Genomic DNA, 54,248 nt, shown 5'->3' with positions numbered 1-54,248 from the left:
CTGTAAATCATGTCATCTGAGCAGCTGGGCATATTTAGTTCAGGGACATGGTACTCTGTAGGAAGGTGACAGCTAGCTTCAAACAAAGTGAAAGGCTGCTGGGAAGAGAAGGCCTTGTTTGCTATTTCTCACAGGAGGAGAAGCTACAGGGGCCTAATTTTGGCTAGCATGGCAGAACATTGTAATGATTAGAACCATCCAGAAATGGAAGAAGCTGCTCCAGAGGGCCTTGATTTACAATCAGAGAGGTGTTGAGTCAGAGTCCACATCCCCTGCGGGGCTGGGGTGTGTGCATGGAGTGCTTTATTGTAGGATAATTGACACAGGAAGTGGAAAATTTTGGGGGGAAAGCTCTAAGGTCACTTCCAGACATTCTAATTCTATGTGTTAAATTCTGGTTAAGATCAGCTGACCTCAACTGACTCACACTGAAGATCTTACCTGATGAGGGGTGGGGAGTGTGATGGATGAGGGGGCCTAGAGCAAGTGTGATTAGGGTGTGAAGTTTCCCTATAACAGGTTTGCTTGTTTGCAGGCCGGTCATTGGCTGACCATGTTATTTTAAGAGGATGTGGGAACTTCAAGAAGTAAGGTCTGCCTAGAAGAGGGCTTGTGTTTTATTTTTGTTTTTGTTTTTCTGAGACAGGATTTCTCTTGTAGTCCTGGCTGTTATGGACTCACTTTGTAGATCAGGCTAGCCTTGAACTCACAGAGATCTGCCTGCCTCGGCCTCCCAAGAGCTGGGGTTAAAGGCGTGCCTCACCTCACCTGGCCGGCTTGCGAATTTTATATTCCGTTCCCTCTGCCCACAGGTCCCTGTCTCTTCCCCTGCTTCCGGTCTGCTCCACCATGACCTCCATAGCATGATGGACTGACAGCTCGGAAGCTGTGAGCCAAAGGAAATCCTGCCTCCCTTGGGTTGTTTCTGCCTGGCATCCTCTTGCAGTAGCAGCAGCAGCGGCGGCGGCGGCGGCGGCGGCGGCGGCGGCAGCAGCAGCAGCAGCAGCAGCAGCAGCAGCAACACCCACGCAATACCCGAAAGTGCAGGCAGTAAAAAGGAGCTTGAAGGAGGCTACCTTAGCTCCGCACTTCCTAGATCCGTTGGTGGAATGGTCAGTTTGCTTTTCTGGGATAGTTCTGTATACCTCCGCTTGGAGAGGTTCCAGGTGTTGCAGCGGCTCAGCTGCTGTAAGGCTTTCCTCTCTCTTCTCTCCACTAGGTCCTTCCCGCAAATCCTGCTCGGCATATCCAGCGCCAGCCACGATGAGTCTGAGTTCCAGATTTGAAGGTAAAATGAAAAGCACTTGAAATTAGCCAGTGGAGTCCAGACCGAAGTTCTATTTTTATTCCCTCCCTGTTGAGGCCAGTGGTTGAAGGTTTGATTCAAATGCCTGATGTGTCTCTCCTGCATTGCCTTTAATTGGTTTTGTCGGCTTCATTTGATTTTGTTTTGACTGGAGTCCTGCTGCATAGTCTGGGCTTTCTCTTCACATAATGCAATGTACCAATGATGGAGCTATCTGACTGCAGTCCCTGCCTAATGGGCCAGGCATTCCCTCCCCCTCCTCAACTTACGCTAGAGCCACATCTGGCAGACCGTGTAGCATCCCATTGTACTTAGTGCAGTGGGGGCGTAAAAGAATTTTGAGAGTGTAAACAGAACTACACAAATGTCAAGTTTATGTAGCCATTTGCTGGTAGGTTAGCAGCAGATCTGGGTTTTGTTGGTTTTTATGGTGTGTAACTAGATGGCTGTAACTGTCATTGTAAAATGACACCTCCAGTTTTTGGTGGCTTGATGAATCTGTAGTTTTAATATGATTCTTCTTCCTTGGTATATAATCCCAGATGAAGATCCGTCTTCAATTTTGTTTTCCTACTTAAAACATCCCATGCCAATTTAATCAACTTTATGTGACAGACATTATCTATCTAATCTATCTATCTATCTATCTTCTATTTGTTTTTAGTGTTAATGTTGACAGGTTGGAAACAAACTTTTTTGTGTGTTCTGTTTGAAGATAAATCCTCCACCTGTGCTTTGAGGAACACAAGCTTTCTAAAGTTTGCCAGGGCACTGCTGTCCCAGCTGAACTCTTACATGCAGAGGGCGTGGGGAACACCCTGCTCGCATTGCAACCAAATGATTGCCTCGTGTGTAATCCTACTGAAAGATCATTTGGACCAGTGAGATGGTTCACTGGGTAAATGCAACTTGCCATGTAAGCCTGGTGACCTGAATTTGATCCCCAGAACCATGGAAGAAGGAGAGGACTGACTCTGCAAAGCTGCTGGCCTTTGGTCTCTACATGCCTACCTGCACTCACACACGTCATACACGCCCAGCAGCACACATTAGTAATTAATAAATAAGCTTTAAAAAGCACATTACAAGTTCACATTTAGATACAGTCCTTAGGTCTAACCACTGATTCTGCACTCGCTTATGTGGTGCTTTCCTCCTCCCTCCCCCGGCAAGGATCTAAAATCAACCATACTAAACATCACAGAAAGGATGTAGAAAAAAAAAATAATAAAGCCATGAAAGATTTTATTTATCTGGGCCCATTTTTTTCTTTACATTTTTTTCTTGTCCATTATGAGAAAGAACGAAAGAAGAGAGAAGCACAGCAAGTTCTCATCAAGAATCATTATCAGATGAAATTATAAAAGGTTTCACAGGAGCTGAGCATGTTGTTAGGATTCTGTTTCAGTCTGCCTATCTGTGATGTCATTGCCTACCTGCCATGGGGGCGTGGCCTTGGCCGGTATATGAAAGGACAGACCTACCTCGCCCCTCCCCCCCCTTACCCCCTTACTCCCTTTCCCTCTACCTCTTCCTCTCTTCCTCTGTCTGTCTCTGTCGCTGTCTCTCTCTCTGGGGTGCCCCTCCCCCTTTCCTTCTCTCGCCATACTCATTCAATAAACTCCTCATCTAATATATCTGTTGTTTGGTATCTTATTATCTTATTATTGAACATAAAACTGGTGCTGAAAACCGGGTTTTGGCACCATTTTCATGATTAATATAAGAAATAAGAAATAAGATACCAGGCAGCAGATATTAGAATATATGGGGTTTATTAAATGAGCATGGGGAGAGGGGTACCCCAAAGAGGGGAGCGTACAGAGACAGAGACATAGGAAGAGAGAAAGAGGGTAAAGGGGTACAAGAGGGGAGGCGGGGAGAGAGGGGGAGAAAGAGGGAGGAGAGAGAGAGAGGGTGAGGTAGGTCTGTCATTTTATATACTGGGCAGGGCCACGCCCCTATGGGAGGTCAGCAATGGCATCACAGGTAGGAGACTGAAGCAGAATTCTAACACATGTAGATCACATTGGTTAGAACACTTTTCTGGTATGCAGGAGCCCCTGACTTTGGCCCTCAGGAAACCCCTTCTCTCCCCAGCAAACACAGAGTTTTACAGGAATCCTAGTTCCCATTTTTTTCACGAAAAGTGAAAACTAGAGAAAGCCAAAGGGGCAATGTGTTTGCCGATGCATGTCTGTGTGACAAAGACAGTGCACCCCAGGCAGCCAGTGGCTCAGAGATAATTGTAACAGAGATTTGGAAACTGCTGCCTATGGCTCTGGCAGTGGGATCCCAGCAGCTTGAAAAAGCAGGAAACAATACACAAGGAGACCATTGTCAACCTTGTATTAGGAGTTGCCATCCTGGGAACAAACAGCTGTCCTCATAGAAAGAGCTGCCTTTGTCATCCTGACCATCTGTGCTCAGATTGAAAACATGTAACTCACAAGAGGAGTTTTGGGTGCTGAGCCTTAAAGACAGGAAGGCTTCTTAAGCGGGCGCACTGAGTGAGTATAAGTGGGTACGATCAGATTTCTTAACTCAGATGTCTTAACGACCAAAACAGAAACCAAAAAAGCAAAACAAGACTTGCCTTCATTCATCTTAGAAGTCACTACATTTATTTTATTTTATTTTATTTTTTACCTCTAGCTACTTCCAAACATGTCAGGGTCGAAAGTGGAGGGGTCTTGTTTCTGTAAGTTTGCAGAGGTTGGGAAGAGATCCTCAAGTGGCTCAATAATAAAGCTGTCTCTTCAGAGCTGCCTTACATCTGGGCACCCAGGAAGCTGACAAGATTTCTCTGGTTCTCTAGCTGCTGCTACCACACACACACACACACACACACACACACACACACACACACACACCATATACACACACACAGACACACACGATACACAGACACACACACATACCACACACACACACGCACACACACACACACACACACACCCCATATACACACACAGACATACACCATACACAGACACACACACATACCACATACACACACATACACACCCACCATACACAGACACACACACGCCACAGACATACACACACACGCACACACAGCTGAGACAGACAGGGAGTAGGGGGGAGAAGACAGACAGACAGAGACAGACAGAGAACTTGCACGAAGCCTGTGAAAGCCTGGATGAATAGCCCATGGGTATGTTTGCCTGGAAAACTAGGTCATGGCTAAAAAGAGGTTGAGCGTGTATTTTGAAGCATGCTTGACGCTGGGAATGGAACTCATGCCACTCCTGAAAGTATCCTGGAGACTGTGAGTCCAGCAGAAGACAATAATGGAGACATCACATGATGGTTCCCATCTCTCCCTGATGCCAGCTGCAGGGTCACTCTGTCTGTGTTAAGCTGGGAATATAAGCAGTTGAAAGAAATACATTTTCAGATAAGATTAATTCTAAACTTAAAAGACAGGAAAACAATATCCTTAAAGAGTTTTTAGTGAAATTAAAAATCATCACAAAGAAAAGTGCTTAAGTGTAGACGTGACTCAGGGATGGCAGTAAGTCCAAATAGTAAAGCAGGGTTTGCCAGTTTCTATGTTCAAATGCCATTGTGCACTGGGAAAGGAAGAAGTCTTAGCATGCTATACATATGTATATCATGATGTCTGTATATATGTATGGAGACATATCTACATGTATGTATGTGTACATACAAACATAATTTATAGAGTATATATTTGAAGTAAAAATGAGAGGAAATTGGGTGTTTCTTTCCAATCTACTTTATTAAGTACGACTGACATGAAGCACTATACCTGTTTAATATATGCAACGTGACGAGTTGGCGCTAAATGGCCACGTTGGGTCGGTGGCACTGTTAAGGCCACAGGCATGGCCATCGCTCCCCAAGCTTGCTCTCACCCTTTTCTTACAGTTCTACTGTATTCCTACGGTAATGTGAATATGTTTCAGTAAGCAGGCAGGCACTTAAGCTGCAGTGCGCTACTGTTGGCTACAAGAGCGTGTGGTGCGTGTGGTGTAGAACAGAACTTCCCCTTCCTCAGAGCTGAAACTTTTTGACCATCTGATCATCATCTTTCCATTTGCCACTTTCCTGTAGCCCCTGGCAGATTCTTCTATCTGCTTCTATTGTTTAGCTTTTTCATTTCATCTGTCTTTTTTTTAAATTTTTGATGTGTGGTTTTTCTGTGTTGCCCAGTCTTGCCTTAGACATCAGGCTCAAATAATTCTGTTGTCTCAGTCTCCCAAGTAACTAAGGACTGCAAGTGCATGCCCACTGTATCTGGTGCAAGTTTGATTAGCTCAGATTCTACATGTAAGTGGAATCATACAATATTTATCTTTCTGTCTGACTTCTTTCATGTTGTTGCAATTGGCGGGTTTCCCTCGATTTTAAGACCAAAAAGTGTCCCACTACATTTCTTCTCCTATCCATGTTTAAAATTTATTTTTGTCCAAGATATATATTATTTTATTAATTTGTTCTTGTTACATCTCAATGGTTATCCTATCCCTTGTCTCCTCCCATTCTTCCCTCCCTCCCATTTCCCCCTTATTCCCCTCCCCTATGACTGTTCCTGAGGGGGATTACCTCCCCCTGTATATGCTCATAGGGTATCAAGTCTCTTCTTGGTAACCTGTTGTCCTTCCTCTGAGTGCCACCAGGTCTCCCCCTCCAGAGAAAATGGTCAAATATGAGGCACCAGAGTATGTGAGAAAGTCATATCCAACTCTCCACTCTACTGTGGAGAATGTTCTGACCATTGGCTAGATCTGGGTAGGGGTTTAAAGTTTACAGCCTGTATTGTCCATGGCTGGTGCAAAATTTATTTATTTGTTCACTTTACATCTGGATCGTAGCCCCTCCCTCCTCTCCTCCCGGTCCCATCTTCCCTTCCTCTTCCCCCTCCTTCTCCCCTGTTCTTCAGAGAAGGGGTGTCTCCCCAACCCACCCCAGCTCATCAAGTTGCACCAGGAGTGATAAGACTCCACTCCCCCCTCCCCCCAGCCTCCCCCCCATGTCCTGATGAGGCAGTCCTGCTGGGCAGGCAACAGCGTCCATGTCAGAGACAGCCCCTGCTCCCCTCACTAGGAGACCCCACATGAAGCCTGAGCATTTTTAAATGTACATTTAGAGTTTCATTTTTATTTAGATAAAACAGGAAACAGTTATCTCTTGAGATGTTAATGTTGGATTATCAGAATGCTTGGCTATGACAGGGTTAGCTGCACTCTATTTTGAGTCAGAGTAGAAAACAGAAGCTAGGCTTAAAGGCGCAGGCCTGCAGCGCGAGGCGAGCCAGGGGCTGAGGTAGCAGGAGGACTGCAAGTTCACGACCACCTTGGGCTACTGAGTGAGGTCAAACCAGCCTGAGCAACTTAGTGAGACCTGATATGAAAACATGAAAAGAAGCATGGGACTGTAGCTCAGTGGCAAAGGGATCACCTTTACCACGAGGCCCTAGGTTTCAGCCTTCAACACCAAAACAACAGTGATGACATTACTTTTAATTTCAGAGTAACAACACCTGTAAGGAAACAGGATATTTCTACCCCACTCTCTCTAATGAATAGCGAACAAATGAATAAAAGAAAAAAATAGGTATGCTGGCTGCCTACCTGTGGTGGCACACGCCTTATATCTCAGCACTCGAGGGGCAGAGGCAGGCAGATCTATGAGCTCAAGGCCAGCCTGGTCTACAGAATGAGTTCCAGGACATCCAGGACTACACAGAGAAATCCTGTCTCAAGAAAGAAAAGAAAGAAAGAAAGAAAGAAAGAAAGAAAGAAAGAAAGAAAGAAAGAAACACCCAAATGGCGTGGTGGTGCACACCTGTAATCCCAGCACTTGAGACAGAGGGGGGTGGATCTCTATGATGCACATGGGTGCATATATTCATGCAGGTGCACATGTATGTATATGTATGTGTATACAAGCCAGAGATCAATTTTGGGTATTCCTCATGCTATGACATGTCTCTTCCTGGCCTGAAGCTCAGCCTAATAGACTACACCATCTCTGTCTCTCTAGTATTAGAAGTGCAAGACTGCGAAACCATTTAGCCTTTTTACACAGGAGCTAGGGCCAGACTAGATCCCCATGCTGCGAGGCACACATGTTACCAGCTGCTTGGCCTCTGAAGCTCAACCACCTCCCAGCACGTCCACGCTGAGGACTGAACATTTAACATGTGGACCAGCAGGGCACATGCAAACCGAGAACTCGTTGCACTAAGGAGACAGTGCCAAGGACATAGCACACCTCTTGTCTATATTTCTCCCCCAAGCCCACAGTGTACTGGTGTGGAGGAGTGCCACCATGAGATGGCTTTTTCATCCATTTATGGACCACATATGGAGGTACAGGCCTATGTGGGGTTTGTTGATTTATACTAAGGAATAGGAAAAACTTTTTTTTTTTAAACAGAGAGGATTTGGGTAAAAATCCCAACAACATCTGTAGGAGGAAACAGGGTTTCTGAGCTCAGAATTTTCTTAAATTATTTGTCAACCCAAGCTTGAGTGTCTGGGGAACACAAGATGGCTTTCTGAAGGCTAGGATAAGCTCACCTCTGCCTTAGTAGGTAGATTCTTAACTGGAATGCACACACATTAGGGCTGTTGCAAAGCTAGCACAAGCTCACTCTCCAAAGCTAGTCTGCCTCTCTTTGTCTCTCTTTCTCCCTCTCACCTTTCATCCTTCTCTGTGTGTGTGTGTCTGACGTGTGTGTGCGTGCACGCGTGCACGCGTGCAGGTATGTAGATCTGATTGTGTTCACAGAGGCCGGAGGTCTGCCAGGTGTCTTCCTCTATCGCGCTCTACCTTAGTGTTTGAGATGGGGTCTTTCACTGAACCTGGGTCTCATGGTTTCAGCTGGAGTCACTGGTTAGTGATCTCAGGACCTGCTCGTCTTATCACTCTCAGTTCTGGGTTTATACTACCATATTTGGTTTTTACGTGTGTGCTGGGGAGGCAGTGCTTACATAGCAAGCACTTTATCCACCACACACTGGGACATCTTCCCAGGCTTCCGATGACATTTTCAGACGCACTGGTTGGGATCGCTTCTTTCTGAGAACTAGTCCTACCAACCATCCGCACACCTTTGACAAGAATGGAGCATGGCTAGTGTGGCTGAAGGACTGATTTTCCAGTCAGCTCAGGGCCTCTGGTCTTCCTTAGTGACCAGCTTCTTTCTTATTGTCTCCCTGGGGCCCCATTGCTCCTCTGCCTGTCCCCCCACACTTCTTTTTGTTTTTCTGCCTCGATCCACACACACTACCCCAGCACACACACTTCCTTACGACGTACCTGGCTTGGCCCAATGTCTGAGTAGCATCCTTGTCCATACTTTAGATGACATCATTCTTTTTTGCTTGACTCAGAAACACCCTCCAGCACTATGTGGCTTCTGCCCTCAGCACTCCTGATTAGTTGTAAGGTGTCAATGCGGCTGGAACAAATCACAGAAACCCAGACTGAGCCACTGATCTGGTGGCTTCTGGTCTCCCGGCTCAACTGGTGAAGCGCATGTGCTTTCTCATAGCCTACCCTGAGTTTCACCACTCTCCTCAGGCCCTGCGCACGCCCTTTCTGCTTACCTTTGGCAAGGGAATTTTCTCTATGGCTATCGCGGCCTTGCTATAGTTGAATCTGGAGTGTCCCAAGAGGTCTCTGTGTTGAAAGTTTGGTCACAATCCCATGGTGCTGTTGGGGAGTGGTGAGGCATAAGGGGGTGGCGGGGAGGGGAGGGAGGGGGAGGGTCATTGGGAGGGTGTGTCCTTGTCCTTGAAGAGTATATTGGGACCTCGGCCCCCATCCCTTGCTCTGTGTTTTCCTGGTGACTATGATGTGAGCAGCTTTCTTCCGCTACGTGCTTTTTTCCCATGATGTTCTGCTTTACCACAAGCCCAGAAGCAGCTGGACCATACGACCATGGATAAAAAGCTTTGAAACAGTGAGCAAAATAAATCACCCCCAACCATGTCAGCTCTTTAAGCTGTATTTTATCACTGAACACTGGCTATTTTCTTGTCCCCCTTCTCCCTTCAACTTACTGTAACCAGACTTTGTCCCTGCGGTATCCCTGAGATCAAACGTGTCAATAGCCTTTGTATTGTGAGACCCAGTGGCCAATTATCTATTCTCTTATGAAGTTACCTGTCAGATGCGGCTGTCCCAGTTGGTCCCTGAGCCTTCCCTGATGTTTTCTTTTACCATGCATCTCTCTGCCAAATGGCAGCTCTAAGTCAGCCCTTCCCTGGCTTCTCCTATTTTGTTTCTTTTTCTTCCTGACTTCCAAATGTGAGAGTGTCTCAGATCTCTGTCCTTAGCTCTGTCTTATTCACAAAGAATCTCCTCTAGTCCTTTGGCTGTAAAACCCACCTATAGGCTGGGCATCGCAAAATGCTCATCCTTAGCCTTAGCATCACTCCTGAATCCCACAATGTTTTTCTCACTGTTTGGTCACTATAGTTCCCTTATCCAGGTGGGGGTGCGTTCCAGCGGTAACAGTGACCTTGTTCTCGCAGGGCATCTGTAGATTGGAAGAGTGAGTGCTGGCGTGGGAGGAGGTTCTTGCCCGTTTCTCTCCTCTGAAGACAGAGAAACCGAGAAAGAAGATAAGGTAGATGAACAGAGTGTACCCATAGCCGCCAGCTAGCACAGCCCCCTAAACACTGTGTGTCTCTTTGTTCCGCGTCAGTATCAACTGCTGCTGCTGGCAGCTCGCCGAGCTTTTAAGTTCATATCCACTGAGTTTTTATCTCAAAACAATATTCTGAGCTTTTTGAGATGTTTGGCTCGTGTAATGATTCGTGCAATGGACAGGGTACCAGAGAGAGTTGGAGCGAACGTGCTACGTGCGGATGTGGGTTTTGCATGGCAAATCCTAAGCTAGCCTGGGATGTGTACTGAAGATAGCAAGCAAATCAGCGGTGGGAAAGTATAAACTGAACTGTCACTGTTGCATGGCCCTGCTTGCTCGCTCAGAGAGAGCGCAGACGGGGAAGTAGCCTCTCACTCATGAGCTGAGGTCAGTAGCGGTGCCAGGCTGGCACAGACTGACAGCAAGGGCACTCAGGCAGAACTACACGTAGTAGATGCACATCTGAAGGTTAATGCTGGTCATGACACCAGACTGCAGGGGCACAGACTGGGGGTCATGTTTGGGTCTGTGGTTCTGATGTAGCCATGGGCCATGTTGTCCATGGTGGCCCGTGTTGCCACAGAGGGCCATGGCAATGTCTGTGTTGATGTCTGTGGGGTGTGATGCTGGGGGCCTGGGGTCCTGCTGCAGCTGGGAGCAGAGTTGATGTCCCTGGCCTGTGCTACCACTGAAAGCCATTTGGATGTTTGGGGTCTGTGTTGCTACCAGAAGGCATGTTGATGTCTGTGGGCTGGGCTGCTGCTGCTGACCATGTTGATGTCATGGTCTGTCCTGCCACTGAGTCCATGCTGAGGTCTGTGGCACATGCTGACGCCAGAGGCCAGGTGGATGTCCGTGGTCCATGCTGTCACCAGACACCATGTGGACATTTATGACCTATACTCCTGCTGACTGTGAAGGACAGGGAAGCTTCTGAAGTGGTACCAGTAACTGCAGACTCACAAGGAAGAAAGAGGGACATAGAAGAGTTCTGTGACAACCCTCACACCCCCCAAAGTAACAACTTAGACCAAAAACCATCAATGAGAACTCTTAAAAATTGTGATAAGAACCAGGCAGTGGTAGTGCACGCCTTTAATCCCAGCACTCAGGAGGCAGAGGCAGGTGGATTGCTGTGAGTTTGAGGCCAGCCTGGTCTACAAAAGTGAGTCTAGGACAGCCAAGGCTACACAGAGAAACCCTGTCTCAGAAAAAAAAAATTGTGATAAGGACGTTGAAGTGTAGCTCTCCACAAGAGATGGTGACTAATGGGAGTGAGATGGGGAGGACTCGCTTTTCTTTATGGAGCTAGCCACCAGGAGATTAACCAGGCTCCAGTGACTATATGAACAACACAACTTAGACTTGGTTTTTTCTTTTTTCTTTTTGATTAATTTTTTTGGGGGGAGGAAGTGGAGGCCAGAAGGGTGGGGGAAGACAGACCTGGGAGGACTAGGAAGAAAGAATGATTGGGGCATGTAACATAAAATTCCCAAATAAAAATATATGCTGCTAATATTATTCAAAAGACCTAGCGTGGCTGAATAAAGAAACCAGGCCCAGTTTCTAGATGGATGCCGCAGAAAAGGTGCTTCCTTTGAGCTACCTATGCAGACTGTTGGAGACAGTCTGATGGGTACATGGCTCTGGGGAAACAAGGAACAGGGAACTGGTCAAGATTTAGGGGTTCAGGTCACACCCCTGGACTAGAGGCTTTAAGTACAGCCAGCTAGATGATGGCTTTCCATAGTACCCACACAGTTGTGCTGGCAGACACTGAGGCTGAAGGTACGTGTATACACGGGGACCCAGGCATGTTTCAGGACCTTTACATAGGAACAGATGGCCACAGGGGGCGGGGGGCAAGCCATCCTGCTGAAAGGGTCAGTGCTCATTTTTTTTGGGAGTGTGACATTTGCCCCGAAGTTCTACCTGGGGTACATTGCTCTAGTCCTCAAACATACCATAGGGGTAGACACCATGTGGACGAAGTTCCTGCAAAGTACTGTGGAGACATGCCAGTTTGGATACAAGGGAACCAAACATGTTATAACTGTGAGAATGATCTTGAGGGGTCCTGCCAAACACTTCCAGGTGGCACTACTACCCCCCAGGGGGGGATGGGTGGCCACAGCCCATCTTGGGGCACAGGCACCCAGAAATCACTCAAACACTCCATGAGCTAGACAAGGTAAACTTTTTTTTTGGTTGTTTTTGTTTTTGTTTTTTCAAGACAGGGTGCATCTGTGTAGCTTTGGCTGTCTTGGACTCACTTTGCAGAGCAGACTGCCCTTGAACTCACAGTGATCTGCCTGCCTCTGCCTCCCTTAGTGCTGGGATTAAAGGCGTGTGCTACCATGCCCAGCTGTCAGGGTAAACTTTATCAGCCTGGTTCAGAGCCTGCCCACCAACCTGATGGGAGCTGATACATGACAGTGGATTATAGGGAAATAAATAAGGTAGTGTCCTCCATGTACAAACTGTGTATAACATTGCTGGGGCGTTGGGAGGCTTAGGAACATAGCCAGACTATTACCTTTGTGTGCTGGATTTGGTCTATGCAGTATTCACCACTGATATGACAGTAAAAACAAACCAAACCAAGCAAACAAACAAAAACCTCCACATGGGAAAGTCCCAGGGGCTGTTACTGCATTAACTCAGGGGTGTTTGGACAGCCCTGCTATAGTGTTATCTGACCTAGCACAATGGATAAAACCCACACTTTTTTCAGATATTCCATTACATTGATGGTAGTCTGCTAACCTCTATCTTCCAGATATAGTCTAATCCAGGGAGCTAGCTAGCTCGCCTGAAGGAGAGGCAGTGGCCACCCATGCCCCTTGGGGGTAGTAGTGCCACCTGGGAGTGTTTGGCATGACCCTCTGAAGATAAGTTTCACAGCCATTCAGATATTCACTACATTGATGGTAGTCTGCTAACCTCTCTCTTCCAGATATAGGCTAACTCAGGTCCAGGGATCTGTCTTGTAGTTGGCATTCTTGATTCCCCTGGTTAGGTGGGCTGGGTAGTCTTATGTCAACCTGACACAAGCTAGAGCCATCAAAGAGGAGGGAGCCTCAACTGAAAAAAAAAAAGCCTTCCTAAGATCTAGCTGCAGGCAAGTTGGTAGGGCCTTTTCTTAATTGGTGACTGGTGTTTGAAGGGTCCAGCCCATTGTGGGTGGGGTCATTCTGTGCTGGTAGACCTGGGTTCTATAAGGCTAAACAAGCCATGAGAAGCAAGGCAGTAATTAGCACTCCTCCATGGCCTCTGCATCAGCTTCTGCCTCCAGGTTACTGCCCTGTTTAGAGTCCCTGCTTTTTGTCTGCTTATTTGTTTTTTTTGAGACAAGGTTTCTCTGTGTAGCCTTGGCTGTCTGGGACTCACTTTGCAGCCTCGAACTCACGGTAACTCCCCCTACCTCTGCCTTCCCAAGTGGAGTTCCTGCTTTTTATGATGAACTGTTATATGAAACTGTGAGTGAAATAAACCCTTTCCTCCCCAAGGCACTTTTGGTCATGGGGTTTCATCGAGGCAACAGTGACCCTAACTAAGACATTAGATAATGTGAAAAGTACTGCCACAGGGGGTAATAGACAAGGTGCAGAACTCTCTGCTCCCCAACATAGTGAAGGAAAATGCAGGAGTCTGTGGGGCTACTGGACAACTAGTAGGAAACTGAGTCTCCATCATCAATTTGGGTAGGAAGAGAGCAGCATGGGACTGGACAGAAGCTTGCATCCAGTGAAACAGGTACAGACATGTGGCCATTGACAGGACTTGTCCTGCTGGTGAACTGTGTGTTGATGAAGAAGGATCAGCTGGGGGCTCTGGCCCCATATAGCCCACAGGCTTCTGGTCCTGCCTGTGGAAGGGCTCGAGGGATTATCATAGAGGACAAGCTGGTCTTGAGATATTGGCCACTTACTCTATTGCTTCCCCTGGAATTACAAGCATGTGCCACCGTACCTGTCTCTTCACGAGACTGCTGGTTATCAAGCTCTAAGCAACAAGCACTCTGATGACTGAGTGATCTCCCCGGTCCTTTCTGATGACCTCTTAGCCTTGCTTGACTTGTGCCATGGGTCATATGATCACGGGAGCATCTGGATGTTACGTGTGTTTTGTGTTTTATCTCAAGGGATACATACCAGAAGCTGGAGCAAGGAAAATATTCCAGTGCCTGAGGTGGTCACAGCAACCTCGTCCTTGGGAGGGGTCTGCAGGTTGGAAGAGTAAATGCTGATGTGGGAGGGGGATTCTCCTTTGAAGACAGTGAGAGAAAGGATAAGATCTGGTAGACAGGAGCATATGCACATTAGCAGTCATTTAGCCGCCCTGAGCAGTGGGCCTGTTTCTCTCTGTTCTGTATATACATACACTGCTGCTGCTGCTTATGGGCACTGGCTGGCACCCTGTCTCCTGGTTGATGAGTAACACAATGTCCAATCCGCTGTAGGACACACCGAGTTCTCTCACTGGTATCTAGAAACAGTGCTGTGGAGCTTTGGAGGCCTTGGGTTTGTGTGACAAGACACTGTAATGAAGTTACTGGGTTTCTCTCCCTTCCTCATCCTCATTACCCGTCACCCTTCTTTCTTTTTTGGCTTACCTTCTGCATTTACTCTAGCGAGATGGTCCCCAAGTCTGCTCCTCTTCTCAAAGCTACCACTTAAAAAAAAATTGACAATCTGTTTTTTTTATTTACGTGTCTATGTGTGTATCTATGTGTGTGCCATGTATATGCTGGTGTCTGCAGAGGCCAGAAGATGGCGTTGGCTCCCCAGGAGCTAGAGTCACAGGAGGTTGTGGGCTGCCTGACGTGGGGTGCTGGGAACTGAATTTGCATCCTCTGAAGGAAGACCAAGTGCTCAGCCTCTGAGCTATCCCTCCAGCCCCCCTACTTTTTCTTGATGGAATGCTTACAAGACATCCTGGCTTCATCCCCACCCTCTGCCTGTATTTTCCACAAAACAGCCACAGTGACTGCTTAGCAACTTAAATTAGAGGAAGTCACTTCCTTACACCAGCTTCCCATAAAACCTAGATTCCTAGCCTTCTTTACAAACTACAATGATCTGTTCATCACTTCCTTCTGACCTTACCTTTCTCCTAAGCTCTTTTGTTTTGGCTGCCCTAGCCAGCTTTGGATTCCTTTAATCCAACAAGCCACTGCTGCCTCTGCTTTTCTTGTGGCTTCAGCAAGTCCAAATGGCATCTCCTTAGAGAGCTTTCCAGAACATTCAGTTCTGCAAGAGCCCAAACCCTGGCTGCACCATCTCTTAATGGTCAGTGACACTTATCTTTCCATTTTCTTATTTATTTGTTATCATCTGTCAAACTAGAAGGCCTTCCTCTGTTCTCGTATTTTCTGCACAATTTGGTGTAACACCTATGTGTCACCCTGATGACAATTACATGTGGGAGCCTGAGGCTTGGAAGAAGAGGCTGGAGGCGTGTTCAGTGAAGGCCTCCTAAGGTCTGGTGACTTTATCTGCTGACTATCTCCTGAGTGTCTCTGTATTCCAAGGCTTTCTCTCATGACACAGGGTCGTCGTGATCACTTCCGTGGTAACTTCCAGAGTTTCCCAGCACCTTTCTTTACCTTTGACTTTTGTCCCCTCTAGATCATATTCCCATTTCTAAAACGGAAGTGTGGTGCGACCCTTCCACTTAACATGTTTGAAAAGTTCCCAGGCATTTGTGAGATAAAGCCAGTCACCTAACATAGCCCCCAGGGCAGTTTGCTTCTCCATTGGTTTCTTGCCTTGTTATCCAGGACTGTACAGCTGCCCAGGGGACTCTATGATTACCTAATTTCCCTTGAAACTGGCTGTTCTCCTTCTTTCCCTGTGGTCTTAGAATGTCTGGTATTTGGAAGCTATGTGACTTTAGGATGTTACCATTTCTTCTGAGCCTTTGTTTCCTAATAATCATAATTTATCACTGGGTAACATGTGTGTGTGTGTGTGTGTTCCTAGCAAATTCTACCTACTTTATCAGCAATGTTAATGCTTATAACAATATCATTGGGTAGTAGATGGTGGAGCTAATGAATTTCTGCTAGTTTCTAGACTTGCTTGCTTTAATGGGAAGTAACCTTATCTGATTAAAAATTCAAACTTCCAACTTTTGATTGTTTGATCTTCTGTCTAAGTTTATCCTCTGTGCTACCTAGAGGCCTTGACAATGGCACTATCACATCCTAGGACTCTCAAATGTACAGGGATAAGATAGCAGCTTGTTCCCAGACTCCACCCTGGCCATGTGCTAGTGAGGGATCAGTGGGGATTGCTCAGGAATCTCATGATTTAAGGCTTTGGAGTTTCCCAGTAGTCCTTTACAGGATCCTAAACTTTGTCTGAACCCACGTTCCAGGGACACACTGGAGCCTCCTGATAATGGCCTCTGGGCACAGGAGTAGCCAGAACAACAGAGGCAAATGGAATCTGACAAGTGAGTAATTTGGCTCCAGTTATCTTTTTTTTTTTTTTTTTTTTTAATCACGGTAGAGAGGTTCAGGCCTCCACCCAGTATTTTGTAGCTGGGAGGATGAAGATAGATAATGGCATGCCCTTTCCTTCCAGGGTGTGCTGGGAAATGTTAGAAAAAGGAGTTTGGTGCCAGTGGGGCGGCTTAGCCTAGAGTGCTGCCCCCAGGACTGCAGAGTGTTAATGACAACCTTTGGCTAGACCATCAAGGGAAGACCTGGGTGAGCCAGGTCACCTGGTGGGTGTGGTTATTTGAATCTATGTTAAAGGTTTAGTTGCATTGACCTCTGTAAATTTCATGTAGTTTGGCAGTCAGATTGGCTACTACGTCAATAGATTCCTTAAAAATTAAGCTAAGAGCCAGGCAGTGGTGGTTTATGCCTTTAAGCCCAGCACTTTTGAGGCAGAGGTAGGTGGATCTCTGTGAGTTTGTGGCCAGCCTCGTCTAGAGAGCTAGTTCTAGGACAGCCAGAGCTACAGTAAAGCCCTGTCACAATGAATAAATAAATAAATAAAAATAAATGAATAAATAAAAAAATAGCTGCCCTATATTAGAGTCTGTGTTAAGTGCTTTGGTAAATGACAAGGCGAATCATGGTCTGACAGAAATGCACATCAAGGGGATTATAAGACACACAGACAAACAACTGAATCACTGCAGAGAGCCACACTGACTCACGTGAAATCATAGAGCAGGAAGTTCAGAGGAGGGAGAGACACTTGTGACTAACTCAACACCTGAGGTAAAGTTTTAGAGAGAAACATTCGAGCAGAGCTTGGTAGGATTGGAGCTTCAGGAGGCGTGGCCTGGGGACGGTGAGTCGGAGAGCCAGGTGTATGCTGAACTTCTGGAAGTTTTGCCTGTGGTGAATGTGTATGTGCGTGCGTGCGTGCGTGCGTGCGTGCGTGCGTGCGTGCGTGTGTCTGGAGGCTGGAGAATAACGTTTGCTTGTTGCTTCTTGGGTGCCATCCTCTTTGGACTTTGAGAAGGGATCTTTCACTAGTCTAGAGCTCACCAGATAGGCTAAGCTAGTTAGCCACCAAGCCCCAGGGATCTGCGGTCTCTTCCTCCCCAGCGTTAGGGTTACAAGCACAAGCCACACAACTTGCTTTTTCACACGGGTCCTGGGGACCAAACTGAGGTCTTCATGACAGTTCTCTCTCCAAGCCCTGGGCGTGTGAACTCAGCAACCGGAGCAGATGAGTGTTCTAGGAAGGGGGAGGGGAGGACGGGATGATTGGCGAGGGAAAAATGTCAGGGTAGAATGAATACAGCTGAAAGAGGCAGAAGGCAGAAATGAATAAAAGTGCGGGAGATTTGCTCGTATGTGTGGCTAGACAGACTGAGGAACTGCTTGGGAGCACCCAGGCCAAGCATATGTGAAAGCCGAAGCTCCCTCCATTTTGGACTGAAGTTTGAGGTCTGCACACCATGTTTGGGTAGAAGTGTAGAGTTGGGCTGTGGGAGGAAACGGCTGTGAGGTAGAGCCCACAGGGTCATTTGGGCTGCTTTGAGAAAAAGCAGTGGAATTAAGACTTCAGCAGCGGGGGCAGCGGGGGCAGCGGGGGCAGCGGGGGCAGCGAGGGCAGCGGGGGCAGCAGGGGGGGCAGTGGGGGCAGCTGGGGTATGGGGGTTGGGGGTCGGGGGAGGGGAGGGGAGTGTGTTGTGGAAAAGTTAAGTAAGAGTCAATGAATGCAAAGGTGAGTTACTGCTTGGAACCCGATGAACCAGTTTAATTCCTGGTTCTGCCACTTACCTTTTGCATGTGACCTTACGCAAGTTACTTAGCCTTCATAAACCTCCTCAGTTTTCTCATCTGAGATGGGGTAGAAAACAACATTTTCTTCCGAGATGGTTGTGAGTGTTACATTGGGTGCCTGGCCTATGAGTGCTTCAATAAAAACTAGTTATTCAGGCCAGGAGGCACTTGGAAAGCAGGCAGATCACTGAGTTCAAGGCCAGCCTGATCTACAAAGTGAGTCCAGGACAGCCAAGGCTACACAGAGAAAACTTGTCTCGAAAAATTAAAAAAACAAAACAAAACACCACTAACAACAATGACAAAAACTAGTTATTCAGAATGTTACCATTAGTAATGGAAACACTCTGGGTATGAATGTTGAGATCTGACCTTTTCAGGAAGTGGAGGAAAAGGAGTGAGGATGACCAGGAAGCAGTGGAGGAAGCAGCGGAGGAGGCCTCTGGGTTGTGGTGGTGTAGCAGTTGGGGGACCAGGTAGCCTCTGTTGTCTTCTGGCCACGGTTAGAGGAGACATCTTTAGCTTCGGAACGGATCAGCTGGCTAGGCTGATCACAGTACCAGGAGCTAGACGGCTTCAAAGACAATTGGTTGTCTGAGGTTCTGGAAGCTAGAAATCCAGATTTAAAGTGTCCGTCAAATCAAAGAGACAACATCTTCCCCATACCATTCTCCTTGCTTGAGAGGGTCTGTGCTGACTAACCTCTGGCAACCTTTGGCTTCCAGCTGCACCATCTTAGAACCTGACTCCAGTCACTTGGCACTTCCCATGTGCCCGTCTGTGCAAATTCTCCTCTTTCTAAGGTCACCTGTCCTTATAGAGTGGGGCCCACCTTATCCCACTATGACTTCACCTTCAGTGATTAAAACCGAAACTGCCCTATTTCTAAATGAGGTCACATGTCAACACTGCACATCTTCCTCAGTGGCCTGAGGAGACAGAGTTTCTCACGGAACCTGGCACTCACCAGATGGCCTGGGCTTCCTTACCAGTGACTTCTAGTTATCCTCCTGCCTCTGCCCTTTCCCTCACCTCTCTTAGCCCAGTGCTGGGGTCACAAGCACATGTTATCTGCCTTGCTTTTATGTGGGTGCTAGGGGTCCTCATGTCCACACAGCAAACACTTTACCACATGGACTATCTTCCCAGCACTCCCCGCCCCCTTAAACGTTCTCTAAATTATATGGGAAATGAGTTTATTTACCCAGTTCACTTGTGAAAAAATATCATCATAGAGTTGTCACAAAGAAAAAGGAACATGTCCGAGCTGTCAGGGCTGCATCATAGCATAGAGGGGTAAGAAGTGAGGAAAGTCTTCCTTAGGACACAATCAGGACTTGAGCGTCTATCTTTGCTTGATCTAGCATATATACAAGATTTCTTTTAAAGTGTTCTTTTCCCAGAGAAGATATGTAGCTTAGAATGAAGAACATTTCCTTTGAGAAAATGCTTTAAAGATAGTAATAATCTTAATTAAACAGTCTTTCACATCCAGAAGGGACCAAAATTATAAATGCAATGCAACTTTCAGGCATATGCTCTTTTTAATGATATTAATACATCTCCAGAGATAGTAGAAACTCCTTTCCTTAATTAGGTAGTATTTTATTAAATGTAGTGAAATCTCATGCTAGTTTGAGTACCGTTTTCAAGAATTAAATAACACCCAGAGCCTCAAATAAAGAGGATTTTCTTTCTTTTTCCTCAGAAAACCAGTTTTAGGGTGAGGGCGCAATGAATCTGTCTGTTAAACGAGGACAGTCTAAATTCCCCCAGGATTTGCTCAGCATGAATATATTATTGTTGATCCTACTTATACCAAGATGGCTATTTTTAAATAAAAGTTAGAATAGTTTTAATTACATGAAAATTCATTTTTCTCAATTGACCCATCTTTGAAATCAAGCCAAACTTACAAGCTAAATAATTTACCAATTCAGCTTTAATCACTCAGGGGTCATGGTGTGGGAGCAGCATGGGGGCTAGGCTGGTAACGAAAGACTGAGGTGCAGATTCTGTGATTAGAGAATGAAGGAGAATAAAGTCTGTGTAAAAGTGATGGAGGTTAAAACAATTATAAGGAACATTATGTACACCTTTATTTTAAAAAAAACCTGAAAACAGTTGGCTTCTTAGCAAACTGTAACCCTGTAAAGGACAAGGCCCAGTGGAAACTGTGAATGGGCCAGTTGAATTTTGGGATGTTAAAATGTGATTACAAACCTGTAATTAAAGAAATGACAGGCCAGGCACACTTGTATTCAAGAATAGTAATCCCAATGTTCATAAAATAGTCTAGTCATAGACAGAAGATGTACACATAGATGCACAGTCTCTAAACACAATACTAACACATGATTCATGAGAGTAGGCAAGGGTAGTATTTCTATGGAAGCTCATATAAGTTAGTAGTAAGGAATCTATCAATACTCTGAAGGAGAAAACATTAATTAAGAAGACGTTTGATTAAACTTAGCAACAATTCCTAATGAGCCAATTAGACAAAGCGAATAGCACATGCTGCCTTAAATGGTAATGTAAGCCTATTTCAGTTTAAACCAAGCCTAGACAGGAATGCTATATATATTGCCTTGGGGGTTCTTGCAAATAAAAGAAACTGATAAAAACAATTCTGAAAAGGAGGGGAAAAAACACTTCTTTTAAACACACACACACACACACACACACACACACACACACACACACACGCTTAGATTTTTCACGAACCTACTTTGTTTAGGGTTCTTTTTTTTTTTTTTTTTTTTTTTTTGGTTTTTCGAGACAGAGTCTCTCTGTGTTAGCCTTGGCTGTTCTGGACTCACTTTGTAGACCAGGCTGGCCTCGAACTCACAGCGATCCGCCCACCTCTGCCTCCTGAGTGCTGGGATTAAAGGCGTGCGCCACCACGCCTGGCTCTGTTTAGGGTTCTTAAACATCTTTACCTCCCTTCCAACCCCCCAACCCTAGATAGGAGAGGAAGAAGGTTAGGAGGAGGAAAACAGGGGCTGTAGACCTCTTTATTTCTTCCACCTGGGTAGGGTCATTGGTTTCTTTTTGGGGGGCGGCGCGGGGAGCAATGCCAATCTCAGTTGTCAGCAGCAAACACAGCAGGCAGTCCTGCGTCAGTCTCCTCCAGGGCGCCACCATTCTCCCTTTAGGCTCTCTTTTTTATACCCCTCAGAGTCCTTCAGCTAACTCCAGCTGGCACAAGGCAGTCATCAGCTGTGGACAAACTAAAATCCCACACATAGGAATAAAACAAAAACATGTTTGCATAACATGATTGAGTTTTTGAAGAAACCAAAACTTCTAAAAGTTTGAAACTTTTAGAATTGTAAGAGGATTTTGTTGGGTGTCTAGATGGAGGATAGATGTATGAAAATTAGCAATTTACAAATCTATTAGAAAAGCAAATGGCTGCAAATGGAGATATTAATGAATATTCATTAGTAACAGCAAACAAAATCAGAAGAAATATGACAACATAGGCAAGGACTTATACAAAGTAAATAACAAATAATGCATTAAAAGTTACATGTATTTTAAACAAAGATGTTACATGTATTTTTTAAAACAAAGTCATTATTTTAAAAAATACTTATTTTGTTTTATGAGTTTTTTGCTTACATGTATGTCTCTGTACCACGTGAGTGCCCGGAACCTGAGGAGAACTGGCGTTATGGAGGGGGTGATCTACCATGTGTGTTCTGCGAACAGAACCTGCTTCCTCTGCAGGAACACTCATATACTGAACACTCAAGCGCTGAGCCATCTCTCTGCATGGCCTTGGCTGTCCTGGACTCACTTTGTAGACCAGGCTGGCCCCGAACTCACAGAGATCAACCTGCCTCTGCCTCCCGAGTGCAGTCCAGTCTTTTAAAAGGACATAAAAACAAGACATGAGAAAATTGTAGTGCCATGTTTTTGGGTTGTTTTATGGCTTGAATGTGAAATATTTCTTTACTTATATGCTTGGACATTTGGCCCCCAATTATCAGTGCTGCTTTGGCAGCCTGTGGAACTGTTAGCAAGTGGGGCCTTGCTGGAGGAAGTAGGTCTCAGGTCTCAGGAGAATGGTCCTCATAGGCTGTAGCTAGAACTCATTCCAACAAAGCTTTCTGTCTTCTGCTCCACACTGTGGAACAAGTCCCAGCTACCTACACTGCTATCAGGAACTCCCATGGCTTCCCTGACCTCTCACACCGTGACTTGTAGTTCATCTTTTTCTTCTTTTTTTTTCTGTTATGTTATTGGTTAGAGCAATGAAAAAAGGTAGTTTATACAGGTAGGAGTACAATAGTAAAATTGTTATTTGCAAATTAACATATAAATTTCATACAGCTCTTACGAGAATCTTTCTGACTTTGGGATTCGGTAAAATGAACTTAATAAGCACCAAAATGTTAGCCTGGAAAATTTTATAGAAAGACTAATGTTACAAGATAACAGAATTATTACAGCTAAGTATCAGATTGGAGATTAGGAAATTGGTAGCCTAGTTCATTGGGGAAAGGATGCATTAAAAACAAAACAAAACAAACATAGATACAAAACTAAAATCTCTAAGATAATTTGGGAGTCTGTGTCCTCAGATTTCATAAACATTCATGGAGATAGGGAAAGATTGCCTCAACCCAGCACTCTCTCTTGTGTGCTTCCTGGTATACAAATGACCCTATTCTTGTTCAGGGATGCCAGAAACTGCACATGATTCAGTTAGATTTCACATGTGTATCTGTGCATATTTGGCAGTGTGTACGCATGTGTATGAAGGTCAGAGGACAACCCCGAGTGCCGTTCCCCCCACCCCCAGGTGCTTTCCACCCTTCATTTGAGGCAGCTCCCCTCACTAGCATGGAACTTCAGCTAAGGAGCCAGCTAGCCAGTGAGCTTCCTGGGATCTGCCTGCCACTGCTGGGATTCCAGGTGCGTGCTACCCTGCCTGGCTTTTTATGTGGGTTCCTGGGGGATTGAATTCGGGTCCTCGGGTTGTGAGAGAAGCACTTTGTGGACCAAGCTACCTCCTCTGCTCCTAGTGAAAACCTTTATAAGTCAAACAGTGTGAAGGCTTCCTCAGGGTGCACACATGAGGTGGGGTGCTGGGAATGGAGAATCACCTGCTGGACGCATGCCAGAGGGGTGGGGCGGTGGTGTTGGGATGAGAGGGCTGCTTAGTAAACCTGATATAAATTCTTGAACAAATTTCTATATGATGTATTTAAATGATCTCACTTTTTCCAATTTAAAATTTTATCTTACTAAAGTGTATTTTTTGTGAGATAATTTTTTTCTGTGAATATTTTTGACAAACTCAGTGAGTAGTAATTTTTGCAGTTTTAGCCTGACCTTTACTATTGTGAATTTTCACATTGACTGTTATTTTCAGCCCTGGATTCTCCTGGGTCAAATCATTAGACCAAGGTTTTGTGAATAAGATTCTATTCTTTAGCATAAAAAATTTTAAGTTTCAATTTTGCAATTTTCAATATTGAGTAAAAGACAGGATTTTAAAGGTCATTTTGGGAGATTAGCTCTTCAAGTAATAATGACAATGATGAGTAATTACCTAGCACTTAGCTTGTACCAGGCACAAAGAAAAGTATTTTGACCGTAAATTTTGACCTCAGAGACGTTTGTGTTCCCTTTACATGCAGCCATCAAGTTTAATCATTTGCCTTGTCCTTTGTGTCCCCAAGATATAATGACTAACACATCCAATTAACAATAAGTATGAGCTACAGAAATAATGCACGTATTGTAAAATAAACATAAATTCATTAAAGGCATTTGAGACCCCCATTATGTGTATAACTACTTCTTCGTTCAAGTAGCTTACTATAATTGCTGTCCTACTGTGCACATAGACTTTGTACTGATGTGGGCTTTCTATGGTATTCGGAGGTGGGGCCTGGTTGCTAAACTTGGCACTGTTTGTCAAACAGATTTCTATGTAGTGCTTTTGAGTGAGTGTATAACTGGGGAGCTCGCTCACATTAAAGAGCCTTGGCCACTCAGCTCTGGATGATTGCTGTCACAAAGGAATGTGGGTCATGTGTTAACATGCCTGCAGATTTTTTTCCAATGGTGTGTGTGTGTGTGTGTGTGTGTGTGTGTGTGTGTGTGTGTGTGTGTGTGATGTTTAGCACTGGTGAGCAATTAAAATTTTATTCAACATGGCAGGAGACAACCCATCTTCAGGATGATTTTCATGTCCCCAGTGCTAAAAGCAGGACTGGGCTGCCCTGGCTTCGTTTCTGAAAGGTGCAGGTAGAGGGGAGCTCCTAAGAAGGATGGAGAAGGAGGTACCCCAGGTATTTTAGTGCAGGCCCTTAAACAGCCGTCCAGCAGGTGGCAGCACAAGAACAGAGATGGGCCACACTGGGACACTAACACCCACAGGTTTCCTTGCTTTTGCAAGAACAAGGAAAAGAACAGATTACAACATTCCAGTTTTGGAGAGAGGAAAATTATTTTACGTGAAGTTTTGTTTAAAAGTAAGTATGAAGCCTCTATTTTGTATTAGCTATTAAACTGTGCACTCTGTCAGCTGCACTTTTCTTTAATCCTTATACTTGTAATGCAAAACAAACAAACAAACAAAACAACAACAAACCCCCCCCCCCCCACCTTTTTCCATTAAGTTAATTGATGCTCCATCACACTCCACCCTATTGACTTGAGACAGGGGCTCTCACTGAACCTGGAGTGACGCTGGCAGTCACCAAGCGCCTGTTGTCTCCGCCCCGCCCCCCTATCCTGATATTTCAGGCATACGCTGCCATGCCTGGGTCTTAAGGTGGCTGCTGGAGTTCAGTCCTAGGGTCTCATGCTTGAATAGCAGCCTCAATAAGCCTTTTTAAAGGTGAAGAAATGATGCTTTAGAAGGCTAAAAAAAATGCATCTGCGGTTGTACCATGTACTTTTCTCATTGCTGTGGTCAAATATCTGGCAGAAGTGACTTAAGGGAAGAAAGGTTTTATCTTGGGACATGGGGGTAGCTAAGCAGAGCTGTGAGAGGGGTGGTCACATTACAGCTGCTGTCAGGGATCCAGGAGGACAAGGATGCTCAGCTTACACCCCGCTTCTTATTCACCCTGAGCTCTGAGCTCCTGGGGTGGGGTTGTTCACGCTCATGGCAGGGCCTTCCCTCCTCCGTTAAACACCTTCTGGGGCACATCCAGCTTATGTTTGCCAGGCCGCTCTGAATCTAGTCCAGTCAGCAATGAAGATGAACCATCACGCACAGTTTCTAAGAGACAGAGACTCGTCTGGACCTAGGGTTCTGGGTCTTTCCATGGAGCCACACCTGTTGCTCCCAGTCTTGTCACCCTGTTTCAGTTCTGGTAACACTTGGTTTGATGATGCTCTTCCAGGGTGTATGCATTGTGGGACACAGAAAGCAACATGGCAGGGGACAAGAGCTTACAAGGTGTTTGTGCCTCGGAGCTGGTGATTAAGAGCAGATGGATGCTATTACAGAGGAACACTCTTTGGCCATCTGGAGAGTGCACATGGAGGTGGAACGTGCCTTTCCTTGTTAATATGACAGCTTCTGTGGCAAGAAGAGATTAGCTCTCCCTAGCTTCCACTATTCACAATGTTAGCCTAGAAATGAGTGGCCTAAGAAATTTAATGTTTCTGCGACCAACATGAGAGATAACCGTTACCCCTTACTCAGTAACTAAGGACCTGCCACCTGGCCACATGTTGCCTGGTTCGGATGAAAATAAAATTCATTTTTAAAATAAACAGCTTAAATCTTGCAAACAATCGGCCAACTAAATCTCTTAGCCAGCAGCAGCAGCAGCAGCAGCAGCAGCAGCAGCAGCAGCAGCCGCCGCCAGCATTTCTTGCTGGAGAAGCAGTGTTAGGTAGGGAGGGTTTTCGGGTCCACTCCCTTCCCCTCTTTCTCAGGGACCACAAGCTTTCAGGTGGTGCTGCAGGACCTGCTTCTTACTCTGCAGAGCAAGGGTTGCAGCTATGAGAAGTCAGAGTAGTCAAGCCCAGATCATCTTTAGAGGATGAGGCGATTCTGAGATCCCAGGACAGAAGCCAGAGGGGAGAGAGCAGAGGGATGCTCAAGGTCCTCACCAGCGCCGTTGATATAAGGCTACCGGTTGGGCTGCCACAAGCTGCAGGGGCCAAGGGGCTGGCCATCTGGGCTTTGTTCCAAATAGGGAATGAAAGGCAAAGCCAGGCATCAGAACAGAGAAATTTCAGGTGGACAGAAAGTCCATTCTGTGGGACGTAGGGATGTCTGGTGGCCCTGTGTTCACATAGAGAGCTCCATCACTCGTGGCTCTCAGGAGACAGCAGGGAAAGCAGTGGAAACGGGGCTTCCCTGACCCTAGGTGAGGCAAGCTGGCCTCCTGCTCACCTGTATCTGGGAGGAGGGGACAGCACCTGGGATGACAGCATGCAGAGACCTCAGAGAGAACAGGTCATTCTCTCTCTCTCTCTCTCCTCCCTCTCTTCTTCCTCCTTTCCTCTTTCCACTTTCCCTTCCTTCTTTTATTCCCTCCTCCTTTCTCCCATCCCTTCTTACTTCCTTTCTCTTTCCCTCCCTCTCCCTTTCTCCCTCCCACTTCCCTTCCCTCCCTCTGTCTGTCCTTTCCTCTCTTTCCACTTTCTTATTTCCATCTTCCTCCTGTCCTTGCTTTCTTTTGCCCAGGCTAGCCTCAAACTTGCTCTGTGCTGAGGATAGCCTGGAACATCTGACTCTCTTGCTCCCACTTCCCTACTGCTAGGATTTCACACATACACCACAGCATCCAGCTCTTTCAGAGCCAGGAATCAAACCCAGGGCACCGCGCATGCTCAGCTTTGCCAGGGCGCCCTGTCCTAGCCCAGGTGCCCTCCTTCTGATCAGAGAGCTGAGGCAGCTAGCCTTGGCAACCTGCCCCTTCCTAGATCTTTTCAAGTGGAGTCAATTGATGCCTTTGCAGAACCAAGGGGGAAGATTTCTACTGTTTGTCATGAAGAAATGTAAATTGTTACAATCTCTTTAGAGAGTAATTTTGCAAAATTTAAAAAGGGGAAGGATGTTAATTGCAATGTCGTTCATGGCGGTGAAAGAGTGGAAATGATCTAAATGCCGGAGACAGAGGCCTGCTTACGAAAGTGACAGTGCCCCTCCTTACGAAGCAATGTGCATTAAGCAAAGCTGCTGAAGCAAGTGCCTCTGCAGGAGTGCAGAGGGGCGGCCCGGTTATATCAGATGAAGGAAACGTTGCACATTTCAGAAGGTCAGTCGTATCTCGTATGTGTGAAACAGACCTGTATGCATGTTAGTATCATGTTCGACTAATGCATAGGACACACTTGAAAGGACTGAAATTCAATTTTATTATGTTATTCTTTGGGTTTTTCTGTTTCTTTGGCCATCTCTCAGTTTGGAGCAGTTTGGAACAGGCTGTTTTGATAAAGTGATGTCAGGACATTTCACAAAGTCTGCAGGAGCCTACGCAGAGGCTGCTAGGGGCTCTAAGCTTCCTCAGAACAGCCCTGCTAGTCCCTGCCTGTGCTACGGAGAGAAGAGACCCTACTAGTTGTACCACTTTTGGGCATTTGAAGGTCATTTGTCATGAACTACGTAGACTAGCAAGTGCGTGCTTGTCTGGCAACAAGTGTCATACATAGCACTGAATTGGACCTCTTACTGGTGGTGCCACTTGGTGGGGAAATTGTGCTCTCTATGGTATAGAGTTCTTGACCGGATTTTACACCTGGGAAGGCTGAGGCCATCTCACTGGCCTCTCTCCAGGTTAGGGTGTGTTATAATGCAACGCTCAGGCACTTACCAGATTCTGGACTTAATAATGCATTATTAGGCATGGGTGAAATCCGACATGGACTATTGCATTGGAAACCTTATAGAGCATTTATTGGGTCCTAACCAGAATATGACTTAGCACTATAGGTGACATCATTCTTAACTCTCAGCTGAGCACACTTTCTGAGCCCTGTACCAGCCAATGGGCACGAGTGAGCATTTGATTCCTGCCTCCCAAGCCCATTACTCAGTGGACACCTTCTAGAAGGGAAGGACAGTACAGCCTACTCATAGCTGCCACCCTCTTCCTGTTCCTCCACCCTCTTCTGGGAAAATGACCAGGCCTTGAAAGGGTCTATCCACAGTGTGAATTCTGCCAGTGGCAATAATACACACCCTTCTGAGACAAACATTTCCTACTGGGCCTGGAAGGATCTCTAAGCTAGGCCTGTGGTCAGGTGAAGGAAAGATAAACCTGTTTTTGTTATGATCCCAAGTGTGGGTCTTGTGAGAGAACAGGTGATGTTAATCCACTAGAAGACAAACCAACTCATGCGGGAGCTTGATTGTTGCCAGCTGAAAAGATCCGTGAGCAGACTCTGGGAGGAGCTGTATAAATTGAGCCCAAAACTGGAGGCAGGGCTCTTTGGAGACTTGGGATAGTTTTGGCTGTTCATGGCTCCCGAAATGCTGCTAGAGAGAACCGCTCAAGGGAAGGCTTCGGGGCTCCTGCTGAGGTTCCTGATTCTGGTTACTCCAGGTTCCAGCAGAAGAAATCCTGCCAGGAGAATCGTTCCTCAGCACTGATATCCTTACGGTTTTGTTATTCTTTAATCTTTTTTTCCTATTGTTTCGGTTAGTCAGGTTATAAAGGACGTATGCTCAGGTAATAAGTTCGTAATAAAATACATTGTTTAAGAAAATTGAGCCTATAGTCAGGCTCACTGATAGAAGGATTGCAGGCATTTTTGTGGGGGGTGCCATAGTCTTGTAGGTTCCATATTTTTCCGGTTTGCCTTCATGTCTGTCTTGCTCAATATGAGGCTGCGAAGCACAACCAAATATCTCACATGACCCCTGAGGCCTTTCAAGAAAATTATTGCTTTCTTGATGTACAGACAAAGCCAAGTTGGGATGAAACTGGAGGTGGCTTCTGGGATGCTCTCACTGGTTAAGATACATAGAGCTCTAGACTTGTCTCTGAGCAGAAAAAAAAATGACCTTACTGCATGGCTCTGTGGGAATGCTTTCAAAGGCTCAAGCATTCTGAATTTAGGAGCCCCATAGTAAAGGGTGGTATTCGTGTGTGTGTGTGTGTGTGTGTGTGTGTGTGTGTGTGTGTGTGTGTGTGTCCGCGCGCGTGTCCGCGCGTGCGCGCGTGTTTATATGTGTATTTGTGGGTTTTTGTACATGTGAAGTGTGTGAACCTGAATGTGGAAGTTAGAGTCAATCTTATATATCTTCCCCATTTGCTCTGCTTACCACCTTGTTTTTTGTAACAGTCTCTCTCACTTTTACCTGGAACTTTTCTAATAGACTAAGGCCTGTTAGCTAAGCTACTGGATTTAGCTAAGGCTGGCCAGTGGGCCCTACAGATCCCCTGTTCCTGCATCCCTAGAACTGGGATTTATGAGTGTTTGTTAGAAAGTGGATCTCTGAGTTTGAGACCAGTCTGGTTTACAGAATGAGTTCAAGGACAGCCAGGACTACACAGATAAAACTCTGCTTTGAAAAAACAAAAAAATCAAAGTAAGTAAATAAAAAATAATGGAAGAGAAAATTTTGAAATTTTCAAAAGTAGAAACCTGAGTTTTTAGCCAGACAGTGGTGACACACTCCTTTAATCTCAGCACTCGGGAGGCAGAGGCAGGCAGATCTCTGAGTTCGAGGCTAGCTTGGTCTACAGATCAAATTCCAGGGGCTGGAAAATTAGCTTAGTGGTTAAGAACACCATCTACTCTTCTAGAGGTCCAGTTGATTCAGTTCCCAGCAACCGCATGGTGGCTCACAGCCATCTATAATGTGATCGGATGCCCTCTTCTGGTGTGCAGGTGTACATGCAGACAGAACGCTATACAGAGCAAATTCCAAGACAGGTAGGATTACACAGAGAAACCCTGTCTCAATCAATAAAACAAAACAAAACAACAAACTAACAACAACAACAACAAAGTCAAGTGCCTGCCACCACATCCTGCCTTTTTATGCAGGTTCTGGTGACCAAACTCAGGTCCCCATGCTTAATTGGCAAGCACTTTATCATCTGATCCATTTCCCTAGTCCATGGTCACACTTTCAACACCAAAATACACCCAGAGGCCTTCCAGAGCACGGAGGCAAGGCAGATCCTGCTTAGATTTGGAAAGCTGGTTTTCCTGAGCTAAAGACCAACATTAACACCTTTGTCCAAATTCCTCCCCTGCATCAGGAGGAGAGCACTGGCTCTTCATGAGACTCTGCATTCTTGCTTCTCTTTGTTCCCTGGCATGCCATAGGCATTTACATCTCCTGGCTTCGTCTCCTTGAATTCTCTTTTTCTAATAGCTTTTATTTAAAGAAAAGCCAAGGCAAAATTCTTATAACATAAATCAAATGATTGAGATCAATGTCTAACCCAGTGGCATTTAGCACATCTACTAGTTGTGAAACCACCATCTCTATCTTGTTCCAAGACATTTTCATCATCCTGAAAGGAAGCTGCACCCACTAAGCAGTCACTCCTGATTTCTCCCTTCCCTGGTCCCTAGCAACCACTACTCTGCTTCTGTCTCTATGGATTTACCTATTCTGGATGCTCATATAAATAGAACCACATAGAGAGTCTTTCGTGCCTGGGTTCTTTCACTTAGTTTGCTTCCGAGCTGCTCTGTGTCCCTGGGCAGCATGAAGAGAACACCGTCTTGTGAGTCAGATCTGGACTTGAGATCCGGCTCAACTACTTGCTGGTTGTGTATCCTGAGAAAGTTATTTGCCCTCTTGTTTTAAAATTTTTTTTAATTGTTAGGACAATTTTATCTAGAGGCTTGGGGAAGGATTGGAGAAGCCCAAGCTGCCTGCTGTCCTTCGCAGGGCAGATCTTAGAGCTCTCCTGTCACTTTAGTTGCCCTCCTCTGAGCTTCCGTTCTCACTCATGAAATGAGAGGATCAGTCTCTACCTCACAGCTGTCAGTTCCGAGAGATAAGAGCAAACTGCGCGGTCTTGTGCCTGGTACACGGTAGGTAATTCCTTAACACCAAAGGAGAGGGAGCTCAGTCTGACCTTTGCGTTCATCACACATCTTCTGGAACGCGGCGCTGTACAGGGCTGCTTTTCTCCTCGAATCTCTCTCCTTAATCCCTTCCCTTAAACACTTTCTCTTGCGCTGATTACCAGCAGCCTTCTTCCTGCTACACAGTCTTATTCCTCCAGCCCTGTTCTTCACATCCTCACCGGACTGCATGTCTTTATAAGGTCAGTTGCCAGTCTGTCGCTGGTCCCATTTTTAACCACTCTGATACACACAGCTCTGATATCAGAAGCCTGGTATCCAAGCTATACCCCTAGGGCCGTTCTGGCATACAGATCCAGTTTTGTGTAATAGGATCCCTTTCCCTGTCAGTTGCTTGGAAATGCCGTGTCTGTAGCGTTCCCCATCCTCATGGAGATGGAAAAGGCGGCCAGCGAGCCTCCATCCTAATTATCTGCTCGTAATTGAAAGGTGCAAGTTGGCATTCTCAGAAAGGTGCTTCTTCAAAGGCACTCACTGCAGAAGCTAAGGTCCAAATTAAAATTGATTCCAGCCTCGCAGGAGCACAGGCTGTTAGAGAGCAGGGTTGGAAATGGGCTGTGTTACCAGACAGAGAGGTCAGGGATGGGCAGAGGAAATATCTCTCACTGTTTCAGCATGACTCAGACTTGGAGCTGAATTTATATGTTGGCTTTCTACTACAAACAAAATGCAATAACATTTAATGTGCCTGTTTAATGCTGTTGACCCTGTCTGTTTTTTAATATGGAAAAGTGGTACTTACAGAGGGAACACAAACAGAAACCAGAAGTCAGAAGAACTCAAGAAGACAATACATTTTCAGAGGCCTTGTTCTTAAGAGGCCTTGTTTTTTTGTTTTTGTTTTTGTTTTTGTTTTTGTCATAGTGCCCATGCAGGACTTGAATCGAATGTAAAGAGCCTCTCTGTGATGCGTGGCTGCACAGTTCATAATCTTGTGTGTGACACTAGATACAGTTTGGGGGAAAGTTTTCAGACCCCCTTGAAGCCCACTTAAGGCCACCCTGTGAAGATTTCTACTCTCACATGGGGGTGCTGGAGAGATGTCTCAGCAGTTAAGAGTGCTTCCTGTGTCTTCCAGAAGACCCAGCGCCCATCACAGGCTCCCGCTGCCTGTAACTCCAGGTCTGGTGGGAAAATGTCAGCTCTTGCTTCTGAGGAGCTGGCTCAGTTGGTAAGGTACTTCTTTCGGAAGCATGAGGACCTGAGTTCAATCCCAAGAACCTGCCAAAAATAAGCGGTGTAGAGGGCACGTGCTGGGAAGGTAGACACAGGTATGCTGTGTCTCTCCAGGCCCTTGGCCACCTAGCCTAACCCATTCCATGCGCTCTAGGCCAGTGAGGCCTTGTCTCAAAAAACAAAGATGGAATGTGTCTAAGGAGTGGCAGCAGAGGTTGTCCTCTGGCTTTCACATGGCCTCTGGTACTGGCACACACACACACACACACACACACACACACACACACACACACACAGGAGAGAGAGGGGGGGGGAGGGAGAGATATTCTATTTCTATTCAGGGAGAACTACTTGAGTGACAGGTGAACATCAGGTAAAGCATCAAAAGGACAGAGATGACTGTGACATGGTTCCTGCTTTTGAGATACAGCCAAGTAGGATCAAACAGATCCAGATAATGGTACCTCAGCCAGGCAGTTGCAGGGACTCCCTGACTCTCTCTGCACCATTGCTCTTTGTGCCCACTGCTGCTTTCGCCCCTGTTTTGTTTCCCATTTTCTTCTCGGCCGCATTAGCTTGCAAGCTGGTGGCCTGTTGTTTCTTTCTTCATCCTTCCTGTGGTTAAGCACTGATCCTCCCTCAGCTCACTTGTAAGAGGGAGGCCTGGACCACTCCTCTCTTTAGAGACCTGCCGAGCTGGTTTTCCATCCCCTGCAGAAAAAAGGCCCAACTCCTTACTAGCTCACTCAAGGCTCTGTGGTTGGGCGCCATCATTATATGCAGACAGACCGTGTGCTGTGTGGCCCTGTGTGCACACCGCACTTATCGGTACTGAATCTCTATTTCCTAAATAGGACTTGAATTTTCAAGCTCCCCTGGCTGGTTTGATCTGCTTCTCTGCCATAAGGCCATTTCCCCTCATATTCATCTACCAGATCTTTCTTTTCCTCGGAGTCCCCATTGAATACATCCTCTATGAAATTCTACCCAGATTGTCAGAAGTAATGAGGGGTTTTGGAGCCCGCTCTGCTTCCTGACAGTGTTATCAGCCATGTTGGATTCCTCTGAGGTAGAGATAGAATCAAAATATCTCTGGGATTCCAAGTCCCTACCAGACGGTGGCCCACTTGAGATGGAGTTTGTGCATTTTCCTCTGTGCTTCAGTGACAAGATTCAGAAAGCCACCCCTGATTCCTGAGACTAACATGCAGAGAGCTTGAAGCCTTTAGAGGGCCTCCCTTAGCAAGACGAAGCCCCTCCTCTAGGAGTGAAGGGCCCCAGAACCCGTCCACACCAATTCGTGCCTGTGCTTGGCTCCACACACAAAGGCATACAGTTGTTCCTTGGGGTCCAGGAAGGGCCAAGTCCAGGACCTCTTCTTGGCTAACAGAACCCACAGATGCTCCAGTCACTCGTGCAAAACAGTGGAGTAGCTGCAGGAAGCTACACAGTCTTCCTGTGCCTGGTTTAAGTCTCCTCTAGGTTTTGTGTAAGACCCACTGCAGGGTAAACAGCATAAAAGGCTGTTTGTTGTAAATAGCTGCTTTCCTGTATTATTAGGGATAAAGACAAGGAAGAAAAAAAAGTCTGTGCATGGTTAGTACAGAAACGAAAATGTTCCCTGAATATTTTTAATCCGTGGCTGGCTGAATCTGTAGATGCACGGCATGGGATGGCTGTGGAACACTAGTGTTCTGGGTGAGGCTAGCTGAATCTGTGGGAGTGGAGGCCCAGTACTCTGTGCAAGATTCAGGTTTGGGTTTGGCTGAATGCCGACCAGAAGGTCCCTTTTTGGGCAAAGCTCAAGCCTGACACACTTGCACGCCTGGATAGTCCTCGGGCTGTCTCGGGCCCACTCCACGCTCAAAGGGTGCTACAGACCTTCGTCGTGGCCTCCATGCCCACACACTGTGGGAGAATGAAGAGTTAAGCCAGTAGCCCTGGGCTTCAGCTGTGCGGAGGATGTGCTTTAGCACCAGCACAGCAGCTCTGGGCACCATGGACTTGACCTACCTTTGTGGTTTGATAGCAGCTGCCCAGAAAGGACTCCTGCCTAGCCCTCAGTGCCTCTCCATGAAGCTGGAGCGAAGTTCAGGTGGGCTGCTGAGACATTGCCCTAGACTCCGTAGACTGTCCACACCCCCCACCCCCACCCCCACACAAGACAGTAGTATTATAGGGTTTATGCTCTTTTTGGGATGCAGCTGCAGGCATTTGGGCTGGGTCCAAAACAGGACGGAGAAATCTCCTGCCATTCTATAATCTCCGGCATCCCGGTCTCGTTCATAGTGTGGTCATAGTAAACGCTGCAGAGCTGAAATCTGCGTGCTTTGCAGACCTCTCTGAATATTGATTCTGCTATACAAACATTGCTTCCATGTCTCCTCGATAGCAAACGCCACTGTTTCCGGCCCCTCTCCAAGGTCTCCATCTCTAAGCTCTTAATTAGAAAAAAGCAGCAGTAATTATTAAAGTTATTAAAATATGGAATATTGCAAAGGAGCGGATTAGAAGTCTTCATGCTAATCCAAACAAATCGTGCTAATGTTGCTTTGATTCTTGCAAGCCCAAACCCACAGAGGAAGATAAAAGCTAAGGCTGCCTCTTAAGGGCAGGGTTGAGCCTGCTTGCTAAGCTGAGACTCATCGAGCATTCACCAAGAGCAGCAGAGGAGAAGCAGGAGGAGATGAAAGGAAGACAGATTTTTGTGAACATTGGAAAAAATGAGGAAGGGAGGGGGTGGGAGCCATGTCAGGACAATTAACCCAAGAGCAATAACTGATCCAGCTCTCCCTGCATCTGAGAAATAGAGCACACGAGGACAGACAGTGAACAATATATACAAGGATATACAATGTCCAAATGTAATGGACGAACATACAAAGTATAAAGCATACAGACATCTCTTTGTGTGCTTCTGCACATGTTTGTGTGTGGTGTGTGTGCAATTCACATGCGTGTGTGTGTGTGTGTGTGTGTGTGTGTGTGTGTGTGTGTGTGTGTGCATGGGAACCGGAGGTCAGTGGTGAGTATTTTTATCTCAGTAGATCTGCACTGAACCTGGAGTTCACCAATTCAGGCAGGTTAACTGATCAACCAGCCCCAGCCATCCACCTGTCTCCACCTACCAGCCCTAGGATTACAGGCATCCTCACCACATCTGTCTTCTTATGTGGGAGCTGGAGATCTGACCTTGGGATTGAGTAGTGATTACTTCACCTACTGAGCTCACACTGTATTGCTCAAGCTGGTCTTGAACTTGCAATCCTCCTTCTTCAGCCTTCTCAGTAGCTGGGATAATAGGCATATTTCACTGCTTCTGTCTCAAGGAGAGCCTCTACTTTCCCCTCTGTGTATGTGTGTGTAGCTGGATGGGTTTGTGTGTGTGTACATGGATATGCTTGTGTGTGTACATGGGTGTGATTGTGTGTATGCACATGGATATGCTTGTGTGTGTATGTACATGGGTGTAGTGGATATAAACATGTTTTTGTTTTGATCCCAAGTGTGGGGTGGGGAACAGACTTGTGAGAGAGCAGGTGATGTTTATTCACTTAGAAGTCAAACCACTTCATGGGGGGCTGGAGGGGCTTGGGTTTTGCCAATTGAAACACATCCTAGTAAGACTCTGAGAAGATAAAAAGTACACACACACACACACACACACACACACACACACACACACACACACACACATCCAAAACAAGAAGCTGGGGCTTTTTGGGTCTTGGTATTGTTTGGCTGTTTATGGCTCCACTTCGAGACGCTCCTAGAGAGACTGTTCCAGTGAATGCTTCGGGCTCCAGGCTCTGGCTGGGTTCCAGGTTCCAGCAGCAACTTTGGTGGAATTGCTGGTCTGCTGAAATCCTGCCGACTACACCAGGGGAATCGCTCCCAGGAACTGAATCCAACAAGGTCTACTTCTCCTGTTCCTATAAACCTCCTTTCTCTCCTATCTAGGGTAGGTGGGTTGGAAGGGAGGTATAAGCATTTAAAGAACCCCAAATAAAGTAGGTTAAAAAAGGTGAAGCCTCTGTGTGTGTGTATGTGTGTCTGTACATGGGTATGCTCGTGTGTGTATGTGGATATGCTTGTGCACATGAATGTATTTATGTGTGTATACAGATGTGTATATATGCTTGTGTGTATACATGGATGTGCTTGTGTGTGGAGGCCAGACAACGTCCCATATTGTTCCTTAGGAGCTGTCTCCTTTGTTTCTTTGAGACAAGACCTCTCCCTGGCCTGGACCTCACTGGTTAGTCTAGGCTGGCTAGCCAGCAGGCTCCAGGGGTCCGCTTGTCTCTCCTCCATCGTGAGGATCGTGTGTACTCCCACACCTGGTACATGGGTTCTGCACGAAACTCAGGTCCTCATTCGTGCAAGACAAGCATTTTACCAACTGAGCCGTCTCCTCAGCCCAAGGGGTGCCCTCTATGTCTCATAACTCTAGCAACTGCACTGACTTGCCAAGTGGTCATGCGTACTCAGGAAGGAAAGGGATGCGCACAGAGGCCACCGCGGTCCTACAGCTCACGCTGAGCTCAGACTGCATAGAGTTTTATCTGTGGACCCATGAATCCTGGCTGGTGATCCCACGCCTGCCAAATTCAACATGTATCAGAGACTGCTCAAAATTCACAAACCCATCTAGTCTTCCTGCCCTGAGATTCCACCTCAGCCTGTGGGTCCACCATCATCTGCCTGATGTTCTAGTCACACATTGCACCATCATCTCTCTCATCCATCTTCGCAGAGATTGGTGTTGTAACCACGGCACTGTCTTTGCTAGGCCTTGGGGTCCCCTCACTCTCAGCTTCCCACGTCTGATCTTCTTCTTCCTGAACTGGCTCTCCAAACTCTGCTTGCACTTCTTTCACACCCCACTGTGCTCCTGCCGGGCCACACTCCTCGGCGTTTCTGGCCTTGCACACAGGCTTCCCTTTGTTCAGACTTGTTCCCCTCCCTTGACTGCCTGCCAGACTCTTGCCCGTCCTCCAAGGCTAGCTTGAAGGTGGTGTTCTCTGCCTGTCCAACAGCAGTGCTGGCTCTCACAGCTTTGGGCATGGTGCCATCAGAGCCCTGGTCCCTTGGCATGGCTGTCCTGAGACTCAGGGACTGTAGGTGTGATTGGTGACACTGAGTGCCGTCTTGATAGCATCTAGAATCCTGGCATGGCTGCATAGGAGTTCCTGGATTAGGTTAATTAAGCGTGGATGGCACTGTTCCATAGGCTGGGGCTTTAGGGTGGGTAATAAGGGAAAGCAAGGTGATTACGAGTTGCTTCCTGACCGATGCCTGGCACTCCCACTGCCATGAGCTTCCTGCCATGACGGATTGTACCGTTTCTTTCCACAAGATGCTTTCTGTCAGCAGGGTGAAGGTTGTCCCTACATTCAGATGTTGATTGCTGTACTATCCGAGAGCTGCGCACTGGCCAGGCGTAGGCATTGTTATTCTTATGGATTATCGCCTGCGTCATATTTTATAAACATTCACTTTCTTTATCTGTTGATTGGCTTAAAAAAGCTAGCCAGGAAAGGGAAGGCAGGGCTTACCGCCTGAAAGAGGGTCCCTGAGAGAAGAATCAGATGTGGGGAAAATCCACTGGCAGGGCAGGAGGTGGACAGACGTGAGCATCAGCAAAGAGGCAGCGCTGGCCACGTGGAGGGTTGTGGCAAGATAGCCAGGAGAAGTTTAGAGCAGCTGAGAGTCTGCCCAGCTAAGGCCTAAGCTTTTTTATAAATATTAATCAGTCTCTGCGCCATTATTTAACTGCTGAGGTCCAAGGGAAGTCCCTCTATATAGAACTGTAGTACAGATGTCTATTTTCCCCCAAACCCGCTTTGGTCCCAGCACGCCAGGTTACTCAGCCCGAACTCCCAGCATAGTGCATGGCAGATATTTATGTTTGCATGCATTAATACTGATGGGAAGAACCAATTTCTGTTGCACTTACAATGTGGCAGGTACTTAACAATGTACTCTGCAGGAACTATGCTGTTTAATTCTCATAACAACCCTGTGATGGAGCAGCTGTTACCTGTCTCATTTTTTAGAACAGCAAATAGATGCACAGAGGCATTGAGGTCATTTATATAAGTGGCAGAGCCTGGGTTTAAACCCAGCTTTGGGGGTTTGGGAGAAGCCTCTGTAGGCAAAGTATCTGCCCTGCAAGCACCAGGACCTGAGTTTGGATCACCAACCGTACATAAAGCCAGGTGCTGCATCCCTCGTCTGTACCTCCAGCCCTAGGAGGGCAGAGACAGGAGCAGGGTCCCTGGGGCTCATTGGCCAGCCAACCTAGGTAAACTGACAAGACCACACCCAGAAATAAGGTGGAGAGTGGCAGGAAAACAAACCTCACTGTCAACCCCTGGCATCCATGTGCATGTGAACACACACATAAATAGGCATGCATGTACTCCCCACCCCTGCATCTCGGAAGGTACCAACTCAGCCCATGGCATCTTCCAGCATCCCTGCCCCTTAGGGCAGGCCAGGCCTCATTTAGAGCTGGGCTCAGGTGGGCGTATTTTACATGGCAGATCCCTTCAGATGTTTGTCCTTCAGGTTTTGAGAGCTGCAAATAGTAGCCTAGAGGACGGCAGAGACAGTGGTGATGTCACCTTTGAAAGCCTCTGGGGCTAAGCAATGGCTATTTCCTTGTATTTCATTTGAATTGTGTGCAGAGCACCTCAGTCTTGAGAGGGGAAACTATGTGATGAAGACACTATAGATGCCGTCTTCCTCTTTTTCATGGGTGCTTCTGACTCTGAACCCTCCTTGCAGGGGTTTTAGAGAAAGGCCTTTTGCACATTACAAGAGATGGCAGTGAGTTCCCCTCAAGGCAGAGGACTCCTCAAGACATAGAACACCCCTACTTTGTGTTTATAGTGTTCTAGAATCCTTTACTTCTCTTTTTTTGTGTGTGTCTGTGTGTAACTGTGTGTGTGTGTGTGTGCGCGCGTGCGTGCGTGTGCTCATGCATGCATGAGTGTGTGTGTGTGTGTGTGTGTGTGTGTGTAGAGGCCAGAGTTGGATTTCATGTGTCTTTTCTCATTGTTTCCTCATGTGTTTTGGAGGCAGGGTGCTCCATTAGTTGACCTAGTACTTGTGAATTCAGCTACGCCATCTGTCCCCATCTCTTCAGCACTGGACGATGACCTTGCTCAGCTTCTTTATGTGGCCACACTCAGCTGCTTTACTTGGGTTCTGGGGTGCAAATGCAGGCCCCTGGGCTTGTGTGACAAGCATTTACCAGCTGAAGCCATCTCACCAGCTTCCCCCGGCCTGCTTCTTGGACTTCAGCTTCCTCATCTGCCCAGCTCTTACTGGGTGGTTCCTTCATCTGTCCCTGGTATCTGCTAGGCATCTTGGCCATGAAGATCCTTTGCTCTTGGAAGGTGATACTGTGTTCTTCTGCTTGGATGGAGCCATCTTGGCAGCTAACCACCAGATTCTCTTTGCTTTTATCACACTTCCAGAGTGGAGGTGTGCATTTGAACCCCAGAACCCAAGTGTGGCCACGTGAAAGAGCTGAGCAAGGTGGTTCCTGCTTGTTTATATAATTGGTTTTCTCCCGCCCCTGCCTGTTTCATAGAGACAAGACACATTGCTTAAATCTGCCCTTCTCTTTACACAAACATGGTAGTTGGGTTAGTCAAACTCATCAAGATTGGTGTACCACGTTGTGCAGAATTCTCTGCTCTCTGCTACCTCTCCACCTCTTGAGCCTGTGGCTCCTTCAGAGAAGGAAATGGTGCCACTAATGAAGGCCAGTAAGGTTCTAGTCATGGACCACAGCTCCTAGAGGCCACCACATACAACCCTCAATCCAGACCTACAGGACTGGAGCTTTGGTCCCCACTCTTCAGGTAGAAACAGCAGCTGGGCTCACACAACAAGGTTTAAGAAATCCCTGATATCCCTCAACCCTGTGTCCCCCCACCATACTGCTCTGAGGGCTGCGAGTCTGCTGTGCCCTGGTAGCTTCTGTGTAGGGGAAGCAAATGCTTGCCTTGGCACCTTCTCTTCTGGCTGGGAGCTGTGATAGGCCCTGGGTTTCCTGTGTCAGTGGAGTCTAAGGACTGTGTTCTTGTTTCCTTCCTCTTTGGTGTCTTTAATTACAAAAATCTATATTCTGGGGGGAAAAAAAGGCAGCGAACCAGAAGGCAACAAACAGTCTGACAGTACAAAATACACAAGCAGTAGGGATTATCAGCTCAACAGCTCAATCCTGCCCAGAATTCTGGGAAAAAAAAAAAAGCACATTTAGACAAAGTAGAACTGAGTTGTTAAAGTGCTCTACCACCGAGCCAAGGCCTCAAACCACTGGCTCTCTAGAGCTCCTTCCATTGTGCTGTGGCCTGACATGCTTCATGCTGAGGCACGTTATCCGAGTGGGAGATCTTGGTTACTTTTCGTTACTGTAACCACTTGGGTACAGTGTTTCTTAATCAGGAATTTGGCTGATCTTTGAGGTCCTTAATGACAATATACATTTGATCAGGTTCTAGGCCAGGGACCACCATTGTTTCCCAGAGTGAAACAGTACTCAATTTTCAGGCAATAAGCAGCCATTGGGTATATGAAGACTGGGCTCTTTAGAGAGAAAACGGCCTTGTCTCTTTCTTCTGGGTCTTGAAGCTCCTCCCCTCAGCCTGTGAGACTGAACATTGTGGAGACCAGCTCTCCAGAGCACAGACTCCTTGGTCCTGACTGTCTTGGTCATGTCTTGGTGAGAAGGAATGTGACTTGACTCTTGCATTATCCCCAAACCAGTTGCTGTGGTGAACTGTAGTCCCTTTCCCTGGAACCAGAGCTGGAAACACCTGAAACATTGCACCGCTGGAACACCTGCCACATGTGTTTAAAGAGGGGTGTCTCTGTCAGACATCACCCCGCTGGAACGCCTGCCACATATGTCTAAAGAGGGGTGTCTCTGTCAGACATCATCACACTGCTGGAATACCTGCCACATGTGTTTAAAGAGGGGTGTCTCTGTCAGACATCATCACCCCGCTGGAACACCTGCCACATGTGTCTAAAGAGGGGTGTCTTGAGTCAGACACCAGCCTTTTTCAGTATTCCTTTGGGCCTAGTAGCTCTGCCATATCTTCCATTGACTTGGCTCACTGTTGATAGCAAATTGACGTTCGAGGGATGATTCCAGCACCATGAAATGTCTAGAAAAGATAGGTTAATAGAGACAGAAAGTCACCTTGTGGACCTCTGGGGTTCATGTGAATGGGCAAGCAGACACTTAAAGAAGTGTGACAGTGTTCGAAAGCTGACTGGCATGATTGTCACACCACCTAAAAAAACTGCTAAACATCACTGAACCACATATTTAAAGAGAGATTTACTGAGACATGTGAACGCCATTGTTTCTCATGCCCCTGGGCTCTTTCAAGGTAGGTGATCCTGATTGTTCACAAGTATATCCCTTGGCCAGAGTAGAAACTGGAGGTGTGCAGAAGAGTTTAGTCAGTACAGAAAGGGTGAGGGGACAGGTAAGGTGGGGTTTCTCACCAGCATGTGAGACTCTCAGTCACCCTGCCGCTGGGATCCACTCACTTAAGCATCAATAACAAACTTCAAGGTCACGTGTTACTTTATAACTGCTGTGACACAATACCTTATCCAGTCAACTGAAATGGTGTTTGTTTGGATGCAGAGCTTCAGAGGTCTTAGTCCATGGCTACTTGGTCACTGGGCACAACTGAGGGCAGAGTGGAACGGAAGTGCTTGCCTACCTTAGGGTGGTCAAGAATCAAAGGTGGTCAGGGAGGGGCCCAGGCTAGGGTAGCTACAAAGGCATGTCCCTAGTGCGCAGTTTCTCCTTCATACCAGGAGGGTCCAACATTTGGGTTTCTCTGGGCCATATTGGACAAAGAAGAATGTCTTTGGCCACACATTAGATTCTGCCTGTAAAGCCCTATCACCTCCAGTAAGTCCACTGATTATGAACCAATCTATCATTCGATTAATCCCTTGGTGAAGTCAGAGTCCTTGTGATCCAACTATAGGCAGGTTGTTGGATCACTTTACATTGAACCATAATGTTAATACTTGGATGCTTCCTCTCATTGACTCTGTGGTTTTGTGTGCTGTTCACCCAGAACATTCTCCACCTCCTTCGCCACACACAGTCATTACACAGACACCCTCAAGTGCTTCCCTGGGATTCCCTTCCAGGACACTATGGGGTCTGGAATGTCACAAGACAGAAGTCACTATAGCTTGTGGGCAGATGGGGCTGGAAGAGGTTGTTAAGCTTTCCGGAGAAGTTCCACAAACCCATGTCTTTAGTGCTGCAGGTAGCTGAGAGAATAGCTCTCCTGTAATCCTGAAGATGGAAGCTCACCTCCAGGGAGCTCCTTGCTTGGAGCTGTGGAAGGCGGAGCTTGTCAGGCACAGTTCACTCTGTGCTTTCACAACAGTCAGCTTCTGCCTTGGCCCTTGCTCTCTTGTCTGTCCAATGGCCATGTAAGGAGGTGGAGGGACCGGAGGGAGATTCCTTATCATTGCCCCAGACCTAGGGAGTGAGTTCTTCGCAGAGATCTCTGCTTAGGCAAACCCAGGGTTTGGGGCTTTTTATGCCGAAAGGGATTTTGGGATAAGACAGTATGAAACAGAGTTAAAATTTATCAAAACCAAAAAGGTGCTTAGGAAAAGAATAAAGTAGATGTGTGTGTATTTGTGCGCATGTGTGTGTGTATGTTCACATATGACTTATAAAAGAGTTGTGCCTGAATGTCTTTGTAATAGGTCTGTCTTCTCATGAGACAATTATATATATATATACATATACATATGTATATATATGACAGTATATGACTTTCTAAGTTATATTGCTTATCATAATGTACAAGGTTTAGAGATTAAGAAATTTATTTTTGTAAGTAAAGTTATAATATGTGTTTACGAAGGGTGTTGTTTAGATTTAAGAATGAAAGTGGAATGCTAAAATCTCAGATCTATATCATTTTGGCCCTAAATGAGCACAGCTTGTTTATTCTTTTTGATGTCTCTAGAAAACTGTTCATGGTCTCTATAGGCAATTTGGGCTTTATCAACGGTGTCGAAGTTTCCTGACTCTGCCATTAGGGAAGGCAAACCAGATCCCTAGATGAAGGGCCCCTTTGCCCCGCCCCCCCTGTGTAACCCCCCCCCCCCCACCAAGCTTTCTTTCTCATGTTACCATGAAGTTCTATCTCTCCACTCCTTTCCTGTCTGGAAAATCCTGAAGCCTTCCTTCTCTGACTGCGCTACACTTTGCATAACACAATGGGAAATGGGTACAAAGCACATTAAAAAATCTGCATTGGATAATGGATACAGGAGAGAAAGGCAGAGGCTCTGTGCTTCCAGGTGGCCTTGAGGAGGCATCCCAAGATGTCCCCTGTCATCTCTTCTGTTTTTCATGCCACAGCCACTGAGAATGGTCTTTCCCCTTTTTTTCTCTTTTCACCAGCTGATGGATTGCATCTTCTTTCAAAACATGGGATTGCTAGTTTTATCCAGCTTTCCTGCTTTTACAGTCTTGATAGAGTTGCCTGTTCACCTGGTTCCGCCGTCTGCCCAGCTGACCTCAGAGGTGTTCCAGCGCTAGATGCTCCTAGTCACTCACCGACCTTCCCGGTTTGTGTCACACACGTGAGGAACCAAGAGCTTAGACTTTATGCCTAGAAAAAGACCCCTGCTCCTTTCCTCTAAGTAATAATCAAGCTGTTAGGTAAGGATGATCACTTAGTAACTCTCCTGCTGCGCTGTGCTGCACAACTGCACCCGGATGGTCGTATTTCTGAGCCTGCTATAGAAAACTCTGTAGGTGAGGTGGGCTCCAAGTTCTTGAAAGCCTTGGTCACACTGTGGACCCCCAACCTCAGCCTTTCCTGGATGGGACATAGGTTATAAAGTAGCCTGACGCTCACCACCCAGGAGCCTGGAGTTTCAGCTTAATGTTTGGAATGGTAAAAAGGAGCTCTGTGCATCTGAGCCAGGCTGAAAAGTCTGGCTGCTTCCTGCCTCTGTATTAGACTTTGCCAGGCTGTTTGTCTAATGTCTGCCCTGGGCCTGCCTAACCACCATGCCTGGTAACATATTCTTGCTCTACAACCAGGCCCCCAACTAAACTATCTGTACAGCTGAGAATTAGACGATTCTATTTCTTCCTTTCTAGTTGGAGGTGGTGCTAAAGTGTCGTGTCTCCTTTTCACACTGCTTCTGGGACTATATGGACCATAGGAAGAGTGTTTGTACATATATTTCTCCCTATACCAAATCCCTCCATTTTTCAGTAGCCTGTCAGCCACCTGTATCTTTTCCTAACCTGACCAGTGGCCATGCTTTTGTCTTAAGTCACACACAGTAAGCTATAATCGCTAGACCCTGACCCTTGGGCCACCTGTCTGGATGTCCTTGCTTGAACTTGGCTGAAATCAACAACTATTCCAAGATTCCCCACTGTATCCTGAGGAGTAAGAGAGCCAGGGTCCCAGGGTCTGAACATGTCTTCTTCTGCTGCCCCCGCTAGGGTCCAGGGTCTGCTGATCACATCTCCCTCTGCTGCCCCCATGGCTCAGATGCCACCACACGCTCGTTATAGCCCTGCAGCAAAGTGGAACTTCTCATAGTTGGGGATGAGATCAAAGGCAACACAGAATGAAATCCTCCTGTTAGCTCAGCACTGGGCCTACAGTTCTCCAGGTGACGGCTAATGACGTTTCCACTTGTCTAGGGGAAATCTATGGAATCTTGGGGTGCTTTTCCATCACAGCAGTAGTGGAGGGGTCTTTTTGGATCTCGGAAGATTCATAATCTGATGGAAATAAAATATAACCATTCTACCATAAGGCCCATTGGGATGTGCTGGTCCCTCAGGGACAGCCTTGGAGGCTGTATCTTTGATGCTTCACAGCTTTAAGCAAAACCAATGCCTAGCTAACAATGGTTGCAAGGATAATGACAAAGCTGGAAAGAATCCAGGGCGAAAGATGTGCCGCTCTGGGTGGAAATGGAATCATCAAGTGCAAGGATTTCCCGCCACAGATCTCAAGCTGTGGGCATGGAGCAAGTGCTTTGTTCTCGTAAGGTATGTGAGAAGGCTTTGTTTTTCCAAACCACCTCTGGCATAAATTTTCCTTTTTACCCTGAAAAGCTGTAAGCTTTGCATGCTCAAAGTTGCCTTTCTTTATAGAACTATGAAGCTCTTCTTCAGATACAATCAAATGTTACTGCCAAAAGACAGGGGACAAATTAGGGATAGATACACCCCTGTATTATTAACATCCCCATGCCACAGACTGGACTTCATCCTTAAACATTCACCTTACCAGAACCACAAATGGATAAAAGGTGTGTGTGTGTGTGTGTGTGTGTGTGTGTGTGTGTGTGTGTGTGTATGTACGAGTATGTACGTGTGTATTTGTATGTGTGTATGTTTGTATATGTATTTGTGTGTGTATTTGTATATGTGCGTGTGTATGCATGTGTGTATGTGTGTAAGTTTGTATATGTATGTGTATAAGTGTGTGTATGTATGTGTGTATGTGTGTGTATCTATGTAGGTGAATGTGTGTATGTGTATTTATGTGTGTGTGTGTGTGTGTGTGTGTGTGTGTGTGTGTGTGTATAGAGGTCAGGAGTTACACATCTGCAGAGGTTACCATAGAGACATAAAACAAGGAGGTGGCACATAAAGATTCTAGCTTTCTTGGCTGTCCTCGTAAGCCTCAGGATGGGTTAGAGATGCCATTCCTGGTCACAATTGTGATGTTTCTAGGTGTCTCTGAAGGAAGACATGCTGATTCTTATAGGTATGGCTCAGAGTCCAGACCCCACCTCCTGACTTTTCCAGGTTCTTATGTCCTGAAACACCCCAAAAACTGGATCAGGGACATACAGATAGTGATAGAAACAGGGCTAGAAAGGCACTCCTAAAAATTCAAGTAAGCCAGACAGTTAGAAAAAGTTTGAGGCATGAAGGCCCTGAGCCACGAGAATACTAACATTTATATAAATGCAGCAGTCAAAGCACTCAATCTGAGGACTTTCCAGCCTTCCTCTTTTTTTTTTTAATGTTATTTCTTTTTTTTTCTTTCACATTTTTATTGAAAATTAAAAATAATTCCTATTACATCTCATTTTCTATCCCATCCCATGCATCCTCCCATTCCTCCCTCCCTCCCACTTTCACCCCAATCCCCCTTCCCTATGACTGTAGCTGTGAGGGACCTCCTCCCCCTGAATATGGTGCTAGGGTATCAAGTCTTTTCTTGGTAGTCTGCTATCCTTCCTCCGAGTGCCATTGGGCCTCCCCCACAAAGGGACATGGCCAAATATGGGGCACCAGAGATCCTGTGAAAGTCAGTCCCCAGTCTTCACTTAGCTGTGGAGAATGTTCTGTCCCTTGGCTAGATCTGGGTAGGGGTTTGATGATGACTGCCCGTTTTGTCCATGGTTGGTGCCTTAGATCAAGCAGAACCCCTGGGCTCAGATCTAGCCATCATAATGTTCTTCTTGTAGGTTTCTAGGACCCTCTGGGTCCCCCTACTTGCCTATCCTCTATATTTTCCTCATCTTGAGTCTCAATAGGATGTCCTCACCTCTATCCCCGTTTCCTGGTAGGTGCAGACTTTCATGGGACCTGTCCCTTGGGCTAGTGTCCGGTAATAAGTGAGTATATACCATTTGAGTCTTTCTGCTTCTGGGTTAGCTCACTCATTATGATCATTTCTAGCTCAATCCATTTGTCCACAAATTTTGGAAAATCCTTGTTTTTAATAGCTGAGTAGTATTCCATAGTGTATATATACCACAGTTTCTTTATCCATTCTTCTACTGAGGGGCACTTAGGCTGTTTCCATGTTCTGGCGATTATGAATAAGGCTGCTATGAACATGGTTGAGCAAATTTTCTTGTTGTGTGCTGGAGCATCTTCTGGGTATAATCCTAGGAGTGGAATAGCTGGGTCTTGAGGAAGCCCTATTCCCATTTTTCTGAGATAGCACCAGATAGATTTCCAAAGTGGCTGTACTAGTTTGCATTCCCACCAGCAATGAAGGAGTGTTCCTCTCTCTCCACATCCTCGCCAGCATGTGTTGTCACTTGAATGTTTGATTTTAGCCATTCTGATGGGTGTAAGATGGAATCTCAGAGTTGTTTTCATTTGCATTTCTCTGATGACTAGAGATGTTGAGCATTTCTTTAAGTGTGTCTCAGCCATTTGATATTCCTCTGTTGAGAATTCTCTATTTAATTCTGAGCCCCATTTCTCAATTGGGTTATTTGGTTTGGTGGTATTTAATTTCTTGAGTTCTTTATAAAGTTTGGATATTAGACCTTTGTCAGATGCAGGGTTGGTGAAGATCTTTTCCCAGTTTGTAGGCTGTCGCTTTGTTTTTTTGACAGTGTCTCCTGCCTTACAAAAGCTTCTCAGCCTCATGAGGTCCCATTTATTAATTGTTGACCTTAAGGCCTGGGCTGTTGGTGTTCTGTTCAGGGAGTTGTCTCCTGTGCCGATGTGTTCCAGGGTCTTCCCCACTTTTTCTTCTAACTGATTTAGTGTCTCTGGTTTTATATTGAGGTCTTTAATCCATTTGGACTTGAGTTTTGTGCATGGTGACAAGTATGGGTCCAATTGCATTTTTCTACATGTAGAAATCCAGTTAGACCAGCACCATTTGTTGAAGATGCTGTCCTTTTTCCATTGAATAGATGTGGCTTCTTTGTCGAAAATCAGGTGACTATATGTGTGTGGATTCATATCTGGGTCTTCAATTTGATTCCATTGATCAACCAGCCTATTGCTGTGCCAGTACCATGCTGTTTTAAGTACTATTGCTCTATAGTACAGCTTGAGATCAGGTATGGAGATTCCTCCTGAGGATCCTTTATTGTATAAGATTGTTTTAGCTATTCTGGGTTTTTTGTTTTTCCATATAAAGTTGAGAATTGACCTTTCAATGTCTTTAAAAAATTGTGTAGGTATTTTGATAGGGATTGCATTGAATCTGTAAATTGCTTTTGGTAAAATGGCCATTTTTACTATGTTGATTCTCCCGATCCACGAACAGGGGAGATCCCTCCATCTTCTCAAGTCACCTTCAATCTCTTTCTTTAGGGACTTAAAGTTTTTTTCAAACAAGTCTTTCACTTGTTTGGTTAGAGTTACTCCTAGATATTTTAACTTGCTTGTGGCTAATGTGAAGGGTGTAGATTTCCTAATTTCTTCCTCTGTATGATTGTCATTTGTATATAGGAAGGCTACTGATTTTTTTGAGTTAATTTTGTTCCCAGCCAGTTTGCTGAACGTGCTTATCAACTGAAGGAGTTCTCTTCCAGCCTTCCTCTTATGCCTTTGGTTTCCTTCATATGTCCATCTTGCTGCCTCTGGAATCTCTCTCTCTCCTCCATCCTCCATCCTCTTCTCGTTCTTGAGCCTTTCATAATTAAGCTTTAAGAAATGGCAGAAAACACTGGCGGGGGGGGGGGGGGCGGCGGGCAGCTTCTGGCTGTTTAAACCAACATGTCATTAGTGAATCTTGAAAAATATGGCTTTCAGTCTGACAGATGTGCACAGGCATTGCTGAGAGGCTCTGTGGGTGGGACTCCCCTGATTTCGTCTTCACGGGGACATGAGTACCCACTTGGGGTTCATCAACAGCAGGGAGGGGCTTCTCTAGGGAGCACCTTCCATGCACCTGGGAGTGACAGGTGACTGGTAAGTGAACTCTACACTCTGGAGTGAAGGGCTAATGTCAGCTCAGGGAGAGCTTTAAGAACCTGGGAGAAGGGAATCCATTCCTTTTGATTTAAGGAAAATCTTTGAATCCATTTGATTTAAGGAAATCTATCACTTTGGAAGATTTATGGATCCTCCCCAAATCCTCAATATCAAGGAGCTAACAGAACTTCTTCATAAGATTGTCATGGTTTTCAGAGAAATTCAATTGCTCTTCAGATTTGGTTGTTACCTTATCCAGTCTCTCAGGGGGCTTTTAATCAGTGCTTTTGGCGTTGGAAACATCACTTGTAATGTAAGACTCGGGTTCCAATCAATAGGTTGCATATGGGTCCAGAAAACAACTTGGGAGTCTGTCCTTAGAACATCTGTACACAGTAGTCCCCCAGAAAGTGCAGCTTCGCCTCAGAGGGGTCTGGAGTCAGAGTCTTACAGTGAGGACCAATGGCGTCTAGACTAACACTGCCATCTTGGCATGAAGCGTCCTTCCTCTGCAGGCCTCCCACAGATGTCCAGGGCTGCCACCGTCATTTGATATCTTTGGGCTTCATTCCATCTACAGAGAAGATCGAGGCTGTTTCTGACCTTTCATGCTCTTCATGTAAAAACTATATACCATCTACACTGAACTACAATCTTTCATTAACAAATGAATAATTGTACATATTTACAGTATACATGTGATATTTTGATTCATCTCTGTTATAAACTGGCTAAATCAAGCTAATTAACATATCCATCAACTCACATCCTTATTTTTTATGGTGACATTTCAAATCTACTCTCTCAGCAATTTTTTAAGGTATGCAATACATTATTATTAACTATGGTCACCATTTGAATAATGGATTTCCAGAATTCATCCTGCTTAATGGAAACTGGTACCGTTAGCATCTTAACCACCGTTCTATAATCTGCTTCTGTGTGTTCAGCTTTTTCAGATCCTGTGTAGAAGTGAGAGCCTGCTGCATTTCATTTACTGTTGCCCGACTTATTTTGTTTAATATAGTGTCCTTTAGCTGATCTGTGTGGTTACAAGAGATAAGATTTCCTTCTTTTTATAAGGCCAAGTAGTTGCCACTATGTATTTCCACAATATCTGTTGATCCATTCAGCTCTTGATGAACATGTAGGTTGAGTCCACAACTTGACTGTTGTGAATGATGTTGCAATCAACACAGTGTTTATATTTGATACAGTGATTACATTTACACACACACACACACACACACACACACACACACACACACACTCACACACGAGGTAGAATATGGTCTCTAACTTCCAGTGTTTTGAAGAGTCTTTGTAAATAGTCTCTAATGGTTACACCAGTTTTCATTGCTGTGCAAGAATTCTCTTCTTTCTACATACTTGCAATACTAGTTATTGTTTATTTCTATTAAACAATATTTTTATTGATCCTTTGGAAATTTCACATCATGCACTCTGATCATACTCATTCCCCAGTTCCTCCATGTCCCCTCTTTGGGATTCCCTCGCCCCTGACAAACAAACAAACAAACAGACAGACAAACAAACAAGCAAAAACCAAGTCCAATTTGTGTTATCTCTATACTCAATGGAGCATGGTCAACCTCTCACTGGCCTGCCCCTTAAATAGAGATGAATCCTTCCCCTCCCACACGCCCACCAGAAACCATCAACTGTGGAGAGCTACATTTCAGCATCATTATCACACTTTTTAAGAGTTTTCTTGGATGGCTTCCTGTTTAGGTTGTTACTTTTTTGTGGGTGGGAGTTGGGGTAGGGGTAGGGGCTGTTACAGAAGCCTTCAATGTTCTTCTTTTCTCTTTTTTCCCTTCCTTCCTCCCTTCCTTCCTCCCTCCCTCCCTTCCTCCGTCCCTTCCTTCCTTCCTTCCTTCCTTCCTTCCTTCCTTCCTTCCTTCCTCCTGTCTTTCCTTCCTTTTGACAGAGTTTTTCTGTGTAGCCCTGGATATCCTGGGAACTCTCTTTGTAGACCAGTCTGTCCTGGCTTTTACAGGGATCCACCTGCCTCTGCTTCCCGAGTGCTGGGATCACGGGGTGTACCAACAGGCCGGCTTCATGGCCCTCTTTCTTAACTGTGCATCTGCAGTAATTGATATCACTGCCAAAGATCACTTCTCAGCCTTTTGGTGAAGGTCAAGTGCAGTATCTGTTTTTATTACGGCTCAACAGTAAGCTGTTTGTACTAGCAAGGTACCCTATGAGATTAGTTTGCATTTCCCTGGTGGTTAGTGGAGTCCCTTTCACATCCTGCTGGCCTTTTGTATCCCTTCATTCCCTAAGATTCTAATTAAGTCCTTCATCCAAGTTATTTGTTTACCTGGGATTGAACTGCTTATGTATCCTGGGTATTGACCTCTTGACAGATGTATCATTTATAAATATTTTTTTCATTCTATAGGTTGTTTCTTTATCCTCGTGATTGTTCCCTTGCTGTATAGAGGCCTTTTAAGTTTGATACAATCCCATATACCTATTTTTTGTTGTCTATGCTTCTAAGATATTATTTTTTTAAAAAAGAAAAACAAACGAAAAACAGCAGCAGAACCTAAAACCTTTGCCCAGAACAATGTCAAACTCTGCTCTGTTTTTTCTCTTCCAATGGGCTGAAAGTTTGAGGTCTTATTCTTGACTCTGTAGTCTATTTTAAGCTGCTTTTTAAAAACCTGGTAAGAACCATGGTTCTAGTTTTATTATTCTGCGAGTGGCTTTCTGTTATGTCGTTCTATTGTTTTCTTCTAAAGATGAGCTAGTGAAGCTTTATAGGCTGAACCACCCATGATACCTAATCCTCAACCCTAGATTTGAGATCTTTGAGTTTTGACAAGATCTTAAGTGACATCACAGTATAAAACATTCTCAGAAGAGCACACTTTAATTAACTCAAAAAACCACCGTGTATAGCACTGTTATTTAGAAAGACATTGCAGAGTAAAGTCCGGAGCAGCATGAGCACTGGAGGGAGAAGGTTGTCTTCTGCTTAGCAATGATGCCATCTCTCTGCCTCAGTTTCCTCATCTGATCATGGTGGTGGGGAGAACTGAAATTTAAGTACCTACATTGTTGGAAATTTCTCTTGCCAGGGCCACATGGAACATGTGACATCAATTGAAACATTCCTTCCTGGACTCAGAAGGCTCACACAATTTACTTGGTTTAGGAAGCTGATGAAACTCACAAGACCCACAAAGCTGCACATTGAAGTAATAAAGCAGCAAACTGTTGTGCGAAAGAGGATTGTCCCTGCGAGCTGCCTGGAAGTTGTGCAGGAAACTCCAGGGGTGCAGCTTTTGTTACTTGTCGTCCATGCTTGGGGGACTCTTTGATAATGCAGGTGTCTGATGATCACGCATGCTCCTGTAAGTATCCCCCATAAACTCACTAGTTCTCCAAGCTAGATTTGGGTGGGGTCATTTACTTGGTTCATCATGGGTGTTCTATCTGAGGTGAAGAAACAGGGAAAATTATGTAATAGGACACTCTCCCAGTGTCTTCCGAGATGGATGCTGCCCAGCTAGGTCCAGGCCTTTTGACTTGCTCTAGGATGTTGGTGTGAGGTGGATCATTATAAAGGTGCCAAACTAGCTCCATGCCACCTCTTCCCCAGAGCTGGTTCCAGAAGCCCTGCCATGCATCTTCTCTTTCCCTTGCTGGTTTCTGTCCTTCAAGCCCACGTCTCCTCTTTTCTCCCTCTGGACCAACAGTTGGCTGCACACACCTCCTTCACACCCTTCCCTCTTGGCTGCTGGTGCATTCCACCTCGTTTCCCATTACTGTCTGTTGGCATCTCTCTGACCTCCCCCCCATCTCAGGACATGAGTTCCGAGGATTTAAGCTCTTTAATTGAGGTCAGGGTCCTAGGGCCCTTAGCGTTTTAGGAAGAACTCTGAGGTGAGAGTCAGAAGATCTGTTTTCATCTTGGCTCTGCTGCTTATTTGGAAGTTTCTCAATATGAACCTTGGATGCAATGCACATCTCTTAGTCTCTGGTCTGATGTCTGGTGCAGAGCTCCTAAAACCCTTGGACAGAAAGGATGAATCTATCTCTTGTCTAGTACTTGGTCTTGAGTGACGGGCACAGAGTCCCTAATCCTCTTAGAAGTTCCTTGGAGATCAGAGTGTCTTTTCTTCCAATAAGGTGAATCTTCATGGCTTGGTCCCTGGACCATCCTGTTCACCAGGAAGACCGAGTTATAATTAGAAGATGAAACTCGCTGTTCTCAACTTCTTCCTTGGGGCAGTAGAGATGGACTGGAGACGGACTGTAATGTTCTGCACTTACACAGAGGCTCTGGGAAGCTTCTAGATTGCTGAACTGGTAGAGGTTCTGAAGACTGTTTTTCCCAGAGAAGGCCAGGCACATCTCCGTCCCACTCTGGTTCCTTATTCCGTGCAGCTCTTCACGCGGCCATCCAGTTAGCTACCACTTTTATCACATGTTAACATAGATAATACATAAGAACATGTCCTGTATTGACATAGAAAACCAGTGACAATAACCACTGTTCCCTGAGCTGTGGGAGCTCTCATAGTGAACTGCTCAAGGCAGAGGAGAGGGAGAGAGTCGTAAAAAGAATTCTGCATAATGACCCTGGTATGAAGTACAGTTTACAACTCATGGCTGGCATCGGAAGTGTAGCAGTCTTGTGAGACCCAGCCTTTAACCTTGGGACCCAATGCTATCTCCAGGTAGATGGTGTCAGAATTAAGCTGAATTAGAACCCCAATCATGCCTGCTGGAGGATCTTGTGTGTGTGTGTGAATGTGAGTGTGTGTGTGTGTGAATGTGAGAGAGAGAGAGAGAGAGAGAGAGAGAGAGAGAGAGAGAGAGAGAGAGAGTGTGAACGTGGGAGGGTGGCAGGAGATATATTTTTACACCTGGTCATAAAAATGTTTTATTAAATGTTGAATATGTAACCTCTTTAGACCTTGGGCTCTCCACATAAAATTCCAACCAAATAAAGTGTGGGTGGTGAGTATAATTGTCCTTGTCACAGAGTTTGGTGAGTTTAAAAATCAAAAGTAGATTGACTGGCAAGATGGCTCAGCAACTAGAAGAGCACCGT

The 54,248-nt window shown here is 45.9% G+C and overlaps 1 long non-coding RNA gene across 1 annotated transcript; it reads left to right on the top strand.

Annotated features, from left to right (window-relative positions):
* Window positions 1-1,027: 1,027 nt before the first annotated feature.
* LOC311592515 lies at window positions 1,028-52,514 on the top strand. The gene is made up of 3 exons (XR_014777433.1): window positions 1,028-1,112; window positions 1,220-1,288; window positions 52,267-52,514. It is a non-coding gene; the product is annotated as an uncharacterized lncRNA (long non-coding RNA).
* Window positions 52,515-54,248: the final 1,734 nt, after the last annotated feature.

Source organism: Acomys minous, assembly GCF_964271855.1.
Source record: "Acomys minous genome assembly, chromosome: 2".
Lineage (NCBI taxonomy): Eukaryota > Metazoa > Chordata > Mammalia > Rodentia > Muridae > Acomys > Acomys minous.
This window is presented reverse-complemented; position numbering and strand designations above follow the sequence as displayed.